This window comes from Chinchilla lanigera, unplaced genomic scaffold (genome assembly GCF_000276665.1).
Source record: "Chinchilla lanigera isolate Chin_1 unplaced genomic scaffold, ChiLan1.0 scaffold00167, whole genome shotgun sequence".
Classification (NCBI taxonomy): Eukaryota; Metazoa; Chordata; class Mammalia; order Rodentia; family Chinchillidae; genus Chinchilla; species Chinchilla lanigera.
Genome location: NW_004955568.1, coordinates 602,651 through 669,792, shown reverse-complemented (window position 1 = coordinate 669,792; position 67,142 = coordinate 602,651). Strand labels below are relative to the sequence as shown.

The 67,142-nt window shown below is 39.6% G+C and overlaps 1 protein-coding gene across 5 annotated transcripts; it reads right to left on the bottom strand.

Moving 5' to 3' along the window:
- Window positions 1–17,100: 17,100 nt before the first annotated feature.
- Window positions 17,101–34,474, bottom strand: Gja5 (gap junction protein, alpha 5, 40kDa). 5 transcript variants are annotated; one of them, XM_005413453.1, is made up of 3 exons: window positions 34,379–34,474; window positions 20,352–20,459; window positions 17,101–20,087 (listed from the first exon to the last, which is right to left on the bottom strand). In XM_005413453.1, the coding sequence occupies exon 3, from the start codon at window positions 20,052–20,054 to the stop codon at window positions 18,978–18,980; it is 1,077 nt and encodes a 358-aa protein (XP_005413510.1). In that variant the 5' UTR covers window positions 20,055–20,087; window positions 20,352–20,459; window positions 34,379–34,474; the 3' UTR covers window positions 17,101–18,977. The 5 variants fall into 5 exon arrangements, with proteins under 5 accessions (XP_005413510.1, XP_005413509.1, XP_005413511.1 ...); XM_005413452.1 differs by having other exon boundaries at window positions 20,352–20,445; XM_005413454.2 differs by lacking the exon at window positions 34,379–34,474 and adding an exon at window positions 30,631–30,664.
- Window positions 34,475–67,142: the final 32,668 nt, after the last annotated feature.

The following is a 67,142-nucleotide window of genomic DNA, read 5'->3' as shown; positions in this document are numbered from 1 at the left end:
TGAGTCCGGCCCACTCTCGGACCCAGGAGCCCTGCAGCTCCCGGAGAACTGGCTGCCTGGGCACAAGGAGTCATATTGTTTAACAATACAGTTTGCCTTGTCTGTTATGGTTTGCATCTGGGTGTCCCCACCTCAAAGCTTCATGTAGTCCTGGGGCACAGGCATTTCAGAGGTGGCTGAATATAGAGTTTGTGATTGATTCATAATCTAATGATATAATTAAAGGTGTGAGTACTATGCTTGCCCTAGGGTGGGCAGCCTGCGTTCAACATAAGGGACAAAAAGAGGCTTGTCTCTTTCTCTCTCTCTTTCTTTCTCTGGTTGCTTTTGCTGTCTTCCACCGCCATGAAATGTTGCCCCTCTGCCATGGACCAAACTGCTTATGAACTGAAACCACTACAAAATTTTAGCTGTATAAGCTTTTCCTCCTTTAACTTTGGGTGTCAGGTATTTTGTCTCAGCAATGAGAAAAGTAACTAAGACTTTAATTTGATGCCAGAAGTAAGGTTGTCATAGCACCAGAAATGCTATAACTATACCTGACCATGTGGTTCAGTAATCTTTGGTAATGGCTTGTAGGAAGAGTTTGGAATGATTCAGAGATGTCTGCTGAAAAAATACAGCTTGAATGTCTTAGAGTGTTCTGTATGGGAGATTCTGGTCAGAGCTCAGAAAACCAGAAAGCCGGTGAAGACCAGGCTCAGGAGGTTTCTGCTGACAAGAAGGACTGCACTGGCTGTTGGACTTTAGACGATGTGTTTTATGGCTTGGCAGAAAGTTTGTCTGCATTTTGCTCATGTCCAGGGACTTTGCCTGAAGCTGAGATTAAGGACAACAGAATAATTAATCTGGCAAAAAGAATTTCAATGCAGTGGAATGCTGAGGCATTTGCATGACTGCTATTGGGGGCTGTTAGCTACATCTATGTTAAGAATCAAGAGCGAAGATCCCACTAGTGTTCAACTTCTCACACTAGTGAGATTTAAAACATTGTGAATTTGGCCAGAAAGAAAGCTCCAGGAAAGCTGTGGACTGCAAAGACAGAGCAGAGGAGATCTAGATTGCTGAGAAGGAACAGGACAATAGAAAAATGGCCTGAGAGCATCACAAGAAGCAGCAGATATCCACCCTCTGCAACCTCAAAATTGCAAAAGTGAAAGACATTGCTTTGAGAAGAAAGCCACAGAGCACCATGTTCCAGAATAGCAGCAGCCTAGAGAATTTGTTCTTTGGAATTGGATTCAGAGTGCTCAGCAATCCAGGCACTTGACCCATACACCCAAAAGAAAGGGAAGACTGGCTACTGCTACTGCTGGCAGCAGACCTTGGTATTATCAACATGGTGCTGGTTTTAGATGCATTGCAGAATCAAAGGGTTGTGGGGTAAGGAAGGCTTCCACCCCAATCTCTGTTATTCAGAGTAAAATATATAGGGAAGAAATATTGTCCAAATGATTTTGGCACAAACTTTTCTTTTCAATGAACTAAGAAAAACTATATAAGCTGTATAACTATCTCAACTATCTTGTGTATATATATTTTTTCTTCTTTTCCCTTCCTTCCTTTCCCTTTTCCCCTGTCCCAGTTTCTCTTTTCTTTTAAATAGTTTCTTCCCAATTCACAATATCTATTGTACATTTTGGACCTTACTTACTAGTTCAACTTCTCATACTAGTGAGGCAGTACAATGTTTACGCATGTGGTTCTGATTTATTTCACTTATGAGTATGGTCTTGATTTCATCCATTTACCTATAAAATCTCAGATTTATTCTTCTCTATGGCTGAGTAGTACTACATTATATTTTAAACTACATTTATTTTATCCATTCCTCAGTTGATGGGAATTTGGGTTGTTTCCAAGATTTAGCTATTACAAATTGTGCTGCCATAAACATGGGTGTGCATATATTATTGTACTATGATGTTTTTAATTCTTCTGGGGAGATACCCAGAAGGGAAATTGCTGGGTCAAATGGGATCTCTAATCCTAGGTTTTTGAGGAATCTCCACACTTATTTCCACAATGGTTGTACCAGTCTTCTCTCCCACCAAGAGTGGAGCTTTCTTTCTGGTCAAATTCACAATGTTTTAAATCATTCTGCTGGGATCTTTGCTATCTTTCTTCCAGGGAACTTGTTTGGCCCCTTTGTGACAGTTCAGATGGCTGAGTGCGTTTGTAGTTGTGTCTGCATCTTCTAGTCTGTTCCATTGATCCTCAGGTCCATTTTTTTCCAGTACCATGTTGATTTTATCACAGTAGCTTTGTAGTATAGTTTCAAGTCAGGCATTGTGATGCCTCTTGCCTTGCTTTTGTTGCCCAGGATTTTCTGGATGTCATCTGCAAATAATGATAATTTCACTTCTTCTTTTCCAATCCATATTCCTCTATTTTTTCTCTTGTCTGATTGCTCTGGCTAATGTTTCCAGAAGTATATTGAATAAGAGTGGTGACCATGGACATTCTTGTCTTGTTCCTGATTTTAGAGTGAAAGCTTTCAGTTTTTGTCCATTTAGTATGATGTTGGCTATTTGTTTGCATAGAAGGCTTTTATCAGAGTGAGGTAAAGACCATCTATTCCTATTTTTGTAGGACTTTTATCATGAACGAGTGTTGGACTTTGTCAAAAGCTTTTTCAACACTTACTGAGATGATTGTGTGATTTTGTCTTTGGCTCTGTTGATATGGCATATTTCATTAATTGATTTACATATATTGAACCATCCCTGCATTCCTGGGATGAATCCCACTTAGTCATAGTGTATAATCTCATTGCTGCATTCTGTTTGCTAGTATTTTATTGAAGAATTTTGCATCTATGTTCATTAGAGAGATTGGTCTGTAGTTCTCTTTTTTGGTGGTGTCTTTCTCTTATTTCGGTATCAGGGTAATACTTGTCTCCAGGAATGAGTTGGGATGAATTGCTTCCCTTTCTATTTCATTAAACAGTTTGAGAAGAATTGGCATTAAATCTTCTCTAAATTTCTTGTAGAATTCAACTGTGAATCCATCAGGACCTGGGCTTTTCTTTGTTGGTAGGTTTTTAATTATATTTTCAATTTCATTGACTGATAATTGGGTTACTCAGAATTCTAATATCTCCTTGATTCAGTTTTCATAGTTCATATGTATCTAGCAATCTGTCCATTTCTTCTGTGTTTTCCATCCTGTAAGAGTAAGTATTTTCAAAGTAGGTATTGAATATCCTCTGAATTTCTATAGGATCTGTGGTGATTTCACCCTTTTCATTCCTTATTGCATGATTTTGAGTTTTTTCTTTCCTTTTTTGGATAAGGGTGGCTAGGGGCTTATCAACTTTATTTATTCTTTCAAAGAACCAGCTCTTTGATTCATTAATTCTTTGTATTATTTTCCTAGTTTCAATTGCATTAATTTCTGTCCTGATTTTTATAATTTCCTGCCTTCTTTGGGTTTCGGGCTTGAATTGCTCTTTTTTTCTAGAAGCTTGAGGTATAGCACAAAGTTGTTTATTTTTCCTCATTTTGTCTTCCTGATGTGAGAATTCACCACTATAAATTCACCACTATTTCCCTCTTATATATATTTGTTATTGTTACCTCTTCTTCTTGAAATTTTCCCTTAACATGTGTGTAGTGACCTTCTTTGTCTCTTTTGATCAGTTTTGGCTTAAAATTTACCTTCTCTGCAAATAGAATAACTACCCCTGCTTTTTTCTGCATTCCTGTGGCATGGAGAATTATTTTCCATCCTTTGACTTTCAGTCTATGAATTTCTTTTTGAGTTAAGTGTATTTCTTTAATGCAGCCTATCTTTGGATCTTGCTTCTTAATCCATTCTGCCAGTCTGTTTCTTTTGATTGGGTAGTTGAGCCCATTTACATTTATGATTATAACTGATATGTATTGGCTTATCTTTTTCATGCTATTTTCCTGTTGTTGGTTCCCTGTCTTTCTCCTCTGTCTAATTACTTGCCCTGCCTGGCTGCTTCTTTCTGTTGGTGTACATTTGTTTTATGTCTTCACTATCTCTTTCTAATATATCCTTCAGAGCATTCTGTAGAGCTGGTTTGGGGGTCACAAATTTGTTCAGTTGTTCTTTGTCATGGAAGTATCTTATTTCTCCATTGATTTTGAAGGATAGTTTTGTTTGGTAAATCAGTCTGGTTTGAAGATTGTTTTCTTTTAGGGCTTGAAATACCTCACTCCTAGCTCTCCTTAATTTGAGGGTTTGTATTGAGAAGTCTGCTGTGATTCTGATAGGCTTTCCTTTATAGTTGATTTGTGTCCTTTCTCTAGCTGGTATTAATTGTCTGCTCTTGTGCTGAATTTCTTGACTCTTTATTGTTATGTGCCTTGGTGTAGATTTATTTTGGTCATGGCTGCTTGGAGTTCTATATGCTTCATTTATTTGCATGTCAAATTCTTTATCCATGTTTGGGTAATTTTCTTCTATTATTTCTGTGAAGAGTTTTTTAAATGTCTTTTGCACTGTCTCTGGCTCTCTCAGAGTCTAATCAAACTCATGGTGTTCTTCTTTGCTTCATCTTATAGCTGTTGGATTGATTTTTCATGGTCTTTTGCTATTTTTAAGATAGCTTTCTTTTCATGGGCACTAGCCACAATCCCGTTTTCTAGATATTATATTCTATCCTCGCCTGCATTCAATCTATTGTGTATTCTTTCTATGGAATTTTTAATCTCCTGGACTTCTGTTTGTATGTGTTTCATGGATTCTATTTCTTTCCTATGTTGTGCTTTCATGCTTTCCATTGTATACCTGAGTTCCTCTATTTTTTTAATCTGTGTCTGTTTTAATGGTGTTCATTTTGATCATTCCTTTTTGTACCTTAGAGATTATTTTATTATGGCCTCTTCCATTTGTTTTTTCACTTCTGTTGTTATCATTTCAGAAAGTTCCAGATGTTGGTTCCTGATTTCCTCTGTCTTATTGTGTGCTCTGGGCTTGTCTTGGGTAGGGTGGGGATGTGGGGTTTCATTTTGCTTCTGTATCTTGTCACTTTCTGTTTTCTATTTTTTGTATTGTTTTGTTTTCTGTGTTGATGCTTACAGTTTTCTTGTAATTGATATCTTTATCCCTAGTATTGAGGCTTTCCTAGGAATTGGCTGTTCCACAGGGATATCATCTAGATGTAGGTGGTTCTTGGTCTTTGTGTCTGGCTGAAGAACCTACCTTCCCAATGTGCTGAAGATGAGAAATTGTTACCTATTTGACTCAGTACCTTGTCCTTTGGTACTGGATTATGGTAACAGTAATGATCCCATACAATTACAGTGTTGTCATACAGGAGAAAAAACTGATTATAGCAAGTGGTATCCTAGCTAAAGTACTAGTACAGTTACCAATAACAATAGTCTCAAGCACATCCTGGCTACTGACAAACTGTGGTAACTATTAGCCTGATACTCTTAGCCATAGGAGCAAATTCTATAGTTGTATAACAGAATCCAGCATATACCAGGAACCTGTATATAATGATTTTCCCCTTAGTGGAGTGATTTTACCCTGTTATTAGGGTGGGAATTAGGAAGGATGGGGGCAAGACAGAGAGATGAGTGAGATCCTGTATAGTAGGACCAAGACTTGAGGGGCATAGGCTGATCACCCAAGTTTTGGGAAACTGGAGGACAGAGATGAGAAAGAATGGAAGAAGAAGAAGAGGAGTATTGAAGTGAATTGGGCAGAGAAGAGACAAGTTTTATTCACATGGAAGTATCACAAAATCAAAGAAAATAGTTGGTGAAAGAGAATTGGAAGACAAGTAGATCAAAATATAAGAAAGGTAATAAATCTAAGTTACTAAAGGAAGAGAAAAGAAGAGAAAAAAGACTTTTAAAAAACCATAGAAATAACCCTAAAAAATAAACAAGACCAAATTAAATTAAGTTTAAGAAAAAAGACCTCAGCTGGACAGAAAAAGGAAAACAAATCAAACAAACATAGAAAAATAAATGGAGTAAAATTCCTCTGGCGGTCACAGTTCTGTGGTAGGTCCAAGTCTGAGCTCAGAAATGTGTACTCCTGCCAATTCTGTGGTGGGATTTGTGCTGGGTATATGGCTGATCTTGGCCTCTGGGTGTGGGAGCTGGGGTTGGCATTCTGGTGCTAGGGTTCTCCTCAGCCCTTTGAGATATATATATATATATATATATATATATATATATATATATATATTTTTTTTTTTTAAGGGAAAAATAGCAGTCTTACTTGCCCCCTTCTATTCTGCCTGTCTGTGTGGCAAAGCACAATACTGGTTCATCTGACTTACCAACTGCTGGTGTGTGTGTCCACGCCTGGGTCTTGGGAGAATCTGGCCTGAGACAGTCAGGTCATGTGTGTCCTGCCACCACTACTGCTGCTGCAAATGCCTTGCTTGGTTGCTAGGGGTTCCTGCCTGGGATGATGTGGGCCATGTGCACCCCACCTCCACCTCAGTTTCTTGCTGGGTAACTCTAAAATTATTTTAAACATATAAATCCTAAAACATTTTTTCAAGTTACTATGTTTTTTTATTTTGTCACATTTAGTTCCTCAAGGTTGTTAGATGTAGGTTGTTGTCACACAGGTTTTCCTAAAATGCTTTATTGAGAACTACGACCTCATCTTCTGTGATATTTTTAATATATTTATTGAGATACAATTCACATACAGTATGATTTACCTATTTAAAGTATATAGTGGCTTTAAAAATATTTACATATCTGAATCTGTCACCATGATCAATTTTTCATACCTTTTTTATGATATTTTAATGCACAGGATCAAAACAGGTCTTTTGTTTGAAGCTTGTCTCAAGATAGGCTCTAAGAAAATAGAATAATAGTGAGTTCCAAACTCATCTCAAATGTTTATGTCTGAGCATTATGCAAGTGTCTTTCCTAGTTAGCCACTGATGGGTATCTTGTTTCTGCATGAAATTCTGGGAGAGTGGACAAATTTCCTCCCATTTCCTCTTTCAGGTATCAGCTTAATCAGGAATTCTGATTCAGGTCCTTTGCCAGTAATGGTCCTATACTCCCAACTAGAACACTGGCTTCTATCCTCGCTTGGGTGGTGAAGCTGTGACCTTGATAGTGCTGGTGTATTTCCTCTTCTCATAGAAAATGAGGCACCATTATTTGCCTGTGGTAATGGATTTTCCCTGTATATTGTCTGTTCTCCTTGCTTCCGGTGACAACATTATTTCTAGGCCACACAGACTTCTCTTTCTAGTGTTTTATGGATGGATGAAATTTAACTGTTCTATATATCATATCTGATATGGAATGAAAGAGTGAGGTTCAGCCTATGCTCAATCCATCCTTTCACTGAATTAGTAAGTACCTTTCCTAACAGCCTTTCCCCAGTCTCCACAGATGCTCAGGGTGCTTGCGTTGTCCTCAATTCCTCTAGAAGCTCCCACTGGTATACCTCATGCACTGGGCTACTAATCCTGTAGGACAAGCTCTCTGTTTGCAGAATATGTGGTTCTGATGCAAGACATTGTATAGAACTGAAGGACCAATCTTGTCCCTCCAATATACTTATGGTTCAATACTTTCACTCTTATTTAACCCTCCTCTTATGGCAAGAGAAAATGTGTGCCAGGGGAATTGGGGGCCTCTTATAGCAGGCCACTGTCTATATTCACTTACAAATATGTACCCACTCTTCTCTAACCCACTAGCACAGAAGAAGTAGAAAGAATCTCATTAAAGTTGGATCTGTTGTGGAGCAGAGCATCAGACTAGGGAGGAGACATGGGATTGTTAGAGATTTTTTCACTAACTAGCTCTGAGGCCTTGGGAAAATCACTTTGTTTTCTCAGCTCCTGAAGTGAAAATAATGATAAAAGCAATTTATTATGGCAGATGCTGTTGTTTCATTCATGCAGCAAATATTTCAGAGGCAGCTGGAACAATCCAGTTCTTTAATTCACTGGATGACTTTAGGTAGCTCACACAAGAAGGAAACTAGAAGAAGGAGCAAATATTTCAACAAAAATTGTTCAAATAAAAAAATAAGTATCTAACAAAGCATTTTTTTCAGTGGTAGCAATGGGATTGAACTCATCCCACTAAGCTATATCCCAAACCCTCTTTTTATTTTTCACTTTGAGACAGAATCTTGTCCAGGCTCAGCTGGAATTTGTGATCCCCTTGCCTCAGTCACCCAGAGTGCTGAGATTATAGGTGTACACCACTCTGCCTGATGTAACAAAGCATTCTTAAGATAGGCTGGTCTATATTGGGAATGGCATAAGAATAACCATTATTTGTGACACAATCAGTTGATATTACTTATTTAGCTAAACATTTTACACTTACAGAAATCCTGAGTAAGATACTGTTTTACCATCTTACAGATGAGAAAACAAGAGTTCAAGGAGGTTATGTGAATAGCAAAGCTGGATTTTGACCTCAGATCTGTGAAAACAGACCAACTACACATAATTACTTTGCTGCTTTGCCAATGGAAAACTTCAGAAGAAGCCAGATAACCACTGCCAGGCAATACAGAGAAGATCAGGGAAGCAACGGAGAAGTTAAGCTGGATGCCTACTCAGCCCTGAAGTTCTAGGAATCTTGCTTCTAAAGAGCTCCCCAGAAAGTAAGAGTTAAATTTTATTGCTGGCATTCTCTCTTAATTCTAAAATCTATGGCTTATGTGCTATGGAGGGAGGGCAACAGAAAAGAAATATCAGATGTATTCTCTAACATTCCAGGGTTTACTTGGGAAGACAAGTCTTGCACATATAACCCATGACCCAGTGCTCTGCTGGTGGGAAGAAACTGGGGCTTGGAATGGCAGGATTTAAGTAGGTGCCAAGAAAAAGAAGCAGAAAGAGTGTGTGTTTGAAAAGCCAGAGTGTTTCCCTTTGAAAACTAAGCTGCCACACAGACTGGCTCTATCTATGCCCTGACAGCTCCCAGCCCCAGCTGTCAGAGGGCAGCTTTTACTCTCCCAAACTAGTTGAAGTGCCCTTGCTATCCTGAACTCAACACCTCCATCCACTCAGCTGTCTTGCCTGAGCCCAACATGAGTGAGAAAGGCCACCATCACTTTGGCTGCCTCTCAACTCCAAAATACCCTTTTGCTAAATGACTTCTATAAATGTTAAGATAATTTGTTGTTGGTTGGTTGATAGGTTGGTTTTTTTCAGACAGGGTCTTGCTGTGTTTCACGTCAGCCTTGAACTCACTATGTAGCCCAGGCTGGGTTTGAACTTGTGGCAATTCCCCTGCCTCAGCCTCCCAAGTGCTGGGATCACGGATGTGTGTCACCACACTGGCTATAAATGTTAAAGGGGCTTAATATGTGTGCATGTACGTGTGGTAATTTTTAGTCTTACTAAAATCTTAAGACAGTTTTAGGAGTGACAAGGAAGAGAAACACTTTAATGACAGTGAAGTATTCGATTAACTGGGGAGGAATCCTTTCTTTCTACATTTAATTTGTTTTACCACTGTATATTCAAACAAAACTGGGAGGCGGCTGTCAGGATTTGTCAGTGTGGGCAGGAGCATGAGGCAAGGATGTGTTCAGAAGGAGAATATAAAGGTAGGATAGCAGTAAGTTTGGCTATTTCCAAAGCAGAACCCGAAGATACACTGCTTTTTAGGGGAGTTTTTTTTATAAACGATTGTGCTTGTATTGGTCAGGTTTCCCACTGCAGGGCAAAATCTCCAATACCAATAACTTAAAGGAGGAGAAGTTTAATCTGGCTCACAGTTTCAGAGGACTCAGTATATGCTCAGCCATTTCTATGGCAGAAACATGGAAGAGTGGCACGGTGAGACAAAGCGTTCACTTCTTGGTGGCTGGAAAGCACAGCAGTGGAACAGTGACCAAGAGGAAGAAGTCAGAGACCAAACGTAGTACCCAAGGTCACACCTTCATGGCCCACTCAGATGCACCAGAAGGGTGCTTTACTAATTCTCCAGGTGGCTTGCAAACCGATCAAGTTGCCAGTCCAGCTGAACCATTACAGTGCTGGATGGGGCAGGTAAGGCTGAGAGGATCTGAAGTAAGGCTTAAAAGGGGCTTGATATATCCATAATCCCTGTACTGCCTAATGATCATTGTCTAACCTTTTGTCTCTGAATCCCTGGTCCTAGTGCTGTATGAGGCACAGAATAGCCCTGCATCTTGTTTTTGTTGAATAAATGAATGGAATGTGTTCTGTTGAATAAATAAATAAATGGTCACAGATACCTGAAACCTCTTATTGTCTCTGACTTCTTTCTACCACCAACCTCCACCCTCATACCTAACCAGGTCCCAGGTCCCAGGTCCCAGTGGTTGGAGCTCTACCTGTGTCCCTAGCTCATGGCTGACCACTCTCCCAGTCTTTTGGTTCTTAACTGCTGCCACCCTGAGTCAGTCTGAAACACAGCTCCCTTCTACCCTCAGAAAGTCAGTTTCAGAGTCTCTGAAAGTCCATTTGTCTTACTTCCGAGCCTTACTTCTTATAACTTCCCCTCAGGGTTGCTCCCTGCTCCTGGAATAAATCATGCAGTTCTGTTGTTGGTACTTTTTTTTGTTTTGTTTTAATATGTGCTGTTTTCTCCTTCTCATAAGTCTCCTCTAACATAACAAAATCTTACTCCTCCTTCAAAGCTACCCTATGAAGTTCTTCCTGAGCTCTTTTTCCTCCCAGGTTCTCCCCATGATCTGACAGCCTGTGCTGCCCTTTCATCCCATTACCGCATGGAGCACTTATCCTAAACAGGACCTGCCCAAGGCTCTGACCTCAGGTTACCAAATGGAGGCCTCTATTTTTGGTGTCTTAAACAAAGAATTGGGCAAGCTCACAGAGAAAGTAAAGTGTACATTTACTGAAGGCAGAAAAGAAGCATACTGGGCAGAGTATGTGTGCGCTGGTGAAAGGACTCACAGCAGCCACAAGGGGAAGGAGTAGGGATATTGTTGTATCTGAAATTCCCATGTTGTCTCTCTTTTATGTAAATTAAGCATTGAGAAAGTCGTCCTATCAAATACTCAGTTGGCATCATGTCATGTGTAAACTGTCCTATAAAAAACTCATTCAGTTTCCAGTTACAGGTAAATAAAGAATCTAAGCTAGTGTCTTTTGATTGGCTGTGCTCACATACAAATAAAAGATTGAAAAGAGCATCTTTTAATTCGTTCTTTGAACAGCACCAGATTCAAATGAAGAATTGAAAATAGCAAGTTTCTGACTGGTCTAAAATAGCACTCTTTTGATTGGTTCTGTGCAGAGTGGTTAGGGTGTCATTGTATCAGTAGTATCCTTCCCAAAGATAACCCTGTAATAAATGGTGCTGAGGAAACATGCAGAAGATTGAATTTACAACCACATATATCACTCACTATGTACTAAACTAAAATTAAAATGGAATGAAGATCTAAATGTTAAAACAAAACAAAACAAAATACATGTTAAAACAGAAACACCTCATCAGCTGAAAGACAAAATAGGTAAAACTCTTGAAGACATGAGATTAGGCAAGGACTTTCTAAACAGAACTTCAGCTGCACAAGAAATAACATCAAAAATCAATAAATGGGATCATATCAAATTAAAACACTTCTGGACAGCAAAGGAAATGACCAAAAAGTGAAGAGACAACCGACAGAATGAGAAAAAATATTTACCAACTATTCCTCAGACAGAAGACTAATTTATATATAGACTATGTATAGAATTCAAAAAGACTAGTCCCCCCAATTAAAAAAATAAATAAAAATTGGGCAACTGAAATGATTAGACACTTCTCAGAAGAAGTACACGTGCCAATAAATACATGAGAAAATGTTCAACATGTTTGGCCATTACAAAAATGCAAATTAAACCACACTGAGATTTCATCTTACTCCAGAAAGAATGGCTATTGTTAAGAAATCAAACAATAAAAACTGTTGGTGAAACTGCAGAGAAATATTGGTAGGGCACTGCTGGTGGGAGTGTAAACTAGTACAACCATATAAAAGTCAGTATGGTGATCCCTAAAAAAAAACTAAAACTAGAAATTCCAGTTGGTCCAGCTATTCCTCTTCTAGGAATCTTCCTGAAAGAATTAAAGACATCATATTACGGTGATATATGCATACCCATAGTTATAATAGCACAACTCATAATAAATAACTCTTGGATGTGTTCTATATGTCCATCAATGGATGAACTGATAAAGAAAATGTAGTATTTACACACAGTGGAGTACTACTTTGCCATAAATATAAACTTGAGTCACTTGTCAGAAAATGGATGCACCCTGAGACGTTGTTAAGTGAAATTAATCAGATACATACACTTAAATATTGCAAGATTTCTCATATATGAGAAATCTAACATGTAAATAAAGAGAAAAATAAAATTTAAATAATATGAAATAAGGAGATAGACCTTTTGCAAATGGAAAGGGACCAAAAGATGGAGGGAGGGAGGAGGGAGAGAAGGAAGAGAAAGGGATGAATAAAGAATTAAGGTGTGTTCTGTGCGTGTACGAACTCCACACAGGGAATGTAATCATTATGTTTTGCAAACATGTTTAATAAAAAATAAAAATAAAAATTGAGGCAGGGAAAGAAGGGTATCCCTTTCTCTGGGAGTATCTCTCAGCTATTGCCCCGTCTCACTCCTGTGGAGTGGGCATTCTCCACAATGAAGTTAAGCAGTAACTCAGGGGGAGGTCATGTCTCCCACACTCACTCCAGTTCCTCTCCATTTCCAGAGGAAACAGCTGGCAGGCCACTCGCTGTCACAGTGAGCAGCTTGGACCCGAAATGGGTGCCTCCTGCTAACTTGATTCCATTTAAGGGTGGCAGTCAGAGCCCAAGCAAGGAAAATTTTTCCCAAGCATGAGTTCTGCAGAAATAGAGGCAGCTCCTGGCAGCCACCCCAGGGGGACACCAAATTTAGCCCAAAGATCGAATATAAATATATTTTAAAATTTTTAATATTAAAAATAACATGGGGGGCTGGGGATTTAGCTCAGCGGCAAAAGCGCCTGCCTGGCAAGTGCAAGGTCGTGAGTTCGGTTCCCGGTACCGGAGAAAAACCAAAAAAAAAAAAAAAAAAAATAACATGATAGCATTAAAATAGTTTATAAAACAAAGAGCATCAGAGGATCCCCAGAGAGCTATCAAACAGGCACAATTGCTTTCATTTTTGTTTGTTCCTTGGAAGTCTTTGTTCTTATAAATACATATTTTTATACATCATAATCAAAGTGTACATACAATTTTGAATCTTTTCTTTTACTTATGAATATATGACATGTACTTAGTAGAGGCATAATGTAAGTAGAGAGATAAGGGCCGGCCCTACTACTTGCTAGTTGTTTAAGTTACGAGATTTTTCTTGTCTCATTTTCCTCATCTATAAAGCACAGTTAATGACCTAGTTAGACTTGTAAGGATGAAATGATAATTCATGAAAATCTCTTAGCCCAGTACTAGGAAACGGCAAGCACTCAACAGTTCTGAGTTGGTTTTATTATTATTATTAAAAGAGTGAATTTTTTAAATCGACTTTTCCCAAGCATCTATACCCCATACAGGTTTCTATATGGGTTTCTGAATCTGAAATTTTAAATCAAACATTTGTAAGCTTAAACCACTCCAGGTTATATTTTATCCTATTTTAAGAAAAATTCCAGAAAAGCACAAAATATCTTTTCTCCCTGTCCTGAATCCCCTCTTTGTTGAACTGCAGCTGATGGCAGAGCAGATTTCAGCCTTGGCCAGGATGCAGGGCTTAGGGTAGTGAACACTTCTGGAAGGCTTCATGCATGGTTCTTTCACTCTGAGAACACATCTGTGAGCAAGTAAATGTGCCCAGGCCTATGAGGGCCTGGAATCAGGGAAATGGAAAACTCAACTATGTTGAAGGGACTGAGGGGACTTGAGTCTTTTTTCTAAGCCACGGCCTTCTCAATGTCCAGGTGAAGGTGATAGGTGTTAGCTTCAGGTGATTGCACAGTAGTACTAGGTTCCATGCCAAAAATCACCTCCCTACCTGCTACAGTGGCTTGACGAAGGGGTTGGAGCTCTCACTTATTCATCATTCCTTTGCTTTAAGACCTTGAAGGCATCTGTAAAAATCGCATATATTACTGGAAATCGTTTAATCCATGTACATTTTATTATAATTCTGCTAGGGGCCCCCCTTAAACTGTGTGCAAGACTCTGTCCTGGTGCCTTGCCTGGCAACCCAGCTCCTAGAATGCCACTTGGCTTTGCCTACATCTGTCTTCTTCCTGAGCCCAGAAGTTTTAAGGACTGGTCCTACTGGTAGCTTCCCCAGTGTGCCTGCCTGCCTAGTGTCTCATAGAGCTCTGTGGCCCGGCCTCCCTGCTGATGTGCCCCTCCACCTTCCCTACTATCTGCCTCTCTGTGTACTGGTTTCTTTGACTTTTCTGATGCCAAGGCCACTCTGGACGCACCTTGCTGGCTGTTTCCTAGACCCTTTGGATATAGTCTTCTCCCTACAAGCCCAGACTCACTTCTGGGTCTCCAACTAACTTTGTCCTTGAGCAGCCCTACCTCCCACAGGAAATGGGCTGAACACAGAAGTGTGTTGGAAGAATCCATACTGGCGGAAATGATAGTTGCAACATCAAGCTGGGCCTTTTCCAACTTAATGTCTGATATTTACTTGTGTTAATCCAGACATTTATAAATCCTCCTGCTTCCTTGAGTGAAAAGGTTTCTATAGCTTGAAGTTCTTTTCAGAAAAAGGCATGTGGATTTGCAACAGTTCAAAACTGTTAGGGCAGACTGAGATAAAGGACAGCTGTATTCCAGAACTTCCTGAAAGGAATTTGGATTCTCCTGCCTGGATTCTTCCCCTGCTTACAGTGGCTGGCTTCACATCTGTCAGCTCTATTTCAGTGTTACCTCCTCAAAAAGGGCTTTTTGCTCAAGCTGTTTGCAGAAGGACCTTCCCTCCCCTGTAATTATGGGACTCGTTCACTTGCATTGGCAGGCCTTCCCACTAGACGGTAAGAGGCAGGAACTATGACTGGCTTACAAAATTCTGTTTCAAAAGCCTAATATGATGCCTAGTTCAAAATGGCTGTTCAATAAATATTTGTTGAATAAAAAATTTTCTCCTTCAGTTGAGCTAACAATAAAAATCTACCCATCTCTGATGACAATCAGCTCACTAACAACAGGGAAAAACACTAACCCTGTTCTATTTATTTATCATTTGAAAATTCTTTTAATTGCCAGGGGTCAGTACACAGACTGACTCAGGGGACTTCTGGGATCTCCCAGGTTCTCCTGAGAGGTGCTGGATTATTTCTGAGAGCCTCTTCAAGCCTCACCATCTTCCTCACTTACACATCACGAAAACAGTCCTTTAAACACCAGCATGGTGCCTAGTGCCCCTTTGTCTTTCTGCTACTAAAACTTGATGCTAGAGGAAGACATCCAAAATTCATTCTTCATAGGCATTTTCTTAGCATTTAACCACTTAAAACTCTTTAGTCATTGGCATAAAACACTAGTGGCAGGAATTCTGTCGTTATCTAGGACTAGAGGAAAGAAATGAAGACTAGAAGCCTGATGGGGCCTGAAATTCAGAGTGTATTCATTGTATTATCAACAAGCTTATGGTGTTTAGTGATGAACATGTGGGGGGTAGAGAAAATGAGAGTAGAAATGCACAAAGTTGAAATCTTACTATAAATTAAGTCTCTTTGGCTTTTGCAGTCTGAGCATAGTACAGTATAAACTATTAAATGGTGTAGCTATGTTTATAAAACTAGGAGATACCCTGAACACATTTTTTAGGAGAAAAAAATGAAAACCTATCTTTTTTACAGTTGAACTACTCAGGAGCCTCTGGGCCGAGCACCTTACTTTTAAACAGATGCCAGGTGTACATCCGAATCTCACCACAGGTGCCATAAGATGCAAGACCTCTTCAACAGAGCTTTTCTGCCCTGCTAAACACTTCTATTTATTTTTTTTAAGCCTGTGTTTCTTTCTTTTAAAATTGGCTCCTATTTATTAATAAAGGGCTAGGTTGTTTCTTGGCCGTTGCTTGGAGCGAGAATCATTTCTCCTCTTTCAAAGAGATGTGATTCCGATCAGAGAGGCTGGTAAGAAGCTGCTCCACTGTCAGAGAGCCTCCATGGACCTCAACTTCCCATGTCTATAAAACAAGGACAAAAGACCTGTTTCACAGAGTCATCCTTTTTAAAGTGTTAGACACACATTAAGGTCCAAGTCAGGCCTTTCCTTTTCTATTTCTGTCACTTCCTGGAGCCATATAGTTCCAATAATTGATAAATGAATTTCCATTTAATTCTATTTTAATTGTTTCCTTTTATGTGTGTTAATTTGATTACTTTTGGTGAATCAAACTGTGAGTTTCAGAAGGGGAAGTTGTGGAGTTATCCCTCAACATCCCAGGTTTTCAAATACTGTGCATTCAAAGTAATAGCAAAAACAATAAAGATAATAACAATTGCCATTTATTGATGGACTATTATAACCCAAGCACTCTTCTACTTTTTTTCAGGCTTTTGAAGGCAGATTCTCACTATGTAGCCCAGGCTGGCCTTGATGATCCTCCTGTCTTAGCCTTCTGATTGCTAGAATTACAGATGTGCACTACCATACCCAACTTGAATCCATTATAAACAATCTGTCATTTAACAATTCTGTGTTCTAATAGTTGATCTACTGTCTTCTATTTCCTTGCTGAAAGAGTTAATGAGTCCTTGATTTATCAATATTGCATGTATCTATTTGTTTTCATGAGAAACCACTTTGAAGATATCAATATGTAATACAACAAGCATTGTTAATTTCCTACCACTTTGCTTGTAACTCTGTATTGTTTGTATTGTTCTTTTGCTATTTTGTAAATGGTTGTCTGTCTGTCAAAAAAATGTGACACACACACAAAAAAAAAAACCAAAATAATTCTATGTTCTAGATTCTACTAGGCCCAAATTACAGATGAGAAAACAGAGTCTCAAATATTAAATAGCTTGCTGAAGACATAAATCAACATCAAGGATTTTAACACCTGTATGAATGATTCCAAAGCTCCACACTCCCCCATCACGTCTGCCATGCTTCTCTTATAGTCAAAATATGAAAATCACACAACAGAGAGACAAATATGGAGACAGATTTTATTAAGACAGAGTACACGAATTCTTTAATATTTTTCCTTCCTGAAAACCTTTCCATCAAGGACTGATATCATAGAATTTTGAATTAAAAAATAATCATTTCACAAAACACATTTTAGAGATGGAAGAAGAGAGAATGACAATGCCAGTGCCAGATAGTAAATGTGTTCCCTCCAGGGACCTGGGATGACCATTCTTTCCTAAATGGTATCTCAGCCAGTTTTTTTCCCATCTCTTCTCTCAAATCCTGCTTTCAACCTGCCAATACCATCCAAATAGCTACAGAGTGGCCCAGAAATAAGCAGGTCAGGGAGGAAGTGAGTCTTCTGCTGAACTTTACCCTCCTCTGCCCCAACCTCTCATGCCCATTTGTTCAGGCTAATAACACTAAGATAATGAGGCTTGGGCCCTCTGCCAAACAACTGGAAGACATAGGTTCTCTACAGCCTCTTTTTCTTATTTTGGGACTCCCCTTCCCATCACCAACACACACACACACACACAAACACACACACACACATACACATCTTTTAAATGTAATAATGTCTCAATACTCTCAATATCCAATGCCTAGCACCCTTTGCCTGCATTCACAATGGCAGTCACTCATCCCATTATGGATCCTCCCAGTACAGACACTGAGCCAGTCCATGGGAAGGCAAGGCTTTTCTGCAGCCTCTACTGGGCAGTCTCGTTAAGGGAATCTGGGAGCTGTAGGAGTCTCTGTGACTTTAAGTAGGGTCTTGATAAGATTCCCCTACTGCTTCCCTGTCCCTGCTGATGCCTCCAAGGAGAGAGAGATCTGAGAACCTCAATAGCTGCCATCATACCTCCTCTTGATATTCTAAAAGTTGGCAGTCAATAAGAGAAATAGGAGAAAATATTCCAGTGTCTTTTCTCCCCTAAGGGGCATCTGAGAAGACAATGTAAAGCCTACTGCTTTCAGTGGCTAGTGATCCATTCAGGATCTGAGAGGGGGGCAGTGATTTTTTTGGGCATTCCTATTAATAAGATGGTCTTCAGATGAACACTGGATGAACGACCAAGGGAAGAAATACAAGGATGGCTTCTGTCATTGGCATGAACTGTAAGACACAGCTCAGGAAGCCCAGCATGAGAGGTGGTGGCAGAAATTCCAGTGCAGTTTGTGCATACAGTGACTCTTTGGAGAAGCTCGCACCCTCATGGGGTGGGTATATACCTTGGCAGAAGGAAAGGCTGCAGCATCACCAAGGTGGGACATTTGCTTGGGATACACGCCAAGGCACTTGTAAAACTGAGGCTAGTCAAGTTCCAAGGATTCCCTTTTAAGGCAGGGTAGAGAGAAGGGTAGTGTAGCCAAGCAGCCACGGGCCACCTCACCACCACCACAAGATATGGCTCAACAAAGAAAACAATAGATTCAAGAGCACAGGTAATCAAGTTCTTTGACTGGTGTCCTCTATTGGCTGAGAATTTTGAGTTCTTTCTGGGGATGGGCGGTGATGAAGTCAAGAAAGTCACAGGAACTTAAGAACTTATCAGGTATGTTGCTGGTATTTTATGATTACGACTATCCTCTGGCCTGATTTTGTCACAGTTCCCCTCCCTTCTCCTACCCTGTTCAGTGCATAATCTGAAAGCTTTCACTGAGTATACTGGTAGAAGATGAGGTGGAGAAGACAGCCTGCTGGGAAGCCATTATGACTAAACTCTCCAGAACCCTGGATATACCTTCCAGGATTAATGAGCAATGCAAATGAGACTCACAGCCCAAAAGGAGCAGAGCAGCGGTGAGAATGAGAATACGGGGTCAGAAGGAATTATCTTCTCTCTCTGAGCCTCCTTTCTCCCCACCTGGCTCTGTTTCTCCCAGTTGGAGGTTCACACTGATAGGTCATCTGACCTGGCCCTGCTGCTGGTCTTGCTAAGACGGCGGTTTTCATTATTGTAGCCGTGGGGAAGGCGGTGACCTGATGAGACTCCATTGGGCACGTCAGGCTTCTCACCATAATGGATATGGATGAAACCCTCTCCAGGAATCCGCTCTTGGCCTCTCGCTTGCTCATTGGCCAGGTTGTCTGTGTTCTGCTGAGAGACCGTATTGTTACTGAAGGGACTAAAGAACTTTCCCCCAGGGCCATTCTCCAGGCACTGAGTGAAGTCGGGGGGAGGTGTACAGCTCTGAATTACGCCTGCAGATGGGCCAGGAAGTTGGCATTCAGCCATGCCCTGCCTCCTCTTGACAAATCGCTGTCTGATCTTCCAACCCAGGTGAAAGAGTTCAGCCAGGCTGAGGAAGAGAGACAGTCCGGCCACAGCCAGCATAAAGACAATGAAAACATTCTTCTCTGTGGGCCGGGATACGTAACAGTTGACGGGGTGGGGGCAGGGACTTCTGCGGCAGACGTGCAGCGTATTTAGGAAGATTCCATAGAGGAAGTACTGGCCCACAATAAAGGCCACTTCCATAGCGGTGCGGATCAAGATGGTGCAGACATAGGTGTTGAGCAGATTGCCCTGGAGGACGATCTTTCCATTCATTTCCTCCCAGCAGGACAACTCTGATTTCTCAGCCACCTGATATTCGTAAGGAGATCCAGAGCGGCGGATCTCTTTGGCTCGCTCCGCTTCTCGTAGCTTCCGCTTTTCCTGCATGCGCACAGTGTGCATGGCGTGGCCCATGTACACCAGAGATGGCGTGGAGACGAAGATGATCTGCAGCACCCAGAAGCGAATGTGGGATATGGGGAAGGCTTGATCATAGCAAACATTCTCGCAACCAGGCTGAATGGTATCACACTGGAAATCAGCCTGCTCATCTCCCCAGGAAGATTCGGCAGCTGTGCCCAGCACGAGCATGCGAAATATGAACAGTACAGTGAGCCAGACCTTGCCGATAACGGTGGAGTGCTTGTGTACCTCCTCCAGGAATGCTCCCAGGAAGCTCCAGTCACTCATCTTGGCACAGGCAGGGAACTGACCCCAAGACTTCTGCAAATAGGGGAAAGAGAAAGAGGGGTTTCTCCAGAGGTCTGGAAAGTCCCGTTATGCTGTGGACATTAATCCATACCAATAGGTTGTTTTTAAAAATGCAATTTAGAAGTCAAATGCACTCAAAAGGCTTCTCTTACACACCTCTTCCCTCCCCGAAAAAATTTAAAAAGGGGATTTGAAGCCAAGTTCGAGTATAACTTCCACACTAACGGATCTAGAACCCTACTGTGGTATGTTATAATGGGGATTCTACAGTTTTACCTTGGAATTCTACTCCAGGGTGGGGCAGCCTCCAAGAATCTGGATTTTGCAGCAGGCAGTCCAGGTGCTTCTGGTGCAGACAGTCCAGGAACTGCTGTTGGAGAAACACTGGAGTAGTGGAAAGAAATGCAGGATTGGACTCTGCAAATGTAGCTCTGAGCATATGCTTCATTGTCTCCTCATCTGTCAAGTGGATATGGGAAGGAATACCTACACCAGAGGTTTTAGAGACTTGACAGAGATGAAGTAGGTGATATACTGAAAGCTGTATCACAAGTGTTCCATAATATTTGAACTTTTGGGTGAAAAAATGAAATGCCGCTGTGGTGTATAACTAGGCGGAAGACAAAGGGGTGAAGATGGGAGTGTCAAATTTGGCTTTTGAGGAAGCACTGTGTCATGATCAGAAATATCCAACATGGACCAGCTGTGTTGAAAGGTGGTAAACAAAAGCATGCTTCTGCACTGTAAAGGCGTCACAGATGAGTTGGTTTCCCCTAATTGATCTTCCTGCTTCAGTGCAACATAGCCATTCCAAACATGCAGTTTGGCTTTCTAAACTTTCTGCCCGTAGAAAGAACTCAAGAGCTCCCTTTGTTCAATCATGCCAAGTCCTAACAGATTCCCAAAGGCCCCTCTAACTACCTCTCACCTGCCCTCTCACTCCTAGCTGAAATCCATTTACCTTTCCAAACTTAATCATTGTTTTCTGTAGCTGTCCTTACTCTCTCTTCAGCTGACACTGGGAGCATTCATTCACTCTTCCCAGCACCTTCCACCGTGCTTTGTAACCCTCTGCCTGTCTATGTTCTTCCAGCACAGACTTTTTGAAGAAAGAGACTATCTTTTCCTTTGTCTTCAGAAGCCCAGAGTAGCAAATCTTGGAAGAATTAAGCGAGGAGTAACCATTGTTAATTCCTATCATTTTCTTTGAAGTCCTGTATCATTTTTGTTGTTTCTGTGCTGTTTTTTGTTTTTGTCTTCATTGTTTTATTGTTGGGGTTTTTTTTTCTCTTTAAAATAAAGAAAAAGAAACACTGATATTTCCTACACAGTGGGAAACCAATTCCCTGGTATTGTCTGCCTCCCATTAGCAGAGTGAAAAGGTTAAATAGCACTTTCTCTGGTCTCTAATGCACTTAGTTTGGGTCGATGAGGTATGGGAGGAATCTAAAGGTTAAGAAGTGACCTATCAAAAGTCCCCATCTCCCAGGAAGCAGGGAGCCTCACTCATGGTCTTCCTTTCTCCCACTGCTTCCTGCCTGTGCACAGGATTGTATAAGCCAAGATGTCTGAAGCTGCCCAGAGAATCTCGGAAATGCTGACCATTCCTCTGAGACCTCTGAATCCACTCTTGAAACTTCTACCTCCAAAATTCTTATTTGATGAACAATGTATGTCTTTATGGTTTAAAACCTCTAACCAATTCTAACCAATAGGATGACAAAAAGGAGAGAACTGAACATAAATATTCTCTTCTTTTTTTCTCTGTTCTTAAAATAATAAAACATCATATTTGGATGGGACCTTAAAAATTGTCAAGTTCAAGTTTTGACCTTCATATGTGTGCTACCAACATGCCCTTGTTCTTATTGGGACATTGGTTATGCTAATAGGGAAAGAAAGGGTGGGGTTGCTACATTTCATAGTCCAGGCTTCCTAGGCTCCTAAATTAACTCTTTGACAGAAGGCAGCCTTCTCATCTGACCTTTTCCAGCCTCTAGGTCCCCAAACTTGACAGTATGCAGAGTCCTTGGGAATGAAGGATTCCCTGAGGGAGGAGAAAATGTTTTATCTCTGCTCCTTTCCAAATCAAAAAGCCATCCAAGTCTTCAGGCCTTTCCTCTAGTTTGTTATTAAACACCTTCTCCTTTACTAAAGGTGATGAGAATCCCCTCCTTTAGCCTCCAAATGTGAAAAATTGTGGATTATTTGATCTTAAGGAAAATGGTTGATAAGAATCTGAATGTTCTGTCATCTCTTCTGAGCATTATGTGCACTGCTCAGCACTTTCAGGTTCAGCCCAGACCTGCAGTGACCGACTATGTTAAGTGTCTAAGAGAAAGAAAAGAAATGAGGTAGTATAGGGACAGAAGAGGATCAGAAAAGGGAATGACACAAGGAAATTAAAAATGGAGTAAAAGAAGCCATGTAATGATTTAAAGAAGATGGACATGGAAATTAGATAACTGGAGTTCAAATCCCTGCTACTGTCTATTGAGCTTGTATAAAGTATTCAGTCTGTTTTACTTCCCTCATCTACAGACTGGATAGAGTTATGATTATTTAGCTTACACAGTGCTATGAGGTAATACATAAGAAGCAGTGACACAGGGCTAATCCTATAAGAACTGAATATAAGGCAGTCATTACTAGCAAGGTAAGTGGTAATGAAAGATGAGAGTAGAAGGAGAGAGGGGGAAAAAAGCAGAGTACAGTGGAAACAAGAGGAAAATGGAAGTAGAAATTAGAAGGAATCAAAAAAGAAATAAATGTTATATTCTTCTAAGATTTGGGACAAGTTTTCCACACTCAGTCACTGAAGATATGTCCCTTGATATCTTTGCACTATGTCATTCATTTCTTGCAAGTCCCCAAGGAAGTATATAAAAATAGATGCAGACAAAAAAATGTGACAGTTTGGTCTGGTCTGCCAAGAATCTTACCCATTGACTTCCTCACTTGTGATCAATGAATCCCATCTAGTACAAGTTCAGGAAAGGAACATCTTGGAAACCAGAAAGACTACTACAAAGGATTTCTCACTGGGAGGGAACAATAGAAATTAACTTAGGAGGTGTAGAGTAAGGTAGATTTTCAACAAATGAGTGAAAGGCAAGGATATATAGGTGGAGGGAAAGTAAGGAAGAGAAAGTAATGAAGGAGGGTAAAAGATCTTTTATGATTTCCTGCTGACCCTCAGGCAAAGTCAGGGAAAGTTAAAACTGTTACCGTGTACCAGAGACTCAGTTGATAATGTAAAAGGTTCATGGCTAAAGACAGTTTTCTAGCTATATTGGCTCTCTGTAGACCACTAAACTTCAGCCAAATAAATTTGTAGCTGAGTGAGTTTACTGGGTGTATAGCACATAAAATTCTTTGCAGATTTTTATCCATTTCTTGGCAGGAAGTATATTAGGGAGGGGCAGAGGAAGCTGCCCATGGCGTGAATAAATTCTATCAAATACAATGGTAATTTCCCTCACTGCTTTAGCTGTAATCTTTACTGGCTTCCTACCTCTTTTAAAGTTTGGACTTGAGCCTGCTGTTTGAAACCCCAGCACTGCCTCATCCTATCTTTCCCACTATTTCCCTCACATATTCAATACTTAAGCTGCACAGTTACCCATATACAGTCATGCATTCTTCAGTTTCTCACCTCTTTATTTTTGGCGTTTTATGTCCCCTCTACCTATAAAGTGCTTCTCTCCTTTCAGTCATTCATTTAATAATTTTATTGGGTAATTGCTAGGTGCTAGGCATTGTGCTTGCCACTGAAGATACAGTGGGAGGAGGGAAAGACAAACAAGGATTCTCTGCTGTTATTAAGTTTAATTGCCTTATTTCCCTTAACGGAGAAAGTAAACACACAATGTGAATAAGACATGATGTTAAGGGAGTACACAGTGCTGTGAGAGTGTGTGACAAGGGCCTAAATCTGGGTTTGAGAGAGACCTCATTAGACCAGGGCTGTCTGCAACTGAAATAAGTTCTAAAATCTCCAAAGCAAAAAGAGTTCTAGGAGAGATATGTTCTTTGAAAATGGGAAGGGGATCCAGTGACAGAGGGAGGGGGGAGCAAAGACAGGAGAAGGGAAATAAAAAGAGTGAAGATATGTTAAGTACATGTACTTATTCCCTAAGATGAGTGCAAACATAATGTGCTACAAACATGCACTAATAAAAAAATACTGAAAGAGGTGGTCCTTGAACCTGAAAGGAAACATATCAACTCTAAATGTTCTTCACTCCAAAAACTTCAATGTCCTCTTTCACTGTGTGTCATATCTTGGGACAAATTAAATATTAGAGGAGTCACTAGGGAATTTGCCTGGTGATAGTAATATGATACTTGGGTAAAAATGAAGGGGCCAGAGGAAGGATTGTATGTAATGGGTATACATCATTTCATTCCTTGACTTCATGAATTATGTGGTTAGAAATATAATTCAGGCATCAACATTCCCAATCCAGTGCTCCTCCAGATGCCTGTCATTGTACCTATGCACAGCTAATGTTTTCACAGAAAAGCATTTCAAAACAACTCACATTAGTAATAAACTCACAGCCATGACCTCTTCCTCTGACCCTCTCAGATGTAGGAAGAAATGGAGAAGTTAACCTCAGCTCTCTTAGATGTTTCCTGGGTGTTATGGTTTGTGTCTGGGTGTCCCCCCAAAGCCTCATGCAGCCATGGGCCAGGCTTTTAGAGTTTGATTGATTATGGGTGTGAGAGCTACACCCACCCTGGGGTGGATAGTTTGCATACGTAAGGGAGAGGAAAAGGGTGTTTGAGGCCATTCCTGGCTTTTGTTTTTGTTGCTTTGCTGTTTTCTGTCGACATGAGCTGTAGCTCTCTGCCTTGTAATCTGCCAAGTATGGACTAAAACTTCTACAAACTGTAAGTGAAATAAACCTTTCCTTCCTTAATTTGGGGCATCAGGTATTTTGTTCCAGCAATGAGAGAAAAGTAACCAAGACACTGGGCTCTAAATTAGAGTACCATCTAACTTATAGGATACATTCTCACACTTGGTTATGTGTTGCCTTCAATTTGTTCTCCAAAAGTTTTCTGCCTCAGACGAGGAGCAAGTACTTTTTAAACTTTCTATTATGTGCCTACCACCATTCTAAGCACAGAGTTCTGAGTTCTGAGAACAATATCTAAGTGGTACTAGACTTGACAAAAGTTAAACCCTCAATGATATCTATTAACAAAATCTGCTGGGTGAGGCGGTGTATGCCTGTCTTCTCAGTACTTGGAAGGCTGAGACAAGAGGATTGTTGTGAGTTCAAGGCAAGCCTGGCATACATAGTGAAACTCTGCCTAAAAACAAAAACAAAAAAACCTTTAATAAATAAAATTAACAAAATCTGGCATGATTCCTTCCCTCAAGGATTTAACAGCCTTTCTCCTCAAATGAGAAGTTAAATTCTCAAAATCAAAAATCCATTGCGGTAGTTGCTTCTGTTAGGTGCATAACATGTTTTCCTAGCGACTGAAGAAAATGTTTGGTCTAGCAGTGAGTTTGCACCTAAGGAGGTTCAAATCTTTCTTGTTAAGTCTACCAATAAAATAAAACCTTACACTGTTTAAAATGTGTTTCTCTAACATTCTTTTGTGGACTCAAAGAAGAAGGACTATTTTGTTTTGTCCAAGATCTAATATTTTCAGTATTAAAGATGTTCAGTTTTTATTATTCAATGGATGAATCTTCATAAGCACTCTATGCAGTGAATGTCATTGACTCTGTTTTGCTGAGGAGGGAACATATAGAGAAGATGACTTGTTTTGGAAAAAAAAAAGGAAAAAACAAACACTACCTGTAATTCCAGAACTCTGGGAGACTGAGGCAGGAGAATCTCAAGTTTGAGCCAAGCCTAGGAAATTTAGTGACTTAGCAAGATCCTGTCTCAAAAAAATTAAAAAGAGTTGTGGATGTAGCTCACTATGAAAGCCCTGGGTTCATTCTCTACTACTGCAAAAATAAATAAACTTAAAAAAAATAAAAGATTAATGGGCAATAAAACCATGGCTTCATTCCAGTTTTTGGTCAAATCTGATGCATGCTAGTAAGCTTCCCTCCATCTCTCTTCCAAAGATGGAGCTCATCAACTCTTAGGCCTCTGCTTTTGGAACTCCACAAACTCCTGCTAAGCCAGGGACACTAAGTGATTTGAGACACGACCTTGCTGCTTAGTGATAAGGACGGTGGTCAGCTTTCATGCAATCAAGCAAATATTTATTATGCTTCCTTATGTGACCTGCACTATCTGGAGCTCTGGAGAAAAGGGTGTGGAAAAGTGAATTCAACTCAGTTCAAAAACATTTCCTGAGCATCTTCTTATGCTAGCTCTGTGCTGAAAGTTACAGAGTCACAAGAATCAATAGTGAAGCAATGCACTGCCCTATGGGGGATTCAAAATCAACCACATATGATGAGTACTAGGATAGAAGTAAGTGCAGTGTGTCATACAAATGCATAAGAGTCCCTGACCCAGGCTGGGAGTGGTTGTGAGTAGTAGGTAGAAAGGACTTCCCAGAGGAGGCAGCTTTGAGTAGGAGTTGGGTGTATGTGATGTTTGGGAGTGCAGTGTAGGAGCAAGAGATGTTGGGGAGATGAGGAAATGTCAGACAAAAGCAACTACATGAATAAATTCACTGGGATGAGAACTAGCGTGAAGTTAAGGTACCAAGAGCAGAGCAGGGAGGCCAACTAGGCAGGAGCATGTTATGGAGGGATTTCTAGAGGCTACGCCTAGCAGTCTAGAGTGGCTCAGTCCATAGACTAAACTGTGCTCAGTACATGGCTTGCTTGTAAGGACAGATTTTATTATGACAGCCCTTACATGGAGCTGAGACTATAAAGGATTGCATGATAAGCAATCCCCATATTTGTAGCAATCTTTCAGTAATGACTTCAGCATAAACTATATAGGCTGCAGGTGGCAGGTGCTTTCCTACATACTTGATATAACTGTACCCTCATCTGTCTGCTTAAGAAGACATATTGCAAATGAGTGAGAAGCTGCTGTAGGATAGCTGAAAATTCTCTTTCTTCTGTTGATTCCAGGGGTCCTCTGGAGCCACAAGTAACAGCCTTCCTAACAGTATTTGATGATGACTTCTGTGTCTCCCTGAGTCCGTAGCTGGGCTGTAGGCCACACAGTAAAGCCATTCACATTTCGCACATACATTGAGAATTATTTGCTCTACTAGCCATGCATTCTCTCTAACTCAACCCTGCACTCCTTGAAAACAAACTTCGTCGTTTCCTTCCCCTCCCCTCTCCCAAAACTCCTCTCCAACGCCCCACTCCCTCTGTGCTTAATGCCATGCCCTGCACCTGATTGTGTATAGTTTATGAAATCAACAACAGGGGGTGAATTATAGCATTTGGGTCACTCAAAACGCCAAATGCCCAATTCACGGAGGCTGGTCCTTCCTGTGTGCTGAAGAAAAGAATGGGCATGTACACAGAGGTTGAGCAATTCTTGGGGGCCATACTGAATATCAATAGCTGGGCCTGGTGGGAAGCTGGCCTAGGGGCTCCTGCTGTATAACTATGGTGACCATCACTGGAAAGACAAAAGTCACTGAGCCTTACTTTTGCCTGTGTGAGAGTCTCCTCTTTGGCTAACCAGGAGTAAGTGTACCTAGGACAGACACTGGCACCATGAACTACTCCTTCACTTCCTCCTCCCCTCATATTACTGGGGAACTTTTCCAAGTTTGTCAAAATTAGATTAGAAAACCACTCCACAAAGTCTGCATCTAATTCTGGACAATGACACATGTTCTTGACAGTATCTAACAGATCTCTGGTTCTCAATAAAGATTGTTATTCATAGTAATAATAACCATCCCCTGGGCCCATACTATAATTTCAGTCATCATATGGTGGCATGTGGTGTACGACAGCATTCACTTGCTTCCTGATTAAGAGAATTCTGATGTAAAAGGGCTGAAAGAGCCTCCTTCAAGAATGCTGTAGACACAGTATGCTTTCCCCTCAGTTTAGTCCATGAAGTCTTTACTGAGCTCCTATGTTATATCAGACATTAAGAGGGCTTTGAAAGCATAAAGCATATCCATCATCTTAGAGCTCTTTTGTACCTTAATCACTTGATTTCCCCTCACTGTAATAATCCTTCCCTAAAATGGATATATGGGGAAAATTACATGAAAAGTTGGTCTCGATCTTCAGCTATCTCAGTAATCTTTATTATTCTTTCAGACTCTCAGCTACAACTTTTAGTTTATCCAGAGGAACACACAAAAGAATTTAAATCCAGGCATTAACTACAATAACACTAAAATAACATTTATTGAAATCTTTCTATGGGCTACATACTCTGTGCATTTCGTTTCTCTGTCTCTGTCTCTATCTCTATCTCTGTCTGTCTCATTCTCATTCTCTCTTTTCTCTCTCTCTTGCTCTCTCTCTCATATATATATGTGTGCTGTGTGCATATATAATTTTTTCACTTGATTCACACAATAATCTGAGGAAGTAGGAAGTATCATTTTCTCATCCTCTTTTTACAGGGCTGAGCAGATAACTTGAGCAAAATCACACTGTTAGTAAAACGTGAAAACGAAGTCAAACCTTGCTCCTGGTTCATCTGACAACAGGATTCCTGCATTAACCACTGTAATCAATTCTGTCTAAATTGCCTGAAGTTCCTTTCTCTGACAAATCCTTGCTAGTCAAAGGCTGGTTACTGTAATATAAGATGACTGGATCAGAGTTGTTGATGAGATAATTGATAGGATAGGGCATTGGTTATAAGTGGTTAGGAGTCTTACATTTAGAATTCATTCTTTTCCTGACTTAGGTTTGGGGTAGCTACTTAAGCCTCTGGGAAGATGATCAGGCATATGATAGCAGCTATAGCTATTGAGTTAGTACTGTGGGCTACTCCCTCAGATGTAAAAGTCCACTGGGGAGCCTACCTGCAACCCTGAACCTTGATCACTATAGATGGGAAAGGATAATAGAAATGAGAGACAAAGAAAGAGACAGGTGGGTGGTATAAAGTACTGCCTTTAATTTTCCTCCTGGTCTAGCCAGTAGCAGATAAATAACTCCTCTGTATTTTATTCTGGCAAGGACAGAGCGATCCACTCAAAGGCACTATGCTGGCAGACAGTTGTATCAAAGCCAAGAAGGTAGAGAGGAACAGGCAAAGTGGAGAAAGGGTTATGCTAGCACAAATAATTTTTTTCCTTAAAATATTGAAAGAAGAAATATTTACAATGGTGATACAATGGCAGTAGTGAATAGAAATATTAACTTACATCAAAATATTGCCAGGACCTGATGAGTTACCTTAGGGGAATTGATTAATACCTATATAATTACTAAGGAAAATTCTATTTATAACAATGCTCACATTTCTTTATTGCTCTCATCATCTCTTAATAAATTCATAAAGCAGTAGAGTTGAAGAAACCTAGAGATCAATCCAACTCAATCCTTATTTTTTGTAAGGTAAGACAGGCCCAGGGAAGTTCAGCAATAGTAAGAACAGGTAGCACTAAGTTGAGTATTTTCCACATGGAAAGCACTTTACAACTGTACTTTCTAACCCTTCCGTTAACACTGCTAGAGAGCAGTATTGTCTCATTTCTCAGAAGACAAAACTGAAGCTCAAGGGTTACGTTATTCATACAAAGTCTCACAACAGGCAAATGCTGCATAATGGGCTCCAATCTGGTTGGCCTGACTCAAAGGCTTGTGTTCTTTCTGTGTTTCTGAAAAGGGAATGAAAAAAAGAAAGGTCCTAGGACAGATAGATTATGATGACTCTGTGACCAGAACTCCAGTCCCAACTAGTGAGTAGAGTTTTTCTCACTTTACCTAGTCCTTGAGAGGCCCAGGGTTTCTCCTTTTAGCTTCTGTTTATTTGCTGGCTGATTGTTACATATGCTGTTCTTAGAATTAATCATTACATTGGAGGCTTTAGTCCACAGTGGTCAGGATTCCCAGACTCATCAGCATCTGCTACCATTTGGCCAGAATTCACTTATAGAAAGTTATTTCCTTTTTTAGCCAGTAAGTGCTCTTGGCTGCAGCAGTGTCTACCGCTGGTTTCTCAGCTGCCCAAACAGCAGGCTCTGGTGTTCCATTGATGTCACATTATTAGCAAGAACAAAAGGAACAGTATTGTCATTGGTGAGTTGTATGGTTTCTAGGGGAAACAGGGGCGCAGACCCTGCTGGCAACACTTTCTAGCTGTGTGACCTTAGACAAATCACTTAACCACTCAGTTTCGAACTCATCTGAAAAAAGATGGAAGTGTATGTTCATGGCAATTAAAGACTGTGAATATATGAACTGCTTAGAGCAGTAGTTGGCACATAGAAGACATTCATAATGTTAATACCTTATTTCTGACACTTCCTATAAAAATTCTCAAACATGATTGTACTATCCAACTGGATGCAGATTTTGAGAGTACAACAGGCTGGTTAGTGACCCAGCAAGGATCAACATGTGTCACCAGGAACAGGAAGGTGACTATCAGAGATAGGAGCCGAGCACCGTAGCACATACCTGTAATCCCAACACTCGGGAGGCTGAGGCAGGAGGATCGTTGTGAGTTCAAGACCAGCCTGGGCTACAAAGTGAGCTCAAGGCCAGCCTCAACTGCATAGCGAGACCCTGTCTCAAAAAGACAAAAGAAGAAAAAAAAGAGATAGGAAAAACATGGGCAATGAGAAGAATATTTGTTTATCTACAAATTAATTGGTTCACTAGGCATAAAGACCTTCTGGGCAGGGCTGGAGAAGCAGCAAGATACAGGGCCTGCTTAGATTAGCCCCTCTCATTCCAGTGACAAGTCCAGCCTGCTCCTAACATGTTTCAACTCAGGCTTCTGCCCTGAGCATACGTCATGGTATTATTCCCTTTAGAAGAGCTGTGGCACTTTTGAATTTGATCACAAAGCCAAAGGCACACCCACAAAAGGAGTTGGAAATAGGTTCAATTCTTTTTGAAAGAGAAAGGGGAAGTTGTGTACTCTGTGATCTGAGGTGTAGGGACATCTTGACCTCAAACAATCTTGGCCCTTCTCAGAAGTTCTGAACTGTGCAGTTTTCAGGCTAAAGTGAGATTCTGGAAGTTCCCTGTGAAGATGCGGTGTAGGGGGAGGATAAAGATCAGTGGTAGAGTACCTGCCTAGCAAGTGTAGGACCCTGGGTTCAATCTCCATTGCAAAAAAAAAAAGATGAGATGAAAAAAAATACAGTGTTACCATTTCATGAGAGAGGTTTTTTCTGGTTCTAGTTTTACCTTTGTGGCTTTACACAAGAGACATTCTTGGGACCTCCCTGAACCTTAATGCTGTTATGCATAAAACAAAGCAGTTGGACAGGATGGTTTCAGAGACCCTTCCAACTCTAAAGTTTGTGATTTGTCCAGTTATGATAGTATAGCAAGTTACTGGCAGAGTCAAGAAGCAAATCTAGATTTTCTGTCTCCTAGCTTAGAGGTCAGCAAAAGTAGTCCCAGAAAAAAAATATCTATGGCCACAAAAACCAAGCAGTACCTTCTCAGAATTATGTCATGGTTAGCTTTCTCTGTAGAAAGGGCTTTATACCAAATAAGATGCAATTCAAAGAATCTCAAGCTGAGGACAATGTAACCTGGACTGTACCTGCTAAGTGATAGCCCTTTAAAAAAAAATACCAGGTTGGGGATATAGCTCAGTGGTGCTATATCCCCAAGAGACATTCTCCAGAAAGATACCTCTGGAGTTACCTAGCACTTGCCTAGCATGTGCATAGGTCCTGAATTCAACCTAAGTATTAAAAAAATAAGTTACTTAATCCTCATAAAACCTTACAGGAAGACCCTGTTAACCTCTTTAGCATATGAAGAAATTGAGGATCAGAGATATTAAATACTTTTCCTCAAGTCCACAGCAACCAAATTTGATACCAAATGCCCAGACTCTCTTGCCCTACACTGGAATTAGATATCTAAGGCCTCGCTGTGCTATTTCAATACTTCTGATTCTGTGACCTTAGAGCTCCCTTTTCTTATAGAAATGAATGGATTGACTGATCTTTCCCCCATTGTTTGCTGTCAGAAAAAAATGATTCACAAAGTGGCACCAAGCTGTCATTCACCAGAAGTCAGCCACTCCCAACAATAGAAAGGAAGTCAACTTCTTTTGCAGGAGACCTGAAGCTTTCCAGGAAAATGGGCTTTTTGTCCTTATGGCCAACTCAATTCTTGAGCCGAAGAGGATGTGTATGGGAGCTAGCTCAGGAAAATACTGCTGGAAGCCCCTGTGGGTAAATTCCTCCTTCCACAGGGTCAGAGCTTTGCCTTGGATCTTCCAGACTCTGGGGATTGCAGATCTTCCAGTTCCTGCCCTGACTAACCTATATAGACAGGCCCTCGGTCTTATTTTAATTGCTCATGTCCAGAAATGGGACCCAGAAGTACCAAAGAGGCCAGAAGGCATTGTGGTAGCCCTCCTGGCTGCAAAAGCCTAAGACCCTGCCAGCCAGTAGTGATAATGAGGAGCAGATGGATGTCACTGTGAAAAGATAGGATTATAGAGATGCTCAAATGGAAGAATCAGAGAGGCTTGGGGAGAAACAGAGCCTGGGGAACAGCCATAGGCAGGGGTTAGAAGAGCTCCAGGTATGCATGAAGAGAGCAAGATCATCTCCCAGATAACTCCATCTTGATTCACTGTCTTCTCCAGCAGATCACCTCCTTTTCAAGATATTAATTTCTTTATTGTCAAAAGAAGAGGTTGATTGGCAATCTAAGACACTCTTTTCTCCAGGTCTCATGTCCTAGGGCTGTAGGCCAGTACTAAAAAGGGAATAAAAAATGAGATAGCTAAAACATAAGAACAGTGGACAGTTTTAGGAGTCCAGCAAGATATCTCTGGAGTTACAAGGCAGTGGCAAGTCAGGGCAACCTGACTTTGTCACTGTCATGGCTCTATGCATGTCCTGTGTCTGACTGAGGAAAGCTCAAAGGATTCTAAATCAGAAGCCAGAGAATGCCCCTCTAGGTACTCTGCATACTGCAGTCACTGGTACTCCTCAATGGCAGCTGCTAAGTGAGGAAAAGACTTGGAGGAACAGCCTGAGCAGTAGACTCCCAAAAGCTTTGCTGCCCTGGGGAACCTGACAGGAAGGTGGCAATTTCAAGCCTGTCCCTAGAGAGCACTCATTCAGGCTCTGGGCTGAGTTGTACTTCTTGGGGCAATGGGTAGAGGAGATGGAGGCCACTTGAACAACAGGTATAAAACTCAGACTCAGATGCCTCTAGCCACACTGCCAGGCAAACAGCTCCCACACACTAGCCTTGGTTTCTTCAAATTTTGGGTCTCCTGTGTGCCTTTCTGGTTCTCTCCATGCTGCCCTTCCTCTCCCAGGCCATTCGGATCCTGTTGTGCCAGAGTCCTGTTCAGGAAACATACACCCCCGGAATTTGAAGAGTAAGAACCAGGAATCCCTTTCTTATGATGGAATCCTGGGAAAGGGAATAAAGGAAAAAAATGAAGAAAAGAATAAACTGAGTTGACAAGTGTCCCAGTCCAAGTCTAGGTTCTCTTGCCACATGCTTAGAAGAGACACCAAGAAGCTGAGCAAACCCTCTCGGCCTTGTGTCTTCTACCTCACACTCCAGCCAGGTGGAGAGGAGACTTCAGGGGCACCTCTCTCGGGCTGCCTCTGTGAGTCATGTCAGTCTCTTTTATCTGTTCTAAGAGGCACCCTGGATTCTCCTGTGTAACCACTGAACAGTGAGAATGTGATACTCTGCAGAAAACTAAGTAGAGAATATTTTTAAACCATCCAGCATGCCTTGGAAAGAAAAAAAAAAAATCAAAACACTCCCTTAGATGCTGCAGAAAGCATTTCAGAAAAGATTCCATGCCTAGAGGAAACATCATAAAACAGTGTCTTTTTTTAAAGGGCTAATTCCCTCTTAATAAAAGTTCTTAGAAACAGACCCTGACCGCTTCTAAGATTCTCACAAGCACACTGCAACTCCACAGGTATAGACTCTAACCCTGAGGGCCCCCTACTCAGATTTCTACAGCTCCTTATAAATAAAGTAAGTCATGTACCTGCTATTTCACCAAACTCCCTTCCCTTCATATATCTAAACATTGTTATCAGAAGAAATAGTGAGAGAGAGGCAAGGAACAAACTCACAGGGAGGCACACTTAGAAAGAGCTTTGCTTCTATTTAGCCTCTGAAGTCAAGTCTCTCTTCTGGCTACTTCCTATTGACTTCTAGTTTTACTTTTAAAGTTCAAGTCCACCCTTACCTGTTTGTTTTCCTGCTCCCTGGAATTTCTGTTGGCTTCTCCGTGCTCTGGCTGCCTCTTCAGCCTGCTACTGTTATTTGCCCTTGAGTCTGTCAGTTGTTCCTCTTCCCCTCTCTTTTTAATCGGTATCTGTGGCCTTCCCTCCTCCCACTTCTTCCTCCCCCTTTCTCTCCACCCCCTTTCCTTTCTTGATCTGTCCCCACCCCCTTTTGCACGCTTAGAATCTTTGCTCTCATTTTGAGAGAATTCTTCTCTCCACCTCCTGTAGCCTCTCCTCATCAAGCTTTTTCCAGCACGAAACAGAGCCCCCTCCTCCTCTGCTACTGTCCCCCTGTCGCTATCCTAGTTGCGGCAGTCAGTCCCTTGGTTCCTGATGCTTACCCCCTTCCTTGAGCTGGCTGGTGCACTCCCTCCCTAAGTCTTTCCTGCCCAGTCTTTTGCCAAGCCTCCTCAAAATCTTCAAGCCACAGCTTTCCCAAAGCATCTGCAGGAAGACTGGTAGTAGTCCCCAATCCTTCTTCTCTTCCTTTTCCTGTCATCATAGAAGAAGGGTATTCATTCACACAACACGCTCTTTTGGGACCTCTGCTATGCCCACATCAGTGAGCTGAGCACTTGCCAGCACAGGAAAACATGTTCTCACAAATCACAATCATTCTGTACCCAGAATAGGGACTAGAGTAGCCAGAAAGGAAAAGGACCTTGACCTCTCAGTTCCAAATGGTTGATAGGGCATTCCCTGCCACCCAAGACATTCTCTCCCCCTTTTCTTCAAGCAAGAAGACAGCACTTTCTATGTACCAGGCACTGGACTAGGGCCTATTTTTATTTCACTTAACCATTTCAGTTCCTAAATCTATAGGGTAAGCATTTTTTACATATCACATTTGAGGAAACTGAGGTTCAGAGAAATCAAGTAATATGATCATGGTAACCCAGTTAGCAAGTGGCAGAATTAGGATTAGAAGTTTCAGCTAATGCCAAAATTCATCCCTTTGTTCTTTCCATAAAAGTATGTATAGGTCTCTCAATTTGAATTGAACTGCTGAGAGTAAAGTTGTTTTTTGTTGGATCACATCTCACAGATCAGCAAATTCAGAAACTGTGGCACATGTCTCCTCAAACTCCCTCCTCTGTCTTTTTCTTCCAACTCCTCACCTTAAGCATTTAGCCACAGGCTCAGCAAGGGTGCAATAAATATCAACAATAAAGGATACTATGAGTGGACTGAGAACAGACAAACCAATGACTAGGAGCCCACAAACTATGACAGCTGGAGTAAAACCTCAGAGATCATCTGCAGCAGCCAGGGAGACTGAGTTACAGAGAGTCAAGCCTACTTGTCACCTAGCAGTAAGTAACAGATGCAATATCCACACTAGACCTGTTTTTTGTTCCACATCATCACTAGAAACAAGTCTTCCCCCTACAACACTAATCACAAACATTCCAAAATTTTGCAAACTTTTTCTTTAATGGGGTGTATTTTCCATGGGTGAATAAGCTTAAAATCAGCATGAGGAGAGAGACCATGGGGACAAATTTCCTATGTCATAGAGGCAACAGCCTAAGTAAAAAGAAACTCAGGATTCTTGATTCTTTAGCCAGTTTCCCTCTTTTTCCTATGCAGTATCATAGACATTTCTGACTCAGCCAGTCTGGTTTTGAATCCAGGCCCTGCACCTAGCTTTGTGACACTGGGCAGGTAAAATTCCATGTAGTTCAGTTTTTCCAACTGAAATTGGAGATAATAATATCTACCTTATAGGGTTGTCATGAGGACTAATTAGAATGTAAAGCCCTGAGGACACATCTGGTATATGGAAGCTGAAGTACAACACAGTACAAAATCTTTCTCTTCCCTGCTTGTACTTTCCATGGCTAGAATAGAATTCCACCTATGAAACCAACAGGAGGCCTGGGCTATACCCAGTTTCTTTCCCAAAACAGAGATTGTCCCCACACTATCGCTTAGTTCCTTCATCTTTGCCGTGCTACAAAATAAAGTACCTTACTATCTCTTGCCAGGAAAAAGTCAGTTAAAGAACCCATAAAGTGGCTGGGCATTGCAGCATATACTGTTAGTCTAGCACTCTTAGGCTGAGACAGGAAGATCACACCCTGTTCAAGGGCAGTTTTGGCAGCATAGTGAGCTCAAGGCCAACCTCAACCGTATAGTGAGGCCCTGTCTCAAAAATCAAAAAAAATTAAAAAATAAAATTAAACCTATAAAGTCATGGTTGGACAACAGTCTAAAAGTGGGGACTTTAATAGAATATGAATTCCTAAATCTTTGAGCCACCAGAGGAGAGACTAACAGCCAATTATCAATTCCTAGACCATCAGAGAAAAGGGGACAAGACCATGTTCCTCTGAACTTAGGCAGACCACTATTCTGGAGAGAATATGGAGTACACAAAGTAAATGCTCTCAAAAGTCTTGCCTTGCAGATAAAGAATTAAACACAAGCTGGATGGGGTGCCAGAGGCAATCAAAGAAGCCTGCATCAGAGTAGGAAGAGTTGGAGGTCTCCTGTAGCTAGGCCCTCTGTTCAGTGTCATATGTAGGACAGAGAGTATTTGCATGGCCCCAAACTAAACTACTTTGGGAAGGACTTTTGGAGTGTGATTTCTTACCTGATTCCCTCATACACTGAGACAAGGATTCTGACAAATTAAGGAAAATGTTATTTGGGTTATAGATGTTGAATGATTTTTCAAGGAGGTAAAATTGGCTTTCATCAAAAAGAATATTATAAGCAGATACCTGATGCCCCAGAAAAGAAGTTAGGACAAGGTGCATGGGGTAGAACTGAAGTTCTGCCATGCCTTCTCCTTCATCTTCACATTTAGCATAAGAAAACATCGTAGAGACCCAGCACAGGAAGCACCTGGAACTCAGCAACCATCTTGGTCAGAGGAACCCAGGAGCCTGACCCATCCCCCTACATGGTGTGAAGCACCCAGCACCAAGCAACCAGCTTGGCCAGAGGAACTCAGGGTAAATCCACTGAAACAAGGGGAAACACTGTGCATACAAACTCCTAATTTATGATTTGTTCTGTTATATAACTATAGACTTTGCTCCTATGATCTGAAGTACAAAATCAATAGTTATCACAGTTTGTCAATTTCTAAATTTTACTTGATGCTATCATTATTGCTAATTGTACTACTGTAACTAGGATGTCATATCTGTTGTAATCAGTTGTTCTCCCTTGGGTAGAATTGGGAAGCTCAATATTGGGAAGCTCTGGGGCATTAACCTCACCACAGCCCTACACCTAAAGACTGAGGACAGAGCCAAAGGGAAAACAACATCCCACTCTCAATTAATTGGGAAGGCAGGAGGGACAGACACAAACCAAGAATCTCTGAAACACATAAGATATCCCTAAAGAACAGATTTTTCCTAAAAAGGCCTTGATAGTAGTGATATAGCTACCTACTACCAAAATTCACAGATCATCGCAGAAATCAAAATAAAAATTTATTTTTGAAGTAGAAAATATCAAGACGAGGGAGCAAAATGCAATCTCAGACATCCAGCACAACCAAAACAAGTCAAGGAGTTATCAACATACAAGAAATTGGAAGTCACACACCTGAAATTTCTGAAATGATAACAACTGAAGTAAAGAAACAACTCCAGGAGGCTATGTAGGAAATCAGATCAGAAATGATCTTTGATGTAAAAAAAAATAAATAAATAAATGATAACCATAATGAAAGAATTGCTGAGCATTATCTACAGAAGACATAGATAAAAAAAAAAATAGAGGAGTATAAAGAAATGATGGAAACCTTAAGTGAAAAATATAGGAAAGAATTAGAATGCATAAAACAGATTCAAAGATATATCCAGGAAATTAAAAATTCAATTGAAAGCTAGCAAAACTGCTTGAATGAAACTGAAGATAGACTTTCAGACCTTGAAGACAGGATTGCAGTTAGCAATCGTAAAAGGAAAAATCTCTTAAAAATAACAAACCAGAAAATAACAATTCAACTGCTGCAAGTGATACAAAAAAGAACAATATAAGACTAATAGGTGTCAACAAAAAACAGGAGTCAACACAAATGACATAAAAAGACTATTTGCAGAAGTAATAGCAGAAAATTTCCTGAGTGGAAAAAGAATTGGACATACAGTTAAGTGAGGCATATACAACTCCAATTAGCCATAACCAAAATAAATCTACACCCAGACATACAACAATCAAGATCCCAAAATTTAACACAAAAACAGAATATTGAAAGCTGTTAAAGAAAAGAAAGAGACCACTTATAAAGGAAAGCCCATAAGAATCATGGCAGAATTCTCAACACAAACCATCAAGTCAAGAAGAGCTTAGAGTGAAGTATTTCAAGTCCTGAAAGAAAACAACATCTAATCCAAATTGATGTAGCCTGCAAAACTTTCTTTCAAAATTAATGGAGAAATAAGATGCTTCCATGACAAAGAACATCTGAAAAAATTTATCATCACAAAACAAACCCTACAGAGTACTAAAAGATACTCTAGAAAGAGATAAAAATGACCACAGTACCCAGAACAAGAGCAGAAAGAAATCACCAAGCAGGGCAAGCAATTAAACAGAAGGGAAAAGTTGGGAACCAATAGCAGGAAAATAACATGACAAAGATAAGCCAATACATACCAATACATATCATATAACCATCAATGTAAATGCCATCAATTCAGACTGTATTTGCAAATAGATAAATATACAAATTTGTATTTGCAAATACAAAAATGCAAATACAAATTACAGGAATCTGTGGGATGCAATGATAGTACTCCTCAGAGGGAGTACTTCCTCAGCGGGAAGTACTTCCTCAGAGGAAAGTTTATAGTAGTGAACTCACAACAGGAAAACAGAATAAGAAGAAATAAATAACCTAATGCTGCACCTCAGGTTTTCTTTTTTCTTCAGAAAAAGAAGAGCAAGTCAAGCCCAAAACCCAAAGAAGGGAGGAAATTACAAAGATCAGAAATTAACACAACTGATGAAGAAAACAATACAAAGAATTAATTAAAGAGTTGGCTCTTTGAAAGAATAAAGTTGATAAACCCCTAGCCAACCTGATCAGAAAAACTAAAGAAAAAACTCAAATTCATACAATGAGGAATGAAAAGGGTGAAATAAGTACAGATCCTGTGGAAATTTAGAAGGTCATCAATACTTACTTCAAAAGTCTTTACTCTCACAGGATGGAAAACACAGAAGAAATGAACACATTCCTAGATATGCACAAATTACCAAACCTGAATCAAGATGATATAAAAATTATGAATAACCCAATATCAGTGAGTGAAATTGAAATATAATTAAAAACTCACCAACAAAAGAAAAAGCCAAGTGCTGATGGATTCATAACTGAATTCTACAAGAAATTTAGAAAAGATTTAATGCCAATACTCTTCAAACTCTTCAATGAAATTGTAAAGAAAGCAGTTCTCCTTAACTTGCCCCTGATACCAAGCCAGAGAAAGACCCAACCAAAAGGAGAACTGTAGGCCAATCTCCTTAATGAACATAGATGCAAAAATCCTCAGTAAAATACTAGCAAACAGAATGTATCAAATCATCAAGAAGATTATACATCATGACCAAGTAGGATTCGTCCCAGGAATGCAGGGATGGTTCAATACACACAATTCAAAAAATGTAATACACCATTTCAACAGATCCTAAGATAAAAACCATATGATCATCTCAATAGATGCAGAAAAGGCTATTGACAAAGTGCAACACTCATTCATGATAAAAACCCTACACAAAATTAGAATAGATGGTCTTAACCTCAATCTGATCAAAACCACCTGTGACAAACCAACAGGCAACATCATACTAAGTGGACAAAAATTGAAAGCTTTCACTCTAAAATCAGGAACAAGACAAGGATGTCCACTATCACCACTCTGTTTCAATATAATTCTGGAAACATTAGCCAGAGCAATTAGACAATTAGAGAGCAATAAAAGAAATAAGCGGCAAAAGCGCCTGCCTGGCAAGCGCAAAGTCGTGAGTTCGGTTCCCGGTACCGGAGAAAAACCAAAAAAAAAAAAAGAAATAAGAATAAGAAAGGAAGAAGTTAAATTATCATTATTTGCAGATGACATGATACTCTGCATAGAAGACTCCAAAAGCTCCACTGAAAGACTCCTAGAATTAATGAGCAAATTCAGTAGGGTAGCTGGATACAAAACCAACACTCTAAAATCAATAGCATTCCTGTACACAACCAAGAAGAGAAATTAGGGAAACCACACTCTTCACAATAGCATTCAAAAAAATAAAATGCTTAGGAATAAATCTCACAAAGGAAGTAAAAGATCTTTACATTGAAAATTATAATGCTCTAAAAAATGAAATTGAAGAGGATTTCAGAAAATGGAAAGATATTTCTTGCTCATGGATAGGAAGAACCAACATTGTGAAAATGGCCATACTCCCAAAACCGTTATACAGACTCAATGCAATCCTGATCAAAATGCCATTAGCATAAGTGACAGATCTGGAAAAAACATTCCTTAAATTCATTTGGAACCAGAAAAGACCTAGACTAGTGAAAGCAATCCTGGCCAAAAAGGCAAGGCAAGAGTCATCACAATCCCTGCCTTAAAATTATACTACAAAACTACTGTGATAAAATCAGTGTGATAGTGCCAAAACAAAACAAACCAAAAAAAAAAAAAAAACCTGAGAATCAATGGAACAGATTAGAAGATATAGACACAGCTACAAACACACTCAGCCACCTTATTTTTGACAAATAGGCCAAATATGTTCAGTGGAGGAAAGATAGCCTCTTTAATAAATGATGAGGGGAAAACTGGCTTTGCACATGCCAAAAACTAAAATTAGACCCATGTCTATCACCATGCACTAAACTAAAGTCAAAATGGATTAAAGATCTAAATATTAAAACAGAAACACTAAATGTACTGGAAAAGAAAATAGATACAATTCTTGAAGACATAGGGGTAGGCAGAGAGTTCATGAACAAAAACCAACCTGCATGGGAAATACTTCAAAGAATCAACAGCTGGAATCTCATTTTATTAAAAATGTTTTTCACATCAAAAGAAATCACCAACAGAGTGAAAATAAAATCCATAGAGTGAGAAAAAATTTTAGCCAGCTGTCCCTCAGACAAAGATTTCTATCTAGAACATATAAAGAATTTTTAAAAGTCAGGCCCCAAAATTCAAAGACCCAATGAAAAATGGGCATCTGAGATGAATACACACTTCTCAGATGAAGAAATACAAATGGCAAATAAATACAGGAAAAAATGTTCAACAACATTGGTCATTCAAGAAATCCAAATTCAAACAACAGTAAGATTCCATCTCAGCCCAGAAAGAAGGGTTATCATCAATAAATCAACAAATAACAAATTGTGGAGAGTCTTTGGGGAAAAGGAACCCTTCTCCACTGTTGGTGGGAATGTGGACTGGTACAACCACTGTGGAAATCAGCGTGGAGATTCCTCAAAAACCTAGGATTAGAGGTCCCATTCAACCCAGCTATTTCCCTGCTGGGTATTTTCCCAGAAGAAATGGAAACCTTATCACAGCAGAGCAGTGAGGAAACACTCACAAGAAGCAGAAAATATCAGAACAAATGAAATTCACTCAGCCTTCGGATGACAATCTGACATAGAGTCAGAATATGTTGACCCTGGGGCTTTGTTCTCTGCAGTTGTTAGCCTTTAAAGGTTTCTATGGTAACCACATTATCTCATTTTGGAAATTTACAGGAATTCTCAAGGTTTAGGGCTTTCCAGTCACAAGACTTACATTTCCCAGGTGTTAGTCAGTCAGGTAGTGTGGGGTTAGATTTTAGCTTGCCCCATAGTTTGTCTTATCTGTTTGTTCCTCCAAATAAAATCTTGTTGCTCTTTGTGTGGGTTTATGGCTAACTGGGAAGGGAGTCTATCTAAGCTTAAGTGACTTGTAAAATGGGGTTCTAAGGAAACAAAATGGAATCTCTTATGCCATGTCAACATCATACCACAGTGATATATATGCACCCATGTTTATAGCAGTACAATTTTTAATAGCTAAATCTTGGAAACAACCCAAATGTCCATCAACTGAGGAATGGATAAAAAAGATGTGGTATTTTTATACTATGGAGTACTATTCAGCTATAAAGAAAAATAGACACAAGGCTTTTATAGGTAAATGGATGCAACTTGAGACCATACTCAGAAGTGAAATAAATGAGAATTGCATGTGTAAACATCATATTGTCTCACTAGTACAAGAACCTGAAAGAGTAAATAAGATCCAAAAGGTACAATAGATACAGTAAAATGGAAAGAAATTACTCAAAGGAAAGAACAATTGGGATGGAGGATAAGAGAAAAGAAGGAAGTGGAAAAAAGGATATGTATAGATACCCACAAGATAGCTAAGATAATTGTATTACTAATTTCTATTCATTCATTGAAAGAAGCCGTTAGTGCTTATAATGTCTGATCAATTTTGCATGCCTGTAATCTGAGCAACTACTTTGAAAATAACAATATGAAGTATAATAACCATTGTTAATTTCCTATCATCTTGTTTTGAAATTCTGTATCATTTTTATTGTTTTTGTCTTTCTCTTTTTTATTTCTTTAAAATTAAAAAGAAGAAACCATCCCAGAAAGTTATTGAGATGTGTCTTTTACACATTAAAAATGAAATTTCAAAATAAATTTTATTAAGTATTTACTATGTCCCAAGTGTTATGCTAGACACATTTCACATTCTTTTACTTTGAAATAAATAGATAGAAAAATAACTTTATAAAGACCATCTAAACTATATATGTGCAGATATCCAAGTCTCAGGAAGGATTCACTGGCCATTCCTTGAGCTCAGCCTATGCTAAATGAAAAGAGACAAAGACCACAAGGAACTGATAAATTTGTTGCAGAAAGGAACTATTTAGGCAAAACAATTAGTTTAAAGCAGCTTTCTACGTGTATTTGTGTCAGTGATACTGATATATAATAAAGTGCCAAATTACATGAGCAAAAAATCACTTGGAAAATAGGTTCATATAGAGTAATCTATTTGTTGTGCTATGATGAAGAGGAAGGGAATGGAACATTTATTAATGGCCTATGTACTAGGTATATTCACCTCATAACTCTACAAGATACATAATGTTATTTCCTTTTTATGGTAAAGAAAATTCAGATTCAGAGAAGTTTAGTAAGTTGCCTGGACTACTCAGTAATTAGAGAAAAGGTCTACCAGGTGCCAAAGGTCCCATAACTGTAGAAGAAATTCTCATGAAACCCACTAGCCTACGAGAGAGGAAGACACAGAGTCTGAGTAAGAGCAGACACACCTTCAGATAGCACAAGAAGAATGGGCCTCAACCTAGAGGAAAGACTATATTTGGCCATGACTATGAAAGTGGCTCAGTTCTTTCTGACATCTCCAAGAAGAGGCATGGTCATCCTCTCTACAATTTTTTTAATGATTGCATCTTGAAAATAACTTCTTTTTTGCACATGCCAAAAACTAAAATTAGACCCATGTCTATCATCATGCACTAAACTAAAGTCAAAATGGATTAAAGATCTAAATATTAAAACAGAAACACTAAATGTACTGGAAGAAAAAATAGATACAATTCTTGAAGACATAGGGGTAGGCAGAGAGTTCATGAACAAAAACCAACCTGCATGGGAAATAATTCAAAGAATCAACAACTGGAATCTCATCATGTTAAAAACGTTTTTCACATTAAAAGAAATCACCAACAGAGTGAAAATAAAATCCATAGAGTGGGAAAAAATTTCAGCCAGCTGTCCCTCAGACAAAGGACTTCTATCTTGAACATATAAAGAATTTTTAAAAATCAGGCCCCGAAATTCAAAGACCTAATGAAAAATGGGCATCTGAGATGAATACACACTTCTCAGATGAAGAAATACAAATTGCAAATAAATACATGAAAAAATGTAAATCTTGTGACTGGAGTCAGGGAGGCAAATGAGAACTATCCATGTCTCCTCTACCCAGTAAATCTCTAACTGTACAAGTTTCCTTCACAAGACACTGCTGTGTAGATGTTTTAACAGCTACCTCCCTTACAGCCTACATGATAACACATGCAAATAATTTCTGTCAACATCTAATTGCAAAAGCAATGAGTCCTCATTACCTCATTGGGGGTCATGAGTAGGTAATTGGAGCCATAGTTAGTGGGCTGAGATCACTTTTTTCTACTGAGATGAACATGTGGCAAGCATACCCATTCCCATTATACCCATAGCGATACCCATACCTATTTTACATTCCAGATTGTGGCTAACAATGGCAAGAACACTCTGTTTCAAGAAGCAGAAAGCAAAAGAATACATATTTCCTTATTCCTAGTGCTTTGGTCTGTGAGCATGCCCTGTCACATCTCAAGTTTTAATCCCAAAGACAAGGGCAAGGTCATATCCAGTACCTCTTCTTGGGCTTAAGGCAGGTAAGGTCCTCTTGGATCCTAGAATCAAGAACTCTTTTGTGGTGGGCTTGGGCTGTGCAGGAGGAGGAACCCAGTACCAGGCAAGTTTCCCTTTTTCCCACTGAAGTCAGAACATGAGGTAGCAACTGGGTTCAGGTTCATTGAAAGTTCTGGAACTGAAGATTTCATCCTTCAAAGCTGGGTGTGGTGGTGCATGCTTGTAAGCCCAGAACTCAGGAGGCTGAGGCAGGAGAATCACCATGAGCTCAGGGCCAGCCTGGGCTACATAAACACAGTTTTGAAAAAGTCACTGAAGTCAATCTACTTCCAAAGAAAGTCACTGAGGGATATTTTCTTGAAGCAAAAAGAGACTGGCGACTCTCCCAAGAACTGCTAAGAGAGGAGTCTCTGACAGAAGGAATATTTAAAGATAACTTCCTAATACTAGTCCCAATCCAACCCCAGTTTTGGAGTATGGAAAAAGGAAAGAAAGTGGACAGGGATCTTTCACTTAAAATCCACATCCAATGAATTTCAAATGTAGATTCTTAAGAAGACTCTATTCTTAGAGCGTAGACTAAAGTCTGCTAGCTCAGGGACAGATGACCTCTCTTTGTATCTATATAGCCTCTTCTCTTAACTTAGAAGATCTGAGAAGAAGTCTCAACCATGTTTCTCTACTTATTATGTGATCTCTGGCAAGTCACCAAACCTCACATTTTTTGTCTGTTAAATGGTCATAATAACATCATCTTCACAGATTTATTCTTTGTACACCATACACCTTAGTTGTTACTATGTGCTCTAAGACAGTGGAAGATCTCAGGAGAGGAGATCTTGGGTGAGGTGGGTAGGCAGGTAGTTAGACATTAGCAGGCCTGAGGGACAAGATGGGGTGAGGGAGGGTACAAAATAGCATGTGTTGCCATTAAGAAAGACATCAATATATAAAACATTTATAATCATTTGTTAGGTCTCAGACTCAAGGCAATCCCACAGAGCACAATGACATCTTAAGGTTATATACACTGTGCACATTCTTTCAGATATCTGACTACCTAGCCATCTAACTCCAGAATAAGGCATACAGCATTCCTATATGCCTACGTCCCAGTGATACCAGGAATGGAAATGTTCTTTAACTCCCTCCTGCCTTGGGCTGGGATCTGGTTTAAATTAAGAACCTATCTTTCTCGGATTCTATTTCATAATTCCTTACATGAATAAAACCCCCGAGGAAATACTGACCATCTAAAAAAGACAAGAAGACATTTTACAATTCTAAAATAAGGTCTAAGATGTTGAAAAGCATAATTATCCCAGTTCTCTGAACCCTAGGAATAACTTTTGTGTGTAAAAAAAAATGTCAGCACAATTCATGATAGCTAAATTATGGAAGTCGCTGGCTGTGGTGGCCCTCACCTATAATCCCAGCATTCAGGAGGCTGAGGCACGAGAACTGTCATAAGTTTAGCCTAAACTACATAGTTCAAGACAAGCCTAGGCTACACAGTAAGATCCTGCCTCAAAAAAAAACTAATTATGAATGAAGGAAAGAAAGATAGAAGGAAGAGAGAAAAAGGAAGCAGCTTATATATATGTCCATTAACAGATAAATGGATAAAGAATATATGGTATTTATACACAATGGAGTACTATTATGCCATAAAGAAAGATAAACTTGAATCATTTGTAGAAAATTAGACACACCTTGAGACCATAATGTTGAGAAATAAACCAGACACACAAGCCAAATCACATGCTTTCCCTTATATGAGAAACTCAAATTATAAATAAAGACCAGAATAAAAGATAAGAATAGGAAGTAAGGAATAGGTCTTTCTCAGATGGACATGAATCCAGAAGAGATGGAGGGAGGGAGGGAAAGAGAGAGAAGAGAAATGGGATGAAAACAGGAATTGGGATGAGTTATGTACATGTACCAACCCACAAGGGATGTAAACATTATGTACTGCAAACATGTACAGTAAAGCCTTGGTTTATGAGCATAATGCATTCCAGAAACAAGCTTGTAATCCAAAGCACTGGTATATCAAAGTGAATTTCCTCATAGGAAATAATTGAAGCTCAGATGACTCATTCCACAACCTAAATATATTCATATAAAAATAATTACAATGCTGTAACATAGCACAAAATAATAAGGAAAATACAAAATATGAAGAAACACTCATTAAGCAGTATCTACCTTTGAAAACCTTCAAGGCTGCCATGAGGGAGACAAGAGAAAGAAGGATTATTGTGTGAACTGACTTTCACTATAACTAAGGGAATCACTGCTACCTTTTGGCTCAATGGGATCTTTCTTTTCATGCAACTTCAACAAGGAACCTGTCCACTGACACATACTTTTGCCTCCTTTTGAGGATTTCACAGAAATGTAATATTTCATCATCATTAAACAGATTCATTGCTTGCACTGCGGCAGCCTTGTTCAGGTGGTGTTTTTGTACAAAATGTTGCGCTGTTTCCCACATTTTAGACATCTCCCTAATCTCGTTTGAAGTGATATTCCTCCCCACTTTTCTCCTCCTCTGCAGACAAGAACTACTCCACAACCTCTCTGTTGGAAAACCATCGCCTACAACCCCACAGAGAGAGAGAGAGAGAGAGAGAATCACCACTGGCCCAGTTGTGATCATGTGATATTCCATATCACATAAACTAGTATTGCAAAACATTGCTCTATTATCAAGTGAAAATTTATTAGAAATGTTTGCTCATCTTGTGGGACACTCGCAAAACAATCCAAGGTTTTACTGTACTAATAAAAAGTTTTTAAATTCTATATTTAAAAAGGTATTCAAATTTGTGCTCAATGCAAATACCACCATGGAATTGCCTGCCTTCTTGATTAAGTGCATAACTCTCTTTATACCAACTTTACTTATACTATGCTTTTTCGTGGTGTATGTGTCTTGACTAAATTCTTCCCTCAATGGCACAAAGAACTGAAGACCAAGGAAGTAAGGGGCCAGTTCCTTACTTCATCAGAAATCGGCTTCCTGTTAACAAGATTGCCACAGGCACATAAATTCTTTTCATTCATACAGGGTTATGCAAACCCCCTGTAGCTGCTTGCCCACCATCTCTTAAGGTTTCTCTACAACTTCTTAATAAAGGCATTCTTTCTTCCCTTGAGAGCATTGTGCTCCTGAGTGGGTCAGCTCCGCTCCAGTGCTTCAATTTATAAAGAAGGAATTCCAAGGCTATCTGCAAAGGAAGTCAAATTGTTTTCGGAAAACAATAGTGAAGTAACTACAAGTCATTGGCTTCCTCCCTGGGGCCTGAAATCAAGTTTGTCTGGGTAGCTGAAAGGACTGTTAGCACTGTTTACTTAAAGGCCTCTGGGCAGGACTCATAAATTAATTCCTGTGCATGACTTTCTGGAATGAGAGGAGGTGAGTCATGGAAGTGGGAGAATGCTTGACAGTGGCAGAGATTCCTGTTCATTCCTGAGAAGCTGATCTGCCTTATGTGATAATCTGGGTGAAGGGTTCATTTAGATACATACCTGCAGGCAGATCTGCACTCTGAGATGGTCCTTACTGAGTTTCTTCCCAGACAAGAAAAACAAAAAATCAAAAACAAAAACTCTATGTTTCTGTCTTAGTTACATTTCTCATTGCTGATACAAAATACTCCACACCCAAAGTTAAAGGTGAAAAGGTTCATTTAGCTCACAGTCTGTAGAGGTTTCAGTCCATAATCAGCTGACTTTGAAGCAGGGTGCATGGCAGAGGGGCCACCATTCATGGTGGTGGGAGACAGCAAGAGCAATAAGAGCAAAAGGGGAAAACACTGCCCCTTTTTTCCTACCCAGACTGCTGGGATTAGGGTGGTGCCAAGCCAATCAGTGGAGTGATCCAGCAATCACCCACCCTTACTCCCAGTACCCTTAACCCCAGCAGTGTGCTACAAATCAATCACACACTCTAGATTGAGCCATGTCTGAAAAAACTTTATGACCGCATGAGGCTTTGGGGGGACATCTAGACACAAACTATAATAGTTTCCATATCCTCTCTTGAAGGCTTCTGGAAAGCTAAGTGCTTCTCAAACAGTTGCTCTTGTCTGAACAGTAATTTCCTCAGTGACAGACCAAAGTTAGCATCATAGAACCATGTTTTCTTAGAGGAGTACCTCAGTTCTACCAGCTAGCAAGGAATCATAGCTTTAAGAACATAAGATCTTGAAGAAAATTTTAAAAATCAGCTGGACCAGATGAGAAACTAAAGCCTAGAGGAGGCAAGCAATTTGCCTGCAGTCAGGAGCTAAGATCAAATTCTCTTAAAGAACCTAGGAAACATGGGGATTTCCCTTAAGGCTAAATGGGCCAGTTAATTGGTAAGAGATACTCACATGTCTGCTAAAGCACTTAGTTGAAAGTCCCTGGAGCGTAACTTCTTAAAAACTAGGTGAAAGACATTATTTCTTGACTTTTTTAAGTCCTAGAACTGTCACTGGGCTGGGTCTGAGGGTCTCCAAGGCTTGACATGAGGAATTTAACTCAGCCTTTTTTGCAGAATAAGTTTGCAGATTCACTGACTCCTACCACTGAAAAAAGTTTTAGGACTGATCAGTAAGAGGGTTTATTAGAGATACAGAGTGCAGGTGCTCAGAGAAATGAGGTGCACCGTGAACCAGAGCTGGATATGTGTAGGGGGCTGCCTTAAGATGAGTGAGCTAGTATTGATGTAGGAAAAATATAAGTCCTAACCTGTTAGATGTCAACTGTACTGAGTTCAGTTTCACAACACTGAGGAATGAAGTTGTGAACCAAAGGAAGAAGGAGAGTCTAATTGGAAATGTGGAGAAAGAGAATAGCTCCTTCATTTCCAGAAGGGGTCCTGAGTGGGTGGCCACTGAGGCCCTTTGTCAGGGATAGTTTATACAGCAAAATCATGATGGGGATACAACGTGGGTCAGACCACAATCAACCTATTGTAGGGTTACAATTATAGCTGCTTGGTTAATATTGATCCAATTAGGAAATGAGTCATGTAGCAAGGGTACATGGAACAATCAAAGGAATTCTTAGAAAGGGAGGGGAGTACAGATCCAGATGTTTGGGTCACCCAACCTATGTCTCTGATGCCTAGCTGGGCCCATTGGACCAGGTGGTGCTAATAACAGTATAATCTAAAGTTGCTGTTTATCCCTAGGTAGGTGTGCAGGCCTTGCTATGGCTTTTCCATCCTGAGGCCTGGTTCTCTTCAGATTTGCCTCTAGCCACTGTCACAGCTGATGGGCATTACCGCAGGCCTGGTTGGGAACCACAGAAGCAGAACAAAGCCATGTCCATTTGCCCCACCCATGTGGAGAAGCACAACCACACTGCCTCTGCCTCCAGATTCCTCAAGGGAGCAAATTCCTCTGCTTCCCTTTTTACCCTTTGGTCTGCCATTGCCTCTTGCTGATTCTGCTCTCTACTCTCCAAATTCAGCCTGCACCCATGGGAGTGAATAAACAGCCATGGTTGCTTGCACAGAGTTTCCTCAGGTGGTCTCTTTCACCTCCACGCCTGTAACAGCCACAAAAATTGTGATGTTTTTATGTTTTGTGCTGACTTCCTTGACGGTCCAGTTGCTCTCTGACTGTATATTAATTTCTATCTAATTTAGCAGTCTGTGATAGTGTGTGTTTTCTGTCTGTCAGGCTGTAGTGCAAGCCATCTACATGTTTCTGAAATTGAAGTATGCTGCCCTGTAATATTGCTGCTTCCTTGACAGTGTAAGCACAACTTACAGGTGAAAAGGACAGGTCCAAAACCCAGATTTCCAGACTTACTGTCTTTAAGATGTTTAGAATTTTTTATTTTGATGGATTTTTCTGGAAAAGAAAAAAACTTGAATAACTTTTGTATCTTAAAGCTGCAGTTATATATAATTTTTAAATTTTGGTTTCCTTATTACCTAAGTTTTTTTAAAAAATATTATATATTTTCCTTCCTGAGACTTTTATTCCTTATTCTTAAGGGGATATAGAAGGCCTGATGGTCCAACTTTATGTAACTGCTTTAGACTGAGGAGAGGTATGGATCTTGCTTAACCAAGGACCAAAAGTTTTGTCCTGACTGATCTAAAAGAGACATAGGGATATCAGGTTCCGTCTTTTGAAGAGCCATCATCTTTTGATAGTCTGAAAAAGAAGGCAAGGGCACATGAAACATTAGTTCTCAACAAAAAATGGGTTATGCAACATAAAGTAATTTTAATGTTCAGTATCTTATCCAGAAAAATGAGAACTTTTTTAACCAAGTGGCTTTAGAAAACCTGGGATTAGCCAGTCATTAAAGCTTATGACAGACTCTGACACTATACCAGTTTATGAAAATAGATACTGTGATACAGAAGATAGTTGCAGAATTGTCAGGAATATACATACAACATTCTGTTTTGATAATGGCAAAGCTTTAAAACCTTGTGCTGTTGTTAGACTATTTAGGGCCGTTTGATTTTGTAAAATGGATTTTTAGATTATTTTCAAATTTTAGTAATGAAATACTCTCTGCAGTATTATTTAGAGCTTTTTGTGTATAGTCAGTAAGAGATTTACTAAGTCCCATTACATCTTTCAGTCTTATTTGGGAAATAAAGATAGAGGCCAAGTGATCACATAGTGATCTGACTCATCTGTCAATGCTGCAAGACTGGGAGGATAACTAGTCAGTCTATAGTATTAACCCACCACCATTGGATCCATGGCTACCCTACTATTCATCTTTTTATCTACCCTGAAGGCAATTAGGACCATAGGGTTGTGCCACCATACCACTGGGTAGCATTTGAGGCTGGCAATCTTATTCTAGCACTGATCCTCTAATCAGTAGCAAACAAGTTAATATCTTTTAACACAATGGCGTTATTGTAGCCTTGGGTAGGTACCTATCCCATATTTTGGATGACATTTCTCTATTTGTCATAAATATTTGTGTGTGTGTGTGTGTGTGTGATCACTTTTGGTTGTGTGTGTGTATGTGTGTTCCCAACAAAAGGGTGCTAGTTGGATGAGTCATCAGAAATATTTATCCCAGACCTAAAATACCTATGAATTGATTATTATCTTTTATTATAAGAGTTTTAGGAGTCTGTGGTAGGTCTGGATTTCTGTTTTTTCATATCTTTGTATTAATTGTGGCTAGAGAAAATTTTTTCTGTGTTGTTTTCATGAAGACTCTCATTTATTGGCCATTGAAAGACATTACACCTGGTAGCAAGCTTTAAAATTGTTGCTGTACTTTGTAGCTATTTTAAAAAATGTTGAAGCTTTATACAATTATCTCCTTCTGCAAGGGAAAAACTGTTCAAGAGAAATTTTTCTTTTTAAAACTTTGTTCTTTTGAAACTGCCTAGCTCTTTTTTTTTTTTTTTTTTTTTCTGTACTGGGAATTGAACTCAGGACCTTGCACTTGCTAGGCAGGCAATTGTGCCACCAAGCTATATCCCCAGCCCAGAACTGCCTAGCTCTGTAACTGTTTCATGGCTTTGTAATTACTTTCTTGACCCTTGTAACCATGAGAGAATAACTGAACATGCAAGATACCTGACTGTACCATCGTACCAAGTTTCATGAACTGATGATCATTAATCTGCCCTTGTAACTGATTATCTCACCCTGCTAGCTAATCTAAAGAACTACCAGGCTGTTCTGTCTGACCTACGTAACTCCTTCATACCTCCTGCTTGTGCATCATATAAAAGCCCTAGACCACCAGAGAATGAGGCCTGAAATTCTGGAAATGATCCTGGTTAGTGCCCATCAATGTAAATAAATCTGCTTCCAAATCCTGGGTGTTGTTTCAGTGTTTCTGCTTGCCATTGCACTTGTAGAGGAGATACTCACCATGGCCACCCAGATGCACTAGAAGTGGGCAACTGTCCAAAACCCAGCATGTATCTTTGTTATGTTAATGTTTTGGCATATTACTGGCCCGGACAAGAAAAACATTATTTCCTCCATTGGAGAGTAAGTGTTAAGAAAAAAGTGACTGACTTTGATTTTAAACTGGTAATCAAAACTTGTTATGGCTGTAAGTTATAGACATATGGAAACTGTTAGCAGGAACTAGCGCGCTATTTGGAGCTCCTTTTTATGTTTAGGCTAGTTTTTAAGTTAATATTACAATTCATCTATGTATAATTTTGGTTATATTTTCCTGTTAGATGGTTAAAACTAAGTTAAAGTGAGACATGTGTTAATCAAAATTAATTCTCTTTCTCTTTCTCTCTCCATATATATATACAGTTTCACTATGCAGTTCAGGCTGACCTTAAACTCACTTTGTAGCTCAGGCTGGCCTCAAACTCACACCAATCCTCCTGCTTCAGCTTCCCAAATTCTGGGATTACATGCATGCACCACCATGCCTGGCTGTGTAAACTTTTTAACTGGTTACATTTACTTAATTGTAAATATTAAATGGCATAAAGAAATTTGTACCTAAATTTGTTACCTTCTTTTTTAGCAAAGTGTCTATATATATATATATGGAGAGAGAGAAAGAGAGAGAGAGATACATCAGTTTATGTATGTATATATATCAGTTCATGACCATGGCATGGTCCAAAGGATGAAAGACTACCCAAAGTCAATGTCCAACTCAAACTCCAAGAAGACCCAGAGGGGCTGCCCTTAACTGAGACCCCTCTGCATGAGACTGTCTCATAAAAGACAGCCATGAACTGAAGCTTCTGTAGCTTTTACTAATAGAGTCAGAAAGCAAGCACAAAGGACAAAGGAAAGACAACATCTGTGCAGGAATTCATGTAGAGGACAGGGAAAGGACAGAGGAAGGTCATGGTAGTCTGTTGCATGACTGACCTTAGGATTAATCTAAGTGATAAAGACAAAAGTCAGAACATTCATTCCTTAAGGCAATGCATTTGATCCTACTTGGATTTGTGACCCTGTAGGATATCTTTTAATCTCTAACCATACATTCTGGGAGGTTTTGGGCTTTGTTATGGTTTGTGTCTGGATGTCCTCTCAAAGCCTCGTGCAGTAATGGGGAAGTCTTCTAGAGTTTCTGATTGATTCATGGTCCAATGTTGGAATTATGGATGTGAGTGCTACACCTGACCTGGGGCAGATAATTTGCACACAGTATAAGTGAGGGGAAAAGGCTGCTTTCCACCTCTCCTCCCTTTTGACTCTGGTTGCTTTTGCTGTGTTCCACCTCCTTGAACTATTGCCCTCTGTCATGTCCCACTCTGCCTTGGAGCCAGCCAAGTACAGATTGAAACCTCCACAAACTATAAGCTACATAAAGCTTTCCTTCCCTAATTCTGGGTGTTAGGTATTTTGCCTCAACAATGAGAGGAAAGTAACCAAGACAGGCTTGTTGCTCCAAAAGTCCCTCACCTTTGCATATCCATCTCATATTTATTTCTGGCATGTGTGTGTGTGTGTGTGTGTGTGTGTGTGTGTGTGATCACTTTAGGTTTCTCAGGCATTATTTTGGGGGCCATAATGCCTCTTAGCTCTTTTAGTTTTTTTTTCCTCTACCAGTTGTATCTTCTGTCAGGATGGGTAATGGTCTTGCTTGATCATATGGCTTCCCTTGGAAGCACAGGAATCTTCCCCTCTTTAGCTATCCTCTTTTGAGTATAGTGAACACTGGTTTACTCCTATCTTCTGGGGCCAAACAATCTCCCTGTTCAGGAGGTCAGGGGATTTGCCAGAATTGTAGGATCCTTTAGAAGGGTCCCATCACATTCTGGGATCTGACTGACCTTAGAGGGCCAAGACAAAAATATTGGCTGTTCTCTCAGTCCAGTTACTTTCTTAGCTTTGGTCTCTAAGCCTTAGCTGTTAATTACCCAGGAGGTCAGTTACACCAGTATTGAAGTGGGAGTGGTAAGTTTAGCTATTATAATTTTATCTGGGTATTGAACACTTTAAAATATAAAGTATGGCCACAGAACTCCTCTTTCTTTTATCAATCATGATTGTCTTAGATGTCAAATTAATGTAGAATGTAAACAAATAACAATTACAAAGTTTTACTAGGAAAATTTAAAATCAAGAGCAAATATAGCACCTTAGCTTTACTATTATGATGACATTATTATACTAGAATGATTAAATTCTTATTATCTTTGATACATTTTTAATTTTGGTGTATGTAATTAGATAAAGTAGCACTGATAGTTACTTTATGTGTATCACACAAACTATGATGTATTGTAAACGCTTTTTTTGTCTCTTTGAGACACGGTTTCACTGTGCAGTTCAGGCTGACCTTGAACTCACTTTGTAGCCCAGGCTGGCCTCGAACTCACGCCAATCCTCCTGCTTCAGCTTCCCAAATTCTGGGATTACATGCATGCACCACCATGCCTGGCTATGTAAACTTTTTAACTGGTTACATTTACTTAATTATAAATATTAAATGACATAAAGAAATTTGTACCTAAATTTGTTACCTTCTTTTTTAACAAAGTGTCTTTATTTAAATAAAATGTATTTATTTACAGTACATTCTACTTAATAGTTCTTTACCTGATTCTTACATGGTAGTTTATTAATGTCCAGTCTTTAATTATTATAATAATACTGCCTCAACTGTACAATGTTTGGGCACATCTATCACAACACAATTATATAATAATCACATAAACATGAAAAAGTCCAGCATTGTAAACAACTCTAGTTTGGAAGTCATCAGTATGATAAGACACGTTCTTTCTTTGCATCCTAACAGAGCTGTACACTTGGGAAGGCATGAACATGTCCAATATACCACGAGGTTAGCAACAGTTGGCATCACAGCTACATAGATGTCCTTATATATATTTTACGTCTTTATCTTTTAATCTTAAGGCAAAATTTAGATTTTTTAACAGGTTGATATGTTATGACCACACTGACAAGAATTTTTAAAATATCTTTATACCTTATACAAGTTTAGGAAATTAACCATAATTAAATTTATTATCTAATATAAATATATCTCATCTATATAATACCAAATACTTATTTAATCAAGGCCAATAGAGATCAGGTTTCAAATGGTGGAACCAAATTTAAAGACATGCAAAGACTTTTGGTCATTTTATATGTCTAAGAGCTAGATATAATGTATATTATATAAAAAAGACCACTCATACTTGCTTTATATGTATCAAATGTAACTTAAAAGCTTAGACTCTCAGCAAATTTTATCTTTAGATATATATTCATCTCTAGTACCAGATACAGAGTGTGTTGTACACTAAGATATTAGTTGTTTATTTAAACAATTCTAACATAATTATTGAAAACATTTTATAAATTAACATTTAAATGATTCTTAACTCATAAAACCCAGTTGTTTAAGTAACCAAAAGCCTAACAATGGAAAATGTAAGAAATTATTTTGGTAAAACATAAAACCTTTCATTTTAATCAAGTTTTTATACATTTAACCAAGAACATTTTAATATCTTCAGAAAGCATTATTGCTTTAAACATAGAAAATTTAACCTTTTAATTACAGCCAACTTAGTGTTTTATATATATATATATATACCTTAATAACATTTGTTGGGGTGGGGTACAATAAGACTCTAGGGAAAACTGAAGAAGCTACCATCAGTGAAGAAAACTGAAGCGAATTTATTCATACAGCTGAACAGATTTTTCAGCCACAAGGGGAAGTTTTGTCCAGTAATTTTGCAGGCCCAAAGGATTCCACTTAAGAGAAATTTCTTTCTCATTTAATATAAAATTATATATTAAAAATTTAATTCATAGTCAACTGAGGAAAGCAATCTTAAACCTTTGTATACTGTAATAATTTATGAAAAAACATTTAATGACCTAAATATATTATCTTTAATAACCCTTAAGTGAACAATACTTAAATTTACATTTAGCAACTGATGATTTACATGTTATGAACATTTATAAGGATTAATCTTACATTTATTTATTTACTTATTACTCTTTTTCTTTGTTTTTTTTTGAGATAAGGTCTCACTGTGCAGTTAAGGCTGGCCTTGAACTCACTATGTAGCATAGGCTGACCTCAAACTCATGGCAATCCTCCTGCTTCAGCCTTCCAAGTGCTGGGATTGCAGGCATGCACCACCATGCCAGACTCTTATTTGCTCATCTTAAACGTTAGTTTAGATGACTCATGAAAACCAAAGTTAATATTTTTAAGCTGTATGTTTTTATTTTCTTTAGCCATGGAAAAACAATTAAGTTATTATACACAGACAATAGACATTTTATTTCTAAAACCAACTTTTAATGAATATTATCTTGATTGGTTAACAACCTGGATAGAAACATCTTAGCAATTTTAAAGACATCTTTACTCTTACCGGCCTATTTAACTTAACTCACTGTTCAGCCATGTGAAGAAAGAGCATTTAGGCTATATCATGAGTGTCTACTTATTTATAAGCCAGCTTAAGCAGAATTTTTGAAGAATAATATATACCTGAAAGTTAACACACAGGAACACACACATTACCTTAAATTATATATAACTTTTATGTTACCAAACCTTAGGGCTTTTATTTGTAAATACCCTGTAAGCCTTGATCATATTACCCCTCACCCTGTAATGTTTTGAGTTTGGCTTTCCTCAAAAACCTATACAATGAATTTTTTGTTTGGAAACCCCTAAAGAGCCAGAAGTTTATAGGGCAAAAACTTGTTGAGTTAAAAAAAACTACTTTTTAAATGAAGCAGTTGCAGGTACTTTAAGTAATTGTTAAAACAGATTAACAGGCAGATAGATAAGGTAACATATAAAATACATAAAATGACTATATTAAAACAAAGTGCACTCAGATGTATTGGTCATGCTAAATTATAATAGTCATTTTTATGACTGTAAGTTTATGACAATAAATAGACTAGTCAGAATTTTTCCAGGGATTATCAATTAGCTCACCTTTTTTCATGTAAGTCATAATAGTACTTTCCTTATTACTTTAAATTACTCTGAGCACCTTTCCTGTTAGATAACACCATAGATTTATAAGCAATAAGAGTCAGAAAGGGGAAAAAGAGAAGAGTTTTGATGCATTGTCTTTTAACTCTCTAATTTATCTTTGTAAAAAAATCAACTTTTTAAAGTCTTCTATCTTACCCAGCACTAGGGAGGTTGAAGCAGGAAGATTGTTGTGAGTTCAAGACCAGCCTGTGCTATATGGTGAGATGCTGTCTCAACCAAAAAAAAACAAATAAGAAAATAGAATAAGTTTGCAGTTTCAGCGACTCCCATTGCAGAAAAAGAATGTTCAGGATGCATCAGTAAGAGGCAGGAGAAGGGTTTATTGGACAGAGATATAGGAAACACTCAGGAGTGGAGTGCTGGTACTCAGAGAAATGAGATGCATTATGAGCCACAGTTAAGTATATTTAAAGGGGTGTCTTTAAGATGGTAATCTAGGATATGTGTTCTCATTGTCCATAGGCTATAATGCAAGCCATTTACATGTGTTTGAAGTTGAGATCTGCTGCCAACCAACATTGCTGCTTCCTTGGGGTAGAGGGAGCACAATTTACAGGTGAAAAGGACAGATACAGACCCTGGATTTACAGGCTTATTGTCTCTAAGACTTTTAGAATATTATTTTTGAGTGAGTTTTCTAGAAGGGAAAAGGCTTTCAGTAATTTTTGTGTCTTGAAGCAACAGTTAGATACAATTTTTAAATCTTGATTTCCTTGTCTCCATTTTACTTTGTTTTTATTGTTTTTTTAATCTTACCTTTGAACAACCTATCTCCAAGAGCTAGAGATACCTACAGACCTTAAGGGTTTTTGAGAAACGATGTAAAACTTGTGCTATTGAGCTATCTTTAAACATTATTAGCCAAATCACAGCAATCCATTGAATTTGAAACTTAGTGTTCAGGCCAGAGAATCTTCATATATGTATGGACTCTATCCTTTTAATGAATATCTACGATGGGCTTCATGGGGTACAGAAACTCCTGTATTATTGCAAAACTTTAGGGGAAGAGAAGAGAGGCCATAAGCTTGATATAATTCACAAAGCTCTTCTGACCAAGACAAGGTCCAAGATAACTGCTCCAGGTCTAAGGTGTCAAAAAAGATTATTTGCTACAAACCCCTAAAGTTACTGAAATGGCTACCACATCTATGTAGCAAAACTAATAGAGGCCAACATGTTATACCCCTTCCTTGACCTAGAAGCCTCATAACAGGTTGAAATCTGATCCACAGATATAAGATGAGCTTCTCAGGTCAGTCTTCACCTGTCAGATATGAAAGGACCTGAAGTAAGCACATCTATTCCTTCCTTTTATAATGTTTCTAAATTCATAAAGCTAGCCAAGATAGTTCCCAGCTCTCATTATCCCTAGTCCAGAACTTTTCCACTGCTTTATAAAATTTCCAGGAATTCGGTAAACACCTTTTCTTCTAAAGGTGCTTGGTCCTAAAGCTATCCCAAATGTTAGGGAGCTTCATTTGGTAAGCACCTCTTCTAGATGGTCCTGAAGCTATCTCAAATGTTAGGGAGCTTCACGATTGATTACAGGATCTAGTTTGACATCAATGAATTTGAAATGTATTGGATAAATGAAGGAGCACCACTAAAAAGCACATCCCCAAAAAGCCTGTTTTGGGGGCCGGGATATAGCTCAGCAGCACAAGCACCTGCCTGGCAAGCGCAAGGTCCTGAATTCAATTCCTGGTACAAAAAAAAAAAAGCTTGTTTTTTGAAAAAGGAAATCAAGACTCAGAATGAGAGCTAGGAAGAGTACTCACTATCATAACTGTTCTATCCCTGAGTGCTCCAACCAGCCCTACAGTCAGTGGGAAGGAATACTCAATAACTGGCAGTCTCTCATATCCATTAGTTCTAAAGTCTTCATGAGCTGGATTACCAAACAAAATATGAGCCAAAGGATTTTTGTCCCAGGTTTGCAACCTGCTACAAAGTAAGAGGGATTTTTAAAATAATTGATGAAAAAAAAAATAAATAAATAAATAAAATAATTGATGAATAAATCTGGGTCAACTAGGTTTCCAAACTGAAAATGCTTGCCTCCTAAAGGCTCCAATGCAAATTGGTGGTATATGTGAGATATAGAGCACATTTTCCTACAGAAATAGTATTATAAAAGATAACTCCACGGGCTAGTCCCTGAAAACTTATTTAAGGGAAAATGTTGTATAACCACAATGCTGAGGGCATAGGAGACTCTTAACAACCTAGTGAGCATAGTCTCTAGATGCAAAACAATGATGCCAAGTTCTGAGTGAGAACTCCAGGAGTATTACTCCCTCTAGAGTTTCATGTTCATGATCTCCACCCAACACCTGCAGTGAGGACTGCTTTTTCCTGCCTCCCTCTCTTCGTAGGGAAGGGAAATAACATTTACTGATCACCTAACTTTCTTAATGCCAAGACCGACTTTTTAATAAACTAATCCTGAACTATACCACAGAGAGCATTTTTATCAAACCTCAGAGTGTTTTCCTAATTATAAAAAGTAATAGTATATTATTGTAAAAAAATCATAAGGAAAACTCTAAGCAAGAGATAAAACGTACCTATAACCAACTATAAATAGATATCCATACACTATACTTTTATCCTTATACTTTCTGTTTTACAAAAGTGAAATTGTATTGTGAACACTTCTTTTGTAGTCTGTTTTTATTTTCAGTCAAAAATACATCTGGGGCATTTTTTCTGTCAATAGATATACATCGTCTTCAACTTTGTAATGATTATCAGGAGTGTAGTCAGAGGAAATGGCACCCAGTGGCAGTGTAATGCGTCTGTGCCTTTTCTGTCTATACAGATGTTACCACTGCACTAGAATTCTCAAAAACTAGTGTCTGTGTAGCACCCTCTAGAGCAGACTAATGCAGGGAATGTATCACCTCCACCTTTTGCTTTGTCCTTAGATTACATAGTTTCCTACCCTATGGATTTATCAGAATTTATTTCATAGCCTTTATTGAGAATTTCAATTTTTTATTAATAATATTACTATTTTGAAGATAAGTGGTGCCCTTTTAATTTCTGCATGGCAGTTTTGTACTAAAATGTTCTTCTGTCTGTCCCAAGTAAGTGGCATTTTGAGTACTATTTGCAAAGCCTTGCCAACAGCTTGTGGGAAAAGTAGAATTTTTGAACAAAACAATTCAAAACAAAACAAAAATTTTAGCCTCTCCCATTCAGCCAACCCCTTCTCCACCACACACATAGACGCAAAAGGAAGTAAGTCTGCTGGGTGAGAGGTGAAATACTGCAAGAGCTAAGAATGACCTTGACAAACCATGGGAAAACCCCTCATGAGTCTCGGGGGAGGATTTCTATGAGTAAAAGAGGTAGAGGTTTAAACCCTGAATGTCTAAACCAAACTTTGCAAGGCTTAGCACCACCACCAAACCCGCTGCCCCTTGAAGAACTGTTATTGTGCTTCTTGGCTCCATTCCTACCAAAGTTTCTGTGAGTTCCCGAATGGCCCTGAGGTTAAAGTGCCAGCTCTGCTTGTGGAGCCAGAATATGCATAAGAGACAAAGGCTGAGGAAGCAACAAAAGTCCTGAAGGAAATGCACTAATCAGGGACTCAGGTCCTAACTCTAACGCAGAGTCCAGTGACCTTGAGAAGTCACACCTATTCTTTGGCCCTCAGTTTCCATCTTGATAAAAGGAAAAGTTTGAGCTCAAGATTTTGATTGTTCCTTCCAATTCTAAAGTTTTATGCCTCTCTGATTCTAGGTAATTGGTTATCTCCATACCAAACCAAAGCTTGGGAGAAGCTGAGGTTCAGCTCGGGTGCCCAACTATGTTTTCTCAGGTACTCCACCCTGCTTCTTTACCTAAACAGCTCTCTGGGTAGCACAAAAGATATTCCTAGGCCTGTTTTTTATTCTGTCTGGTGGCAAGATATTGAAAACCCAAGGGTATGCTAGATAAGGGTAATAGAAATGAGAAAACACTTGAATGTGTATTTTAATTAAGATGCTTTCAGCTTGCAGAAAACCCAAGTGGATTCAGTCCACCACTCTGACCACTACACTGTAGGAATGTATAGAGTGTGTTAAAACTAATCAATTGGCTCTGTTATAGCTAATTTATTTATTTATTCATTTGTTCAACACCCTCCATTATAAAAACTCACGGAGTTTAGTACTAAGCTGGGAACAAAACACACTACTAAATCAGACATGGTATCTGCAATAAGAGACCAAAATCTAGGCGTATCATCAACCTAACATCCTCCTAGACCCATTCAGAGCCAACTGAGTAATGTCTGCGTGAGAACCCATAGGACTGAAAACTATGTAAAACAAAAATGTTACCTTGGTTTAGATCACCAAAGACATTATGATATCTAAGATGTCTGTCCGGATCAAGGGGACTGAGCAGTGCATGACAACAGGGACTATAAAGAGATCAGGGTGGAGCTCTGATCTCAGGGAAACATAGAATGGAAATGAGGAACCTAATGCATCTTGACTTTTCACTCTGCATGCAGGGGAATGTGGGGAACTCTCATTTACCACCAGATCTGTTTTATTTTCTGTGGCCCTGCAAATGGCCTAACCATGATGGTTGATGCTCAGATGGACCTAAATAGGCAACAACCAAGACAGATCACTGCAAACAGATTATGGTAATAATAATAGTGAACACTCACACACTGTCAGGCAGTGGCCTGCATACTTAACACGTCTTAGTTTATTGAATCACTCCAAAACTATGAGATAGGTATTAGTAGCCCCATTAGTAGTAGGGGAGAAAACTAAAGCAGAAACTTCATCCAAGGTCACATAGCTCATCAGTGGTAGATCTGGGATTTGAATCCAGCCAGTCTGGTTTCAGTGTCTGTGTACTTAATGACAAATAAATGGTGTGACAGTGTGAGAAGTGCTGCTGTCAATCAGAATGATGGGAGAAAGGAGAAAGGAGCAAGTGATAAAAGTGCCAGGAAAGGCTCCAGCAAGAAAATGATGCTCGTGTTATGTCTTGAAGAGTGAGTATACAGAAAGGGGGAAAGGGCAGCCCCGGAACTATGAGAAAACATGAGCAAAGAATGAGGTGAGAAAATGGAATTTTTGGAGACCAGAGAGAAATCCTACACAGCTGGACCAGAGGGTATGTGGGAACTTGACTTGCAAAGGGTCAAGTTTTGGGCCAGATGTTAAGAGCTTTGTAAACCACATTAATTTGTTCTGTAGACAGCAAGGAACCTCTTTCAATTTCCAGGATGCACCCAATGTAAAATCACTTCTCCTCTGGCCATCTGATTCTTGGGTTTTAGGCCTTCTAACACTACAAGTAGAGCTCAGGGTTGCATAGCTTCATTTCTCTGAACTTGAAAAGCAAAGGATAAGCAGTTGCTCAAAGGCAGAACTGATACCTAGCAGCATTTCACCTCAGATTCCAGGGCTTCTCTATTACCTAGTAGACCTGGAGCCAAGAAAATCCACATGGAGATCAGCAGTTACTTTTCCTATAAATCCCTGGAAGATTCTCTAAGAAAGAGACTCTTAGCTGGAAGCCCCCTTGGACTTATAGAGAGAGGATAAACAGACAATGAAATTTGACTCTCCCTGAGACATGACTTTTCCAATTTTTCAGGCTACTCTCTTTCCAGGACACACATGTTACCTTACAAAACATGAGGCTGTGACTCTGCATCCAAAAGTTCTCCTCTTTCTAAGCAGATAATCTGTAGGTATGAGGGTCTCAGGACATCTGCTTTTTAGCATCAATAGTGACCATGGTGAAAGGGGCCACTGGAGGCCCTGTAGTCTCAAGGGCAAAGTGATACAGTCATAGTAATATCCAGAAGTACTAAGCATTCAGAACAGGAATTGTCACAGAAGAACTGTGAGCTCAACTCAGATGCACACTGAGTCACTTGGTGACTGTGTAATTTGGGGTAAGTCCCTTAGCTCCAGCCTTAATGTCCTCATTTGTTAAAAAATGAAAAATGAAGCAAAAGATGCTCCTTTTCTCTCAAAAAGGCTATCCTGCCTGTTTCAAATCTATCACAACACTATAGAATTAACTAATGTGTTCTAAACTGCAAAGTTGGGGGAAACTAATGCTATTATCAACCCCCCATAGGGAGGGGTCTCCCTCAGTAGAAAATATCGAGGCTCATCAGGGGCATGTCACCAGATAGCACACAGCCTTTTGTAATTCTGGGGGCAAGACAAGCAAAGAACAGAAGGGTCTGGTCAGCTTCAGCTAGGAATGGTCAGGTCATGAGATGGTTTCTCCCCGTTCCTTGTGCCTATACTTTCATGTGCCATCTCTGGATCCAAGCTCCACCTCCAGGCCCTGAAAAGGGATATGCTCAAAAGCCTCTAGGGTCTAGAAACTGCTAGCTGTGCCTGGGAGTAGGGGGAAGAAGGTAAGTTTTTTAAAAATTAAGTTTATTGGGACACTTTAGGTATAAATAATGATCACATTCACCGTAGGAAATTTGTACCTGTACATGATATATCTTGATTCTTTTTCCCCTTCCCCTACTCTCACTTCAACCCCTCTTGGTTTCCTTATTTGCAAGAGCTTTGTTTCCATTTTCCCTTCTTTTTGCATTTTTTTCTTTGCCCTTCCTCCTTTTCCCCTCCACCCCAGTTCCCCTTCCCATTTGAATATTTTCTTGCTATTTCATGATATTTATTATATATTTTGGTCCTTATTTACACTTTCAGTTTTTCACACCAGAGAAACAGTGCAATATTTACACATGTGTGTCTGATTTATTTCACTTCAGAGTATGGTCTCAAGGTGCATTTACTTACCTAGAAATGTGTCAAGTTTATACTTCTTTACAGTAGAGTAGTACTCTATTATATTAAAGAAAAAAACATCCAAAAGGTAAATTTTAACATAAGCCTTATAAAAAATTTGCTTGTGTTTTACTTTGGGTAAACTAATATTGAAGACTTAGGTTTGGATCTTTCCAGCTTGATTGAGAGAGTCTATGAAGAAGGGTGTGGCCTGACAGTGAAGAAAGAGCTCTGGAGGTGGGTCCAGGGGAAGCAATGCATACTGAAGAAATTTCCTGGAGGAAAGAGGGATGTGGACAAGACCTGTTAGCTTTCAAAAAATTGGCATGAAGAGAAAAATTTGATGACTTCTGCGCAGGTCAAAAGCATGCAGCGACCCGGTCGCGCAGGCGCCCGAGGAGGCAGGCAGGCTGCAGGCGCCAGCTCTGGGAGGCCAGGAGGCTGGGGAGCGTGGGCCCTTCGAGGCCGGCGCACTCGGCTGCGCAGGCGCTCAGAAAGGCAAGCAGCAGGCACCCAGGAAGCAGCGTGGAGACGTGCGCAGGCCCTCAGATCGGCCGCCGCTGCGCAGTCAAGAAACACCATGCCACAGAGAAGCACTGACACAAAAGGCCCACCCAGAGATGTGCATGAACCATCCCGACATGGAGAAACCTCTGGGAAAACATGCCACACAACAGGTTGCTCTTGGCCCTGCTCTTGAGAGCCAGAAAGGTCTGCAGTCAGCAGACGAGCAGCTGCTGAACAAGGACTCGGACAGCACAAGAATACAGGCAACGCCAGAGGACTCAGAGGTCGAGCCGACTGGGGACACGAGAGCCATTCAGGAGCTGGTACCAGGAGAACCTTGCACAATACCTGGGAAGACCCCCTGGAAGCCATTCTCCCCCTGACTGTACAGGCTGCGGTGGAGGAGCAAGTGGAGCTCCAGAGAGGTCTGCACCGAGACTTCATGGATTATATGGGTGCCCAATATTCAGATTCTGAAGAACCGCCTTCATGGAGAAGGTACGGATCTGGGTTACCTTCTTGGGACACTTCACACCTGATGGTGCTGAGACTGACTAGCGGGCCAAGGACTTCATCCACATATTCCTGCCACCTGTGTTGATGGTTGGGGAGAGGACACTAGTGGTTGCGGGATCCCAATGCGCTGGGAGGCTGGAGAGAACACCCCTCTGCTTTCTTAGACAAGAGGCATTGGTAAAGCATACTTCCCTGGATCCCAGTTCAGTAGAGGGACAAACTATTCTTAAGGATAAGTTTATTACTCAGTCAGCCCCAGATAGTAGAAAAAAGTTACAAAAAAATGGCTTTTGCCCTAGATAGCTCACTTGAGATGTTAGTAAGAATTGCCTCTTCAGTATTTTATAGCCACGACAAGGAGGAGGCCAAGGAGAGAAAACAAAGAGAACGAGAAAAAACGGCTCCTTTGTTGCAGCACTAAGAGAAACAGACCCTAAGTCTGATTCTTGGGGCCCCAAGAACAACTTGTTGACTACATTCATCTGCTACTGCTGTCAAATGCCAGGCCACCTCAAGAGGAACTGCCCTAAGAAACCCCCTGGGCCATGCCCTGACTGTAAAGGTGACCACTAGAGGTTGGACTGCCCCCTGAAGTGAAGGCCCCAGATCTCACACCCCTCCCAGCAGCTGGTCCAACAGGAATGAAGGGGCCCAGGGTATACTCTGCCTTCTCCCTCTGGCTAGACCATTATCTTCAAGGAAGAGCCCCTGGTAACCATGACTATAGAGGAAAAAGTAAACAGCCTATTGCTGGACACTGGTGCTAGTCTGTCGGTCTTTCTTTTTAATCCTGGCCTTCCTTACAGCTGTCACACCTCAGTGAAAGGAGTCACTGATGAGGAGGTAATCCGCTATTTTTCACAACCCTTAGGCTGTAACTACTTGTTAGACTTTTCTTGCATATCTTTGTTTTCCTGAGAAACCACTTTGAAGATCCCAACATGTATTACAGCAGCCATTGATAATTTCCTACCAATCTATCCATAACTCTGTAATATTTCTATTGTTCCTGTGCTAGTTTGTAAATGGATGTATGCTTATTACTTTGTGTTTTCAGCAACAACCATTGAGAATAATCAATGATTATTTAACTGATCACTCATGTATAGCTTTATTTGTTTTCCCTAGAAACCACTCTGAATAAACCATAGTACAACAACCATTGATAATTTCCTACCATTTTCATCTGTAACTCACTATTATGTCTATTGTTTTCCTGAGAAACTATCTTAAAGATACCTAGATATCTTAAAGATGTCTATTTGTTTTCCTGAGAAACTATCTTAAAGATACCAATAGGTAAAATCACAACCATTGATATTGTCCTACCACTTGGTCTGTAATTTGGTAAATCCCCCTATTACTATGTTATCCTTCTTTTACACTTTTAAATAACTTTTTTTTAAAAAGCATGCAGCAAGGATCTGAATGATGTTGAGGAAGAGAGCTAGCATTAAGTTACTCTTAGGCATTCATCAAAGTGCTTCACAAGTACTATGACATTTAATCTTCACAACAATA

Coding starts and splice junctions, on each gene's coding strand:
- Gja5 (XM_005413453.1), bottom strand. CDS start 20,054: ATGAGTGACTGGAGCTTCCTGGGAGCATTCCTGGAGGAGGTACACAAG.